Source organism: Brachyistius frenatus, unplaced genomic scaffold (assembly GCF_029030835.1).
Source record: "Brachyistius frenatus isolate BFR_SWC_R1_liver_20210118 unplaced genomic scaffold, ASM2903083v1 Contig_500, whole genome shotgun sequence".
Lineage (NCBI taxonomy): Eukaryota > Metazoa > Chordata > Actinopteri > Embiotocidae > Brachyistius > Brachyistius frenatus.
The window spans coordinates 13,543-83,755 of NW_027211099.1; the positions used below are offsets into that span (position 1 = coordinate 13,543).

The window sequence follows — 70,213 nt, forward strand, 5'->3', positions numbered from 1 at the left end:
TCAACGGTCTGTTTCCTGAACTCTGTGAAGGAGAGTGAACCCTCTCCTGAAGAAACCCCCCCTCAACCCGTCTGAAGTAAACAACTACAGACCGTCTCTCTTCTTAACTTTCTTTCTAAAACTCTGGAGCGAGCTATCTTTAACCAACTCTCCTCCTATCTCCACCATAATAACCTTCTTGACCACCAGTCTGGTTTCAACAGAGACGGTCCTCCTTCTGTCTCTGAGCACTTCACACTGCTAGAGCAGCCTCTCTGTCCTCTGTCCTGATCCTTCTGGACCTTCTGCTGCATTGGACACAGTGAACCACCAGATCCTTCTTTCCTCCTTCAGGACCTCGGTGTCTCAGGCTCTGCTCTCTCCCTGTTCTCATCCTACCTCAACGACCTCACTTACCGGGGAACTTGGAGAGGATCTGTGTCTGAACCTTGTCCTCTCACTACTGGTGTCCCTCAAGGCTCCGTCCCGGGTCCCCTCCTCTTCTCTCTACACCGACTCTCTCGGCTCTGTCCTTCACTCGCATGTCTTTTCCTACCACAGCTATGCTGATGACACCCAACTGATCCTCTCTTTTCCAGATCTGAAACACAGGTAGCAGCATGAATCTCTGCCTGTCTGACTGACATCTCTCAGTGGATGTCCTCACACCACCTGGAAATCAACCTCCACAAGACCGAACTGCTCTTCCTTCCAGAGAAAGACTCTCCCACCCTCGACCTGACTACTACCTTCAACAACTCTGTTATCCCGACCCTGACTGATAAGAACCTCGGAGACACTCCACAGTCATTACATTACATCACATCACATCACATCACATCACATCACATCACATCACATCACATCACATCACATCACATCACATCACATCACATCACATCACATCACATCACATCACATTACATCACATCACATCACATTACATCACATTACTTTACATCACATTACATTACATTACATTTATCTGACTCTTTTATCCAAAGCGACTTACAATCAGTTCATTTCAACCATGAGGGTTCAAAACCAGAACAACAAGAATCAAGAAAATATAATTTCTTCCAGAAAGCCAAACTACAAAGTTCTATCAGTAAGTTCCATGTTAAGATACTAAAGTTCTACTGTTCAAGGTGAAGGAGGAGGAGGTGGAGGAGGAGGAGGAGGAGGAGGTGGAGGTGTGTTTTTAGTTTGTGGTGGAAGATGTTCAGAGTTTCTGCTGTCCTGATGTCGGTGGAGCTCATTCTACCATTTAGGATCAGTGACCGATCAGTGACCAGTGTCGGTGAATCAGTGTGAAGATGTGGAAGTCAAGCTTGATTTTTTTTCTCTAAAGGTTGTGGTAGAGTTTCGGAGCGTACGGTGGTCAATGCTGATTGGCTAAAGCTGCTCCGGTAGTTTAAAAATTAAACGATGCAACGACTGGAAATAATTCTTTATGATTCACATCATGACTTCAGGTCTAATAACACTATTTAAGAAGAGAGTTGGAAATGAAATGAAACATTACACATTGTACATTATACTCCCCTCTCCATCGCCTCCGCTAGCCTCTCCGTTAGCTGCCTGATGTGATTGTGTTGATTATCACAGTTTTCTCTGAATCATCTTTATTTCTGTGAGCTATTACAACACTGTAAATCTATTTGTTTGATAAGATTGTGCTCCATTATACTCGTCTACAACACTGCGTTCCTCACATTACACACACACAGATGCTGCAGATGCTGCAGTGTTGATTGCAGCATCTTCAGCATCAACTTATCAACTATTTAATTGTCGAACATAACTTTTTTGTTGTTTGGAGTGAAATATGATTATCTTTTTATTGCCTCTGGCCAAAACACATTTTGGTCACTGGAGAAGTTTATTTAAGTTGTTGAGGAGATAAATCTGAACACAGTACGAAGCCATAGAAGGCAGCGAAGCCGCTCTGCAGCATCTTCTGTTAAATTCCTGTCCTCTTATCTCACCAGGATTCAGATAAAAGCCCATAAAGTAGGTTGACTGGAGGGAGAAGCAGGTTTCCACCACACAGCCGCTCTGTGAATGTATTCTTAGTGAGATTGGAGTTAAAAGGTGACGTGTTGAAATGAGTGTGAAGTAGCTGTAAGCTCTGAGAGCCATCAGTGGTGTTTGCTTTGGGTCTCCGCTCGGCAGCGAACACAAAATACATGTTCTGGTTCTGGTCCAGTTCCATCCAATCAGGAGACAGAGCGGGGAATTCTTTACTAGGAGCACTTCAGTTCAGGAAAATGCAGATTTCAAGACGTCAAAGACTGGGTGATAAAAACTGACAATAGAAAAGCTAAAAATGAAAAATTTGTGAAACTATACAGATCTATTAAATCTGGGAGAGAAACATGCTGGTTTCTTATTGCTCCCGTTTGAAAAATGTTTGCAGTAAGTTTTTTGCACAAGTCAGTGTGTTGATAAGGTTCCCAGGCCGAGTGGACTGTGATCGTAACTGTGCAGCAGGTGTTCTTGTTTCTTGTCTGCTCACAACAGCAGCATATATATTTCATTCATATATAATTCATGAGTTTCAGATTAAAAGTCAGTGACGTTTGATATTTAAGAGAAGGAACTCTGGGAATCATTGCAGGTTTCTGTTTTAAAGCTACTTGAAATGCTTTGATTTAATATTTTTACATATTAAAAACAACATGAACTTGTGTTTTAACCTGCTTCCTTCTATGGTTTCCTCTTTAAGGCTGTCTCTGATTGGCTGGATGTTTATCAGGTTGATCACTAATGCCCCCCCCCCCTCCCTGTGGAACCCGCCACATCATTACAAATCACATCAGACGGCTGTAGCGTCTCCCTGCTTCAGGTTTTTGCTCACAGGGACTGGAGGACTCTGGAATTGGACCGTTTCGTTTGTGTCTCACCGCCCAGATCTCCATTTCAGAGACGTTTCCTGGCAGATATGCTGTTTCTCAGCAAGCAATGTGTTTGCCAGCGCCTCTTGGCTGCAGATTGGTTCCTTTCAAGCTTTCCCTTCAGCCGGCTGCGGCTCCCTGCTGGCTGTCAGAAGTTGTATCTTAATGGTTTGTCTGGTGTTATACAAAGGTGATGTAGAAATGGAGGTTAAATAAAAGTAAACATTGAGAAAGCCAGCAGGAAATTGAAAAGAGCGGACGACCCGTGTGTGCTCTCCGCGGCTGAAGCCTCTTTGGGGTGAAAGGTCACGGGATTATTTCTGTCCCTCAGCTCCACTTACCAACTAATCCGCTTTCTCTCATGACGGCATTTCTTTATGTTTAAGAACGTGTGTATGTTGGTGTACGATTACAGACACACAAAGAATATTACATTAACACAAAAGCTCTCTGGATAAAAAGCCACCTGCTTACATCATTGTGAACACAAACTGCACTGATTGAATATCGGTTGGCGTTTATTGTGGAAAAAGTATTATTGCTAACGAGCGTTTGGCAGCAGGAAGAATACGTGAGATTCTTTTTTATTTAATATTTTGCCGGTGTTTTTGTATTATTTGTTTATTTTTTCAGGGACGATTCACATTATTCAACATCAGCGCAAATGTGCTCGCTTTAGCCAAATGGCTCGTTTTCAACTGCTGGCCAGATGTTACATGAGACATTAAAGCAACAATAAAACAACAGCATGTACGATGAGGAGAGGAGAGAGCAGGATGAAGGTTAAAGGAGGGAAGGAAGCGTGGAATGACGAACATGTACAACATGGATGTGACAGACACACAGTGGGACGAGTCTCTGCTCAGGTGTTCTGGCGATGCTCTTCTCCAGGTGTTTTTCTCCAGGTGTTTTTCTCAGTCTTTTCCAGCCCAGCATGAATCGTAGCTCCTAACAACTCTACATTTATTGTGAAGTTCTGCAGCTCAGCGGTTTGGAGAGATAAGAGCAGTCGGGATGATGTGATGTGTCCTGACTGTGTTTCACTTCAAACTCTGAGCATCTTGTTTACATGTGCAGTAATATTTGAATAAGCTTCAACGTTCCTCACTCTCTGTTTTGTTGCAGCCTATCTTGTTAAAGATCTCAGATCTAACTCTGTTGGTTTTCCTGACTCCCTCCAGCAGCGTAATCTTCGTCCGTCACATTACTGGAGGTCTAAAGAGCCGAGGGGAGGCATGCCGTGCCTGCTGATGTGTCCACAACAAAGCAGCGTGCCGCATTTAAACCACAGCTGTCCTTCCAGAGGGCAGCATTTCATTTGCTTTCCTCCTGTCTGCCGCAACGCCACAAACAATCAACTCTGTTATTGTCGCAGGTCGTTTGAGGATCTGCGGGGACTCCGAGGGACGTTCTGAGGTTCATGAAGGAGGACAGAGACCGTAGTTTGTGGTTATACTCGGGTTAAACTCAGTGGTGTTCCTAATATTTTGTCAACCCGATTCATCTAAATGGAAGAAGACAAAATATGATGGAGCTCCTCTCAGTACAACCGAGTGCAGTTCAACAGAACCACAAATTACAGCCTCCAAAACGACTGTTTGAATAATTCAACATGTCTCAATCAAACAAGAATACCAACTGTTCAAGGAAGACGATCTCCCCTCGCTCCCTCCACCTGTCAGTGCAGCAGAGGTGGAGCTCCGCCCACAGTGAGACTCACAGAGATCAGAGGACAACAAACACAGCAGAGCTGGAGCTCCGCCCACAGTGAGACACACAGAGATCAGAGGACACAAACACAGCAGAGCTGGAGCTCCGCCCACAGTGAGACTCACAGAGATCAGAGGACAACAAACACAGCAGAGCTGGAGCTCCGCCCACAGTGAGACACACAGAGATCAGAGGACACAAACACAGCAGAGGTGGAGCTCCGCCCACAGTGAGACTCACAGAGATCAGAGGACAACAAACACAGCAGAGCTGGAGCTCCGCCCACAGTGAGACACACAGAGATCAGAGGACACAAACACAGCAGAGGTGGAGCTCCGCCCACAGTGAGACTCACAGAGATCAGAGGACAACAAACACAGCAGAGCTGGAGCTCCGCCCACAGTGAGACACACAGAGATCAGAGGACAACAAACACAGCAGAGCTGGAGCTCCGCCCACAGTGAGACACACAGAGATCAGAGGACACAAACACAGCAGAGCTGGAGCTCCGCCCACAGTGAGACTCACAGAGATCAGAGGACACAAACACAGCAGAGCTGGAGCTCCGCCCACAGTGAGACACACAGAGATCAGAGGACACAAACACAGCAGAGCTGGAGCTCCGCCCACAGTGAGACTCACAGAGATCAGAGGACACAAACACAGCAGAGGTGGAGCTCCGCCCACAGTGAGACTCACAGAGATCAGAGGACACAAACACAGCAGAGGTGGAGCTCCGCCCACAGTGAGACACACAGAGATCAGAGGACACAAACACAGCAGAGGTGGAGCTCCGCCCACAGTGAGACTCACAGAGATCAGAGGACAACAAACACAGCAGAGCTGGAGCTCCGCCCACAGTGAGACACACAGAGATCAGAGGACACAAACACAGCAGAGGTGGAGCTCCGCCCACAGTGAGACTCACAGAGATCAGAGGACAACAAACACAGCAGAGCTGGAGCTCCGCCCACAGTGAGACACACAGAGATCAGAGGACAACAAACACAGCAGAGCTGGAGCTCTGCCCACAGTGAGACACACAGAGATCAGTGGAGCTCCGCCCACAGTGAGACTCACAGAGATCAGAGGACACAAACACAGCAGAGGTGGAGCTCCGCCCACAGTGAGACTCACAGAGATCAGAGGACACAAACACAGCAGAGGTGGAGCTCCGCCCACAGTGAGACACACAGAGATCAGAGGACACAAACACAGCAGAGGTGGAGCTCCGCCCACAGTGAGACACACAGAGATCAGAGGACACAAACACAGCAGAGGTGGAGCTCCGCCCACAGTGAGACTCACAGAGATCAGAGGACACAAACACAGCCACAATTAGTACCAATTAGTTATTGTTGACATAAAAGAAGCTGATTCAGCTGGTTTGGGTGGAGCTCAGCTATGTGAATAAATGTTACTCAACATGAGGAACTCTCAAACACTTTCATTTTGTCAAAGCAGCTTTCAGAGGCAAAAAAAGGCTGGAGATTTATGATCTAAACATGATAATCCTGATGAAGGGACTGTTGTATTTGACTTGGTGCTTCAGCTGTCGGTGGTTTTAATGTTGTGGCTGATCGGTGTGTAACCGAAGTGTCAGAGCGTGTGATGATTGCCAGTGTTCAGACTCAGAGGAGGTTTGTGAACAGTCTAACTGAATCACAGCTTTTGTTTTTTCTTGTGTTGAGATTTTGACAAAATTGATGTTATTAACTCTCCATAAATGTGCGTTTGCTGCGACCCTGAATGCTCTTTGTCAGAGCCTGAGCTGGATGAAGAATGAAAAGGTGTTTTAATGGAGCCAGATTGCTGCACTCTCAGTCGTCAGGGGGATTGTAAACAAGATAATACGAGCGGAGGAGAGAACACATCGATTCTGCCTCAATACGCTCAGAACATCACACATGTAATAATTGCAAAGGCTTGTAAATGAAATGGTTCCTTGGAGACAGTGCAGAGTGTTGGTGTTGTCAGACCTATTATCTGCAGGAGGGTTGTCACAGGGGACCAGTGATGTAATGCTGGACTGCAGTCACCTCGTGTGTTACTGACTGTCCTCCATGTTCTGTCCACAGAGCTTCACCGTGCTGAGACATCACGAGGACACGGTGGAATACTCTCTGCTGTCCGAGCTGATCGACGCTTCACCTGACGGTGTCTTTTATATCCATGAAGTCCCCCACGCTGCCCGGCCTGCCGCCTCAAACTGTCTGCAGCATCCTGCACTTGCTGAGGTGGATGCACTCTGAGTCGTCTCTTCACTTCACACCAGCAGAAGAATATTTTATCCTCTGCTACGTCAGACTCGGCGGACGCATAATGCATCGTGATGAGTCCTGGTTGTTTTTCCTTCTGCAGCTCATTGAAAAATCATTTCTTCTTCTTCTTTATAAAGACCTCGAAGCCGAGGAGTTTTTTTTATCCTTTTACTTTGAAATGTGGAAATGAAAAGTCGCTTTTAATAAGTTTAGCGCAGCACTGAACGTTTCCATTCTCACTTCGCTTTTATTGCTCTTTTTAAATGAACTGTAATTCCTACAAAGAAGGTTTAAACCGGCCGCCTTCAGCCTATCTGCAACATTTCAGTGGGATGCCATGCTGGGGGATTTGTGGATGAACACTGTGGGCAATTTAATGTCTGACTTCTGTTCTGTAATACGACTCCACGTCTCCCTCTGGTCCACACAGCCTCTGAACTTGGAGGCTCTTTGTGAATAGAAAGAGAGCCGGCAGGTCTCTGTTGTTTGTCCACCGAGTTAGAGAATAGAAGCTAAACGTCAGGCAGCGTCTGAAACAATCAGCTGCAATAAATACAGAAAGATAGTTGTTTGCTAAAGCTGCAAAATCGGATTGCAGAGGAGCAAAATCTTGAAAAGTATTTCCCAAATTTGTGCAGGTTTGTGTTTGTGTGCAGGTTTGTGTTTGTTTGTGTGCAGGTTTGTGTTCGTGTTAACCTTTTCTTATATAAGTCTCGGAGCCCGGGGCCCATCCTGTCACTCAGTCCTCTCCTCAGTAAACTCCTCCCTGTGACATGGAGGTCTGCGACCTCTCAGAGGAAACTCGGTTTTATTAACAGCAGTTACAATTCAATTTATCCATCTGTGTGAGTTCAAACTTTGCCAGAGAACAAAGCGAAGTCCTTTGGGGCTGTTTGAGAGACCGTCAGCTGCCCTCATCTCGTGTCGTTAGAGTAATATTTTGGAAAATAGAGTTCGTTTCTGATAAATTGGACATATTTTAAAGCACTTCTGGGAAATTTTAATGAATGCAGAATGTAAAAAAGGAAAGTTTTAACCCCTCAACACTCACGAGCCGAGTTTAAACTCTGCAGTTTAAACTGTGTAAATCTTCTTTAGATATTATAAAACAACAACAACCAAAGTAGCAGCAGCAACAGTTCTTCACTTTGAAAGAAGAGTGTTTCCATAATGACACAGTCTCTTACCTTTCATCATCAACCATCAGTGATGTCATCAACCATCAGTGATGTCATCGTTGGTTTGTGAACGTTATGAATCCTCCAGTTCAGATTCTGTCCGTCACCATCTTGTTAGTTCGGAGCGGTTTGGAGCAGGAAGTGACCATATTTGGACGAGCTGGGGGAGGAGCCAGCGGTGGATCTGACCGATCTGATTGGAAACCTGACGATACTACGTCCCGCCCACCGATAGCTGTAACCTGACTGCACCACAGGCCTGTCAATCAAACAGACACGCCCCCAAAAACAGGTCTTCTTGAATCTTCTTTTCTAATGAATGAGGGATTATTTTCAGATGGACCTCCAGAAAACTAAGAAGAAGGAGTGACTTTAGCTAACAACACCGAGATAACTGATGGACACATTTTATTCACTTTGGATTTGATGAGAGAAGTTGAATGGGAGTCTATGGAGCCGGAGGCTTTTTGGAGCCGACCTCTAGTGGCACTCGCTGGTATTGCAGCTGAAGACACTTCTGGATCAGAACCATTTTACAGACCCAGAATACTTTTATTTCCTCTATAGGAGCACACACTTTTTGAATCATATGAGCTCCACAAATTTTCTTCACAGGGTTGAACAAACAAAAAGCTTCCAAACTTTTTTGGAGTAAAAACAGGTTGGACATTAAAGAGCTAAAATAATGAGTCTCCATTCAGGACACTGATAAAATGTTTTCAGATCAGGCCAACAGCCCTCGCAGCATCTTAACATCGGTGGAACTAATTAGGACCTCACATTACACTTGCCTGAAAGTATTTCCAGTCCCAGGTGGCACCTCCGAACCAAGTCTGCAGGTCAAACACACAAACATGGCGGTCAGACGGTCTGATGAGACGACCGGTCACCGAGCTGCACACACATTCAGGAGGGGGATGGTTCTGTAGTAACATCAGGGTTGTGAGTCAATTGTTATGGAGATGCCGTCCATGTTTCTGTGGCGCAGCTGGTTTGATTTCCGTCTGTGTGACCGTCATGAGTTTCCTCTGATCCTTTTGTTGAACCGTGAGGATGCTGTCCTGCTGCTGGGGTCCAGCTCTGTGTGCAGGGACGTGCACGCTGAAGTACTCCTGGCTCTGAGTATGGATGATGTCACCGCTCCGTCGGGCCCGGCGCTGGAAGGGAGCAGCTCAGGAACGACCCCTCCTCATCCATCTCACGGGCTCGGGTGAGATGTCTCAGCCTTCCCATCCTCGACCAAATTAATGACCGCTTATGGCTTAAAGGTCCTTGTCATACATATGAGGAGGCAATATATCTGCTGGGTCTGTGTGTCTGAGTGTGTGCTGGGCAACACAGAACACCTTTTTATGTTTATTTACAATTATTTAATAATGAACAAACATCAGAATTTCACTTATTAAACTTCAAATTCTTCTCGCTGTTTGTGTTTTGGCAGGTACACATATATCTAAATAAATAGGTCATTTAACATTACATTATAGTTTAGGTTTAATAGTGTTCCTGTTTACAACGTGTAGTATGGAGTTTTCTGCATTTTCTACAGTTTTTTTTTAACCATTTAAACTTTAATCTGTGATAAATAACAAACAGATGGGGAGATATTTTCCTTCTTTTTATAAAGAAGAAAATCTGTGATTATTCTCCTGTTTTTCTAAGTTTCTCTCTACTTTAACTGCACCTGGCTTCATAATGTGCATCATTTATATTTCATGTCTCGCCAAGATCATTCAGTCTCAACGTAACCTATCTGAATGTTGTGTTTCAGGAACATTAATTATCACACAATTTAATAACGAGTAATCTCATTTGAGGCCGTTCATTGTTTTGCAGTGACTTAATTTAACTTACGAACCACAAATCAGATTTGAGATCAAGATGTTTTATGAAATCATTAGCAAGAAATCTACTTTGTGGTTTCCCAAAGGGCATCTTCCCTGATATGGTTAGTGGGGAAATATGGGGACGGTCCGATCATAGCAGGCGAGACACCTCTGAACGAAGCCAGGCCCAAAGTGCAGCCGGGTTTGGATGGAAAACACAGCCCCGAGTTTCCCTCCAGTGACCATTAAACACTGTTATTATAAACTGGAGTGATTACAGTCACTGTTGTGGTGAATGTTCTTTGTCATCTGTGATTTCCTCATTTTAGCTGCTGCTGGTTCTAAATGAGTTGGACTTGTTTTGCTGTCCATAATTTAAATCAGCACAGTGATGCATGTTCGCTGCATCGTCTGTAATTAAACTTAAGACGGGAAATTATCAGACAAATGCAATCAAAAACTGCTCTGTGTGAGTCAGTGGACGTCAGTCTGCAGGAGAGGAAACCAAACTCAGGTACTCTGGATTTAAGAGACATTCAAGAACTCGTACTGTGTACCGCATGTAGGTTTGTGATGCAGCGTGGAGGAAGGAAGGATGTTCGGATCAGCTGCAGGGAGCTGCAGGTAGACATCTTTACCTGACGACCCTGCAGCTGATCCGATGGCACCGGGGGAAGTGACAGAGTCAGCTTTTGTTCATGGGGTCGTAGCGCTGCAATTTACAAGAGGAAAACAGACAAATAAATCCTTCTGTCAACAGTGGCTGTTCATTCAGGGAGAGGTTTGGCACTGAGTTCACTCCTAATGTTGTTCCTCTGATTCTCACCTCATGACCAGAAGCCGTCTGTTTACGCTCTCAAAGTGTAGTTCAGCAGTTTAGCACGTTTTCAATAATAAGTTCTGTGGGAGAATAAAAAGACACGATGGCAGTAGAAATACCAATAAAAGTACAGTGAACCTGCTCGTGTTGTTCTCAATAGATTTATTTTCAAAACTGTCCTTGGTTTCCACATGAAAAGCTTTTAGACTAAGTAAGACTTTAAGAGAGATGATGATTGTCCAGTCACAGCGTAGCAACCGTTACTAAAGGACTGTGCAGTAGTTCAGATGGTGGTTCCTTTTATTGTCCTCTTTAAAAACACAAATACAAAAGAGAAAATCTGTACTTTATGGATTTTGTCAGCTTTAACATGCAAACTTTAGCATGTCTGACTAACCAGCTAACGAGCTTCAGCAGGAACTGAAAGCTACTTTCAGAGGAATATTTTAGTCGACATTATTTTGTGGATTTACTGTCAACTGTCTGAAATTAAAGATGTATTGTTTTAAAAATTACACATAATTTGATTGCCCTTCTGCTCTCAGCAGCGTGAGTCCGGTGCTCGAACAGACAACAGACTTCTGAGGGAGGACTTTAAGAAAATGTCATCTGCTTCTGAGTGGAAAATGAAAGAGTGAAACATCTCTATTTGAAAGGGCAAAAGGAAGCTGAGGTGGACGCAGCGCAGCACAGAGGCAGATGAGAAACTCCTGGTTGAGTAATAAAACTGGTGTCTATTAATAAATTGTTCACTCTTCTCTCATTTGAAATCATTTCATTAAGATCTAAAATAACTGAAGTTTAGCCTCCCAGTTATTAAAAACTAATTGTGTTTCTATTTTTTTGTAAATATTATTCCTAAAGAGAAAATTGAACGACATTCCCTGAAAATATCGGTCTTCTAGCTGCTCTGACATTTCATTTGTTTTCTGCTTGAGGCCGTTCAGTTCTGTGTTTTCTCATTGTCAACCTGAGATAATGAAGGAGAAATGAGTTTCACAGTTTCAGAGTATAAAGACAGAAGTTGACGGTAATGCAGGGTGACTATAATCCTCCGTCCTGCTCTTAATGGGGTGACAGCGCACTGACTAATGAAGCAATAAGAGGATTATATTTTGTTTCAACTAAATGGGATTATTCTCCGCTGATTCTGTCCTCTCTGCTTCTTTTGCAGGATCATGAGCTCAACTTCACTTTAGTAATTGTTGCCTTCTGTCTAACAATAACAGCATCGGTCTCGTATGGCTGCTGAAGTATGAAGCTGGATGAACACTGGCTGCAGAAGAAACTCTCTGTGGGACGGTTATGTAACCATCAGCAGAAATGTAAAAGGCCCTCATTTACTGAGTCTCAAGACAAGTCTGCAGGATTAAAGGAGTGAAAACATTTAATTTAATAGTGATCTGTGACCACCTGGTCTCTTATCTGATGTATTGAAACAGTCTGATGTTTGTTCTTCACCCGCACACAAAGACTGCTGTCAGATTGAATCAAAAAATACAGTTTAAGAAAGACTATCTACGTTTTGTTGCGTGCTAAACAGGAGGCCTAAAGTTCTGCAGTGTGTTTCCTTTGTTGTACTCGTCCCTCATCTCTGCTTTCTGATTGGCTGCGTCAGGTTGACAATCACCATCTTAGACTGGCTCGGTCTCTTTCCTCTTGGTTCCAGACACGCCCCCAAAAACAGGTCTTCTTGAATCTTCTTTTCTAATGAATGAGGGATTATTTTCAGATGGACCTCCAGAAAACTAAGAAGAAGGAGTGACTTTAGCTAACAACACCGAGATAACTGATGGACACATTTTATTCACTTTGGATTTGATGAGAGAAGTTGAATGGGAGTCTATGGAGCCGGAGGCTTTTTGGAGCCGACCTCTAGTGGCACTCGCTGGTATTGCAGCTGAAGACACTTCTGGATCAGGACCATTTTACAGACCTGAAGCTACGAACTCTTTTATATCCAGTCTGTGGTAGATAACCAGATAACTACCGAACCGAGTTAGTTAGTGATCTGAACTGTGTATCCACAAAAAGCTGCCTGTAATTTTATACAATAGTTACCTTTATAATAATATGGCTACATAGCTAACATTAGCATTCTAGTTCTCCACCAGGAGATAAAAACATCAATATTAACTTGTGTTTTGTTTCTGTTTTGCAAAAAGTCTCAGCCATCGTTGTGTTTAATTGTTCCAGTCATCATAATCAGAGGTGATCATATTCTTCTTCTTCCTCCTCTCAGGTTGGACTGATGGCAGACTGGTTGCTTCAGTGCCTCGTTATCACCTGTGAAGACAGGATGGGGAAGTGTATGTGTGTGTGGGGGGGGGGGAGGGTCTGGCTGGTAAGCATGCTCACTTCAAACTAAAAATCTTACATATTGCACCTTTAAAGGTTTGCATGTCAGTGTTGTGTTCATTGTTCCTTCTGCTGCCCCCAAGTGGTCAGAAAAGATTAATTAGTTTAGTAATTTTAATAGCTGTTATTAATTTCACATTTATTTATTTGTGGTCAGAACAAGAAAAGGTTTTAGGATGAAGTTGTTTTGTGTCAAACAGTGAAACATGAATCTCATTCTGAAGAGTCTCTGGTTTTATTCATGTGGCTGTTTGAGGCTGTCAGATCTTCCTACTGACAGGTATGTGTATGTGTGCGTGTGTGCGTGTATGTGTGTGTGTGTGTGTGTGTGTGTGTGTGTGTGTGTGTGTGTGTGTGTGTGTGTGTGTGTGTGTGTGTGTGTGTGTGTGTGTGTGTGTGTGTGTGTGTGTGTGTGTGTGTGTTTATGGGGTGACATCCCCTGTTTGTTTGGTACTTGAGCCGTCAGATTGATTTTATTTTTCACAACCTGTTTTTTAAAACTATATTTCAGCTGATTACCTTCAAAAATATAATGTTCAGAATAAAACCCAGTTCTGTAGGAATACACAAAAGCACATATAGTTCAAATTCAGAATCTATTTTCAGACTTGTGCCACCTGATATATCATCTAAGAGGGTCATCCTGACCGGATCAGAAAACAGAGGCTCTAAACTGAAGGCTGTTAAATTATAACCCAGATATACGGTTGGAGATTTCCCATGAGGCTGAGTGGATTTATAGTCTGTGTCTTCGTATTTATATCTTTGCATTAGAATATCGATTTGTTTGCTTTGAGAATTTATCACACTTCTCCCTTCTTTTTGTTTTTGAGTTGTAATAGAAATGTGAAGAGGCTATAAATTGCTGTTCAGGTGAGCTTCGACCTTTGACCTTTACCCTTAACGCAGTAAGTAAATTAGCACAAACCCAATCAAGTGGAAGCTGTGAGATGCACGAGCACGTTCTCAGACACAAGCTGCTCTGGTGGCAGCTCTCTGAGTGCTTCCTGAAATCACTGTGACTTCGTGGCCGCTGGCAGAATTAATATGACGCGGATTACATTTGAAAGGAGCCGCAGGCTGGACTGATATTGGAATTTGGAGGGGAATGTAATCGTACCTGACCCCCCCCCCCCACACACACACACACACACACACACACACACCACCACCACCACCCACCGCAGATAACACACAGTCGGACGGCCGGCTGCTACCTGTGGAGTGTTTGGAGGTAATAGTCAGGAGCTACGGGTGTTTCAGAGCTGTGATTATCCTTGTTTTGTTTTGTTGGCTGTAAAGTTAGAAGAGCAGCGGACTCAAATCTTCTGTCAGTCTGAGCTCCTTTTCTAAAGCTGTTCAATACAACAAGCTCAAATCTGTCTCATTTTTATTTCAGAACTCAAACCATTTATTTTTTCTCTGCTATGATGAAATATGTGAAAGGAAACACTTTGTGAGTCCTGTACGTTTCCTGGTGGTGCGTTCAGGTGCACGTGTGCGACGGTCACTGTGTTTTTTTAGAAGCATAAATCTGAATCTGCTGCTTGCTCCCATAAAATCCTCCAAACAGTCACATTAAGGCTTTGATATATCATCACGGTGACCACCACTCTCTCATGATGATGTCCTTGGCTGCCTGCTGCCCCCCCCCTCCGTCCAAGACCCTCCACACGATAAACAAAGCGGGTACAGATAATAGATGGATGCAGGAAGATAAAATAAGAGCTGTAAACGAACACTCAGAGGACTTATTGAGCAAATCTCACCTCTGTATGTGCTGGATGCCTCGAGTCATCGTCCAGCTTTTCCATTAGAGCAGAACACACATGTTTAATCAGTGCGGCTGTATTAGAGGCCTGTGTGTTGTCGAACGTGCCATGAGGTGCTCGTTTGCACTCGCTGAAGAAGATGGGTTTGTAGCTCTGCAATTAACTTCTGAGAAACCAAAGCGTTGGACGAATGAAACGTTTCAAGGCTTTAAAAAACATTAAAAAATCAGTGCTCACCAAATTGAAGGCAATTCATACTGAGAGGTTTATAAATGTGTTGTCTGGACCAGAGTGGTGCAAAGAGCAGCTGGCAGACCGGCGGTCACTGACGTCCACAGAGCAAGCAGGCAGCATGCTGACGGCACGGCTCGAAGTTTGACCTGTGTCCTCACAGCTTTGTTTGTTTACCAGTATGAGATGTAAAACTGACTTCATACTGTTCATACAGTTGATTTATCTCAACAATTAAAGCTACAGGAAGAGAAATACAGTTTACTTAGTATAATGTGTGATAAACTCTGCTTTTATAAACGAGGGGAAAACCCAGTTACGTTAATCTGACATCATCACAGCAGCTGGAGATTAAGTGATTCTCAATAACACGTTGAACCACGTCTCAAACTTCTGCACTGTAAAAAAAAAAAGATGAGAAAACATTTTAAAAAATACGGCAGCTTTTTGAGTTTAATCAGCTAATTAATAATGTGTTATGTCAACTTGGGGTGCTGCATTAAGTTTGTCCAACTTAAAGTTACTATTATGAGTACTCGTACTTAAATTAAGAATACTTCAAATTAATAAATGTTATATATTGGAAACTTTGTGTTTTAAATAGACTGGGAAAAATACAGCATTGAATCTTTTTTAATGAGAGAACGTTTTATTTTGACATGAAATGTTTTGTGACTTAAAATTCACCAAGTTCAGTTGAGTAAGCTCAAAAAAGCTTTTCAGCCATTTACTTTAAGTTTTCTCAACTTTTCTTTTTTTACATTGTGTATGTATATTTTTTTTGGTACAATAAAACAATGTGTGTTTGTCCCTCTAACTTTAAACAGACCTTGGGTAAGAGTTATTTTGGATTTGTTTACTTGATATTCAGGACTCTGCCATTTCCTGAGAATGCCCTCCAGAGTGGCCAAACCCACACAAACCTAACTCCTCCAGACGCTCTGCAGGAGGTCTCTTCCTGTTATTGTTTTGGATCCTTGGATGTCTTAGATCCTGACTTTAAGAAAAAGCCCACACATAAACTCAGGAAGCTCCTGTAATGAAGCAGGGCGTTCTCCGAGAAGTGAGGCCCATCTGAAGAACTCATAATATCTAACACATCTGCAACGTACAACCGCTGCAGCTGCGTGTGGGAGTGAGATATGTGTCGACTCCGTGTGATGGATGACTGAGTGTGTCTTGTTTAGACCATCTTTCACGCCTCTGAAACGTGTGGCCGTAATCTCAGAAATCACCACCTTCTCCTCTGTGAAACTCACGGCTTGATATTAGCACTGAATATATCTGAGATAGACTGTATGATCTGGGAGCAGCAGCATCCCGCTGCACCGCAGGGTGCTGCGATCTGCTCTACACGCACCTCATGACACCAGATCCCCAGAAGAAAACAGAGAGCTGAGAACCTCGTGTACCGAGTCATTATATAAGCAGCGGGAGCCGAAGGTATTAGCGTGCAGATCCCGGGTCTTTCACTTCATTAGGGGCTGGCCTGACCCTGGTGTCTAATGAGATCTGTCATCTCAAAGTCGATGTGTGTGGGAACGCTCAGAGAAGTGCTGAGCAGCTGGAATCAGCTGGGATGTAAACACCGCATAGGGTTCAGTGGAAGAAGTGAACACCGAGCCGAGCTGCTGCAACGATGCTGCGTGAGGTCACCAGAGGTCACCAGAGGTCACCACAGGTCACCAGGTCACCAGAGGTCACCAGCTACCTGCAGTGGATGTGTGAGAGCGCAGGACGGCCGCTCCGCTGCTGTTTACTGACGTCCAATGTCCACCAGCATCAGGAAACTGATGTTGTTTGAAGAGCAGCTGACATCAGATGGACAAACAACAAACATCTGTCAACTCTCTGTCACCTTCCAGATAAGAAACACAAATCTGTTGAGGTTGCACCATGTAGAACCATGAGTTCTCCCATCATGTCTTCCGTAGGTTAACATTTGAAGTCAAATAGTACAAATTCATAATAAAAAATATAATATAATAGTAAAAATAATAATAAAAATAAGCTGAGACAGAGGCCACAAAACATATTCTTTTAATTTAATAAAAAAATAAAACAACATTAAAGATGTTCAAGAGGTGACATTAAACATTTTTTTAACTTCATACAATATATGTATGTTATTTCAGTACCTTACACTAATGTTTATACAAAAAAACTGCAGTTTGTTTATTGCTTGTTGTGTCTCTATGCTGGTCTTTTCTGTCTCCTCTCACCCTGACCAGTTGGTCGGGTTCTGTTGTTTCTTCCTGTTAACAGGTTTCTCCTCCCAGCCACTCGTGAAAATTGCTGAATTTCTGGGTTCCTCTCTGATGTTGAAAGCTTTGTATGGATTTTACTGTGTTAAATGCCCTGAGATGACTTATGTAGTGATGCGGTGCTAAATCAATGAAATTTAGTTGAAATTGAATTTGACCTTTTAGGGCTTATCATCTTGGTTACATTTTAAGAAATGTGTAAATTAATTTATATGTGTTTTAATGAGACTATATAGGCAACATTATTTTAGAAGCATTTTTAATATTATGCCATACTATTTGATATCAAAATATAGAATCACAATAATGATAATATGTTGGTGTTATTGTATTATTTTATCGTCACATGATGTTTGTGCATGATTGATTGTACAGTGAATTTAAATTGATTTCGGTATGATGACACTTCTGGTGCTGGTTCTCCAGGGTGATGGTGGTTTGTTGGTGTATTTTCAGAGCATTTTTGCATTTATTGGACAGTAGAGACAGTGGAGACAGTAGAGACAGAGAGGACGTGTGGACGGAGAGGACAGCTTGCAGTAGAGATCCGTGTTGTGATTTTTGGACCACCAGGTCAACAGTTTGCCCCCAAATGGTTGCAGCTCAGTTTTTCCTTGCAGTCATTTTAAATTATGACATCACACGCCTGCAGACTGAATTTACCTTCTTCTTCTTCTTCTTCTTCTTCTTCTTCTTCTTCTTCTTCTTCTTCTTCTTCTTCTTCTTCTTCTTCTTCTTCTTCTTCTTCTTCTTCTTCTTCTTCTTCTTCTTCTTCTTCATCAGACAGAGCTGCAGCTTACGTCATACAAATCCCTGCGAGTATTTTCTAAAGATTTCTCCTTTCAACAGTAATAATATCTGGACATCCCACAGCATCATTTTTTTCCATCTTTAATCTTTCTTACTTTCTTTCCATGATAGTTTGTGCTCACCAGAAAGAAGCTAGACTTCTCTGAGCCTCCTCATTTGAATTTCCTGTCTTCATGACAAGAACAATTTTTCTTCCACACTGCGCTCCACTTTAGCATTCAGCTCTTCGACTGCTGCGGCTTTGCATCCTTTTAATCTGTCAGCAGAAAGTTCACACCAGACCTCATGTTGCTCTGCAGGTCACCTGAAGTCACGATGATCCACATGAAGCATCCATGAGCAGCACGTTTGGATGATCCAGCACGTTCCCGAACAAAAGTAGACTAAAAGAATGAATAAACCGCACCCTGATCCGAAGTCCAGACGCTGCTGCAGAACATGAAGCTGCATCCTTCAGAGGATTTAATCTGCACCTCCTCATCATGGAAACATTTAATATCATACTCACATGGAGCAGAACTTCCGGTGAGTTCAGGTGCTTCTCATCAGCTGCTGAAGATAAATATCGTCCAAGTTTATAACGAGGACGTTTCACTCAAAACACAAACAAAATTTGAAAAGTATACAATAATTTGAATTACTATCCGCAGCAAGAAACATGGCACCGAGATTTCGTGCCTCGGTTTGGTTCTTTTTGGTTTAAAAACAATGTCGTTAGGGTAAACACTGGACCTCTGTTGTCACGGTTACAGTAATAAACACACGCTATCGGGTTGAAACAGGAAGCGAGCAGCCGTCTCCCGGTGATTTGTCGACCCATCCGTCCGACCTGACCTCCTCTTTGCACTATGACCTCGTGGATCAGTTATTACGTCATCACCTCGCTTCCTCTTTTCACTCCCGTCATAATTACTTTGATCATTCGAGGCCGGTGTCACGACGAAGACCTGAGTTCATTCGTCCTGGGAGCAGCGGTGACTGATGACGCGCCGTCTCTGAACACCTGATGAATCTGACACGGTCTTCTGATATTTCTGACCTCAACACAGAACTCTGTGTTGAGCAGCTGAGGATCGGCTGGAGGAGCTGAGGGCTGCAGAGGAAACGCCAGGCAGGCAGGCAGGAAGGAGTCCTTCCAACAGGCCGACCTTCCAAACCCGCTCTGACATATTTAGCCTGGAGATGCTTTGGAGGATTTCAGGCACTGAAACAGGACACAGATTATTCTGCACAACTCCAACCGTAAATGTATTATTACTGTAATATCTGCAGACGTCTTTATGTAGTAGGAGTTTCACCCAGACTTCATAACACATTGTCTAAATCCTCTGTCACATTCAGAGTAACTTAGAAACTCTGAGGCCACTTCAGCCTGACGGTGTCAATAAACTGTGATGAACCTGCTTTTAGTTTTTCCTCCTCCCTCTGACTCTCAGTCATCTCCTCACGTCGTTTAACTCCTCATCTACGACTCCCACCGCACAATGAGCTCTCATCGCTTCCTGCAGAACTCCATCGATGCTCTGACTCCGAACCGTCTCTGTGACACTGGGACGGTTCCACTTGTCAATTCATTGTTATTATTTTTCAGACTGTTTATCACTTGCATGCTGACTCATTTCTTTGTGGCTCACCAGAAATTCATTTCGCGAGGTCATTAGATATCTTCACTCTTTGGGAGTCATGAGATGTCAATGTCTCATTATTCTTTTTTTTTTTTTTTTTGTCCTTGTCTCCTTCATTTCTCGTCTCTGCTAAATCATCGTCGGTCTTGATGTTATACAGCTCTGAGGTTCTGGGGTGGCTGCCATTTTCCAGGCCTGAAGCCACAGAGAAGGGGCGGGGGGGGGGGGGGCATGCAAGGTGTGTGTGTGGGGGGGTCTCTGGCACAGAAAACTTTACCACAAGGTTCCCTTCAACTGTGTTGTTGGAAATTTAAAGAGCAGCACGGTAGCACACAAATCCCACTTTCCAGAACTTCTAATGGTCTTAGCATCGGTGTAGCTGTAGCTGTAAATCATATAAAGGAGCGTTTCCAGTGTTTTTAGACCACAGGGCTGCTAAAAATGATTCAGTATATAAATCTTGTCCCTATTTATTTCTATTTCTGTACCACAGGGCAATAAAACAGGATTAAAATTTGTATTTTAACATGTAGATTAATTTTTCAAATCCTTTACACCCATACTTCCTTAAATTCTGCTTTATTCTAAATTCATGTTTCACGGTTGATTGTTAAAATCCTTCACCTTCAGTGATAATAATCACCTTCGGCAGCTGCATTTCATTTGGCAGCATAATAGGGAAGAAGGAAGAAATATGTGTTCAGAGGAATGTGAGACATTAACGAGGGAATTATACAACATTTAATAGTTTTCTTCCCCTTGTGATGGTAAAAAAAAAAAAATCATTACTGTCTTTTATGATAATGTGATTATCATCAGTACAAGATGGAATTCAAACAGTAGAAGCGTTTTCTTTGTCACTCAAGCAAAATCGACTGCAGAAAGATTTATATCCTTCTCTTCATGTCGAACAGTTTGTTTGAATCCTCAAAAGATCAGTGAGGATTTTCCCCCTGAAGCTGAAAGCATCAGGTCTGAGATGTCTTCTGATACGGACAATGAAAAGCACATGTTGACAGCACACAGGGAGGTTTTCCAGGAACATGTGTGCAGACCTCCCTCCGGTCGCACTGCCCCTCCTGAAAAAAATCAAACAACAACTCAAGGCTGAAATATTTTATGTGCCAGCGAAATCATCCTCGATTTCATCATCAGATCAGTTTGAGAGGGAGGTGCCTTGATGACGTCACACTGTTGAACTCATTAACATTTGAAGCATGACATAAAAAAGTGCACTTTTTTTTAGCTGTCTTTTTTATGAATATAATCTGAATTATTTTTGTTTGTTTGTTTTTTTTAGTCATAATATTAACACTGCAATTAATCACGTTTTCATTTCCAAGCACTACAAATTAATTTCAATAATGCCAATTACCTCTAGTTTAATTATCTTCACTCCCATCGGCCCCTCAGTTTATGCATTTATCGAATTATTGAATAAAAACGTGTTTTCCAAACGGAGCTCTGTGACTCTTCCAAGAACAGAATAAAGACTGCACGATGTGACGATATCTTCATCTTCTTTATCACCATGTTTTCAGCTTCAGTGTGAACAACTTTGTAATTCCACTTCACGTCTCATGTCACAACTGATTGTTGTTGGTTATGAAATGAGATCCGTGATAGAGAGCCGATCTCCGGATTTATGAGGATGAGGATGGTCGGTGCTCCGAGCTGCGGTGTCACTCTTGAGTAGTTGGCCACCTAGCGGTGAGGATGAGAAGGACAACAATGTTCCTGCTGAAGCGGGGACCTTATAATAAGGGCTTACGTGCTGTGGTGCTGTTCATTCCTCTCAGAGGGTGATGGAGCTTCACATCCCTGCGGCTTCTTTCATTTTAAGATTTTAATTTTGATGTTAAAATCAGGTTTATAGTTATATTTTTTTCTCTTCTTTTTTTGCAGATACTATGATTTTGATTTTGGAGAATTAGATTTATCTCACATATTTCATACCAGATTTCTTCTTTCCCGGTTCTACATTGTAGGTTTATTTTTCCTTTGACTCTGACATTTTCTCTAATGTTTTTGATATTTAGATAAGTGGGAACATTTGCTCTCACACATCCTCAGTTTAAAAAAAAAAAAAAAAAAAAAAAAAGCATGTGTGATTGAGATGCAGGAGAAAGTTTATTCCTTCTTTTAATATTTCAGAAATATGTTTTGAGCCTGATCATAACTCACCCTTGGTCTTGTCACCTGTGAGGACGCGGGGAAGACTTTGGCTCCAACCAGGTGGCAGTTTGAGCCGTTCATGACTGCACAACCTGACGCATCTGCAGAGGACCAGACTGCGGCAATGGAGAGTATTTCTAACCAAAGTGACATTTGGCAGTTCCCCGAGTCCGGGAGGAACTCGAGTCTGTTCAACGGGACCGGCGGTGCGAATCAGACGAACCCTCTGAAGCGGAACGAGGAGGTGGCGAAGGTGGAGGTGACGGTGCTCGCCCTGGTGCTGTTCCTGGCGCTGGCGGGGAACCTGTGCGTCCTGCTGGCCATCCACACCACCAAGCACAGCCAGTCGCGCATGTATTACTTCATGAAGCACCTGAGCATCGCGGATCTCGTCGTGGCGATCTTTCAAGTTCTCCCTCAACTTATCTGGGACATCACGTTTCGCTTCTACGGACCGGACTTCTTGTGCAGGTTGGTGAAGTACCTGCAGGTCGTCGGGATGTTTGCCTCCACGTACATGTTGGTTCTGATGTCCGTGGACAGGTGTCTGGCCATCTGTCAGCCTCTCCGGTCTCTGCACCGGAGAAAGGACCGGTTCTACGTCATATTCTCCTGGACCCTGAGTCTGCTCTTCAGCGTCCCGCAGATGTTCATCTTCTCCCTCACAGAGGTGGGCTCGGCCGGGTCGGGAGTGTACGACTGCTGGGGCGACTTCGTGAAGCCTTGGGGAGCCAAAGCTTACATCACCTGGATCAGCTTGACCATCTACATCATCCCGGTGGCGATACTCAGCCTGTGTTACGGGCTGATAAGCTTCAAAATATGGCAAAACTTTAAACTGAAGACCAGACGGGAGCAGTGTATAAACCTGACTCCCAAAACGTCCAAAGTAAACACTCTGGCCCGCGTGAGCAGCGTCCGGCTCATCTCCAAGGCCAAGATCACCACCGTGAAGATGACGTTTGTCATCGTCGTGGCCTACATCGTCTGCTGGACCCCCTTCTTCTCCGTCCAGATGTGGTCCGCGTGGGATCCGGCAGCTCCTCGTGAGGGTGAGTTGAGTTTTAAACTTGAATATTTACAGCCTCGAGCGTGCGTGCTGATGTGCTGCGGTCATTACGCACGCGGAACATCCTGAAACAGCTCTTAATCCTGATGCACATTTCACAGAAGAGTTCAGTGGAAATGAATTGAAATTTGTAACTGCTCATCTTCTTGATTTGCATATCAGAGGAGCGCGAGTTTAGCCGGTTGGACTGACACAGCAAAAACACATTTTTAGATGCGTATATTTACATCTTCTTCTTCTTATTGAGGTGGTTTGGACACTGGAGAGTTCTAGTTGACAAAAGGAGAACCGGACTGTGCTGTTTTACTGTCAGGGTGATGACGTCAGAGCGCGGTGCGACTGTTTCATCCAGCTGGTTAAACAAAAATGTTTGGAATTGCAAACACACACGTGGCCAAATTTTGAGTTTATGTTTTTCGATTTTAAGGACAAATATGGTACAACATCACCTGCGCACGTGTCTGACTGGAGAGGCAGGTCCTGAAAACTATTTGGACAAATGTAAAATCTCTATTCTAATGTTGTGCAGTTGGAAACATGATTGTTTGGAGCTTTTAAGAGCAGAATCTGCAGGAGGGTTCGTCGGGTTCCCTCCGACCCTCCTCCCGCTGCAGAGACTGACGGTTAATCGTTAATTAAATTAGTGTGCGCCTCCGCGCGCTGAGCAGCTTCTCCTGGTGCCTGTGGGGTACGTTGACATTTAACCACAAGAGGCGACTAAAGAGCCATCTACTATATGCGGGCTGGATCGATCTGTGGTGCCACACCCACATCACAGCAGGTTCGTACCACAGTGTGTCTGCACATCTGAAAGCGTTCCTCAATAAATATGAATGCACAAATATTATTCATGTGAAAAGTGAGGATGTGTTTATTCAGGAGAGGCTTTAATTTCTCTGTTTGTTGTTTTACTGGAAAAAGTAAATAATATTTCAGCAATTTATTGAAAGGGATTTGCAGAAAATGTTGTTGCTCTCCAAGTTTCCATCACTTCATTTTTGCTCAGACAACAAATCTAAAAAAGGAACCTTTCTCCAACAGTTAGAAACTAGAGTGAGACGATAATGTCAGGATGTTTCTTGAAGAGCACAGAGTAAACGTGCCACTTTCACCCTCCTGCATTGTTCACACCAACTCTTCCCACTCAGCTGACAGTAAACTGGTGGATTGCAGCAGGAGGCATATTGCTGGATGTCTGGGTGAAACGGAAACCGGCGCTGACACAACATTTCTCTGTAATATTCAGAGCAACAGGAGCCACAAAAAAAAAGAAAGTGCTTCAGCCTGTGAATGAAACAGAAAGTTATCGACTCAGTGAAGGGAGGAGGCTGCTGTCTGCACCGGAGCAGCTCTCTGAGGGGAGCAGTCGGTCGGGACACGTGCCAGTGTTTGTGTACAGAAGGCCGACTGCAGGGTCACCTGTGTGTGTTCACATTAAAGTGTCCATTAGAGTCAGAGACGGGAGTCCGGGAAGAGACCGGCTCGAAAAGACATTCAGCTAAAGATGAAGAGTCTCAGCTTCACATCAGGTTCAGGAGTTATAGGAGCAGTTTTTAATGTCAGGTTAAAGGTCATGGTTTTAATCGTTTAAGTATTGGTGGCGTGGAAACTGGACCTTTAAAACTGTTTGTATTCTAGTGGAAGAGTAGCAATCAGTGAGAATAAAATAGATTATTCAGGTGGAATCAATGTTTACGAGACTTATGGCAAACAGACCGTCTGCAACTGGATGAACAATTTCTCCAAATTTAAAGAAAACAGATCGATTCTTTGTGAAATGTTTGTTTTCTTGCACCGAGTTGGATGAGAAGACTGATACCAGAGTGACATCACAGGCATCAACTTTCTTATAACTCTCGTCAAGAAATCCAACCTTTCCTTCAACCAAAACATTTGAAACTTCAATAAAATATCTGCATCAAGCCGATCAGTCTAATTTTTAATATTCCAACTTCCTCCGAAGCGCTTTGATAAATCCTCTCTACCAGCCTGAGATGACATGAAGCAGCCAGGACCTTTCACAGACAGGACGTTTACCGTCTCTAGCACCCGATTAGCCTCATCATGACGGTTTCTGGGAAATGTCAGAGGACGGTGAAATGCCCCGTTCCTCTACAGTCTCGGAGACGGACATCGGCGGCGCCTGTGACTTCACATTTAACCGCCAGACAGATTTCATTATGTGGAGGACAAAACCAGCGGAAGGTTAAACCCGGCGGACGAAGACACTCACACAACCTCCCAAAAGGCACGGTGGTGCAGTGGTTAGCACTGTCACCTCACAGCAAAAAAGGTTCCGGGTTGGAATCCGGTCCTGGGCCTTTCTATGTGAGTTTGCATGTTCTCCCTGTGCTTGCGTGGGTTCTCTCCGGGTTCTCCGGCTTCCTCCCATCATCCAAAAACATGCACCTCAGGTCAGGTTACCTGGCGCCGCGCTAGTGGCAGCCTGCTGCAGCAGCTCCCCCCTGAGAGCCCCCCCTGAGAGCCTCCCTGCTGTAGTGAAGACATTTCCCCTCGGGGATTAATAAAGTGTATAAAATCAAAAAAAATCAAATCAAATCAAAAGAAAAGTGTGAACACAAACATGTCCCCGCTGAGCCGCTGACTCAGCGACTCTATCGATCTGCATTAAGTGCTCGATGGAGTTCAACCAGCGTTACATTTTTTTAAAGGTCACTTCATGTTTCCCCACAAGAAAAGAAAAAAGCTCTGCAGAGATTTCACCTACAAAGTTTCACTTCCAAATGAGATAAGCGTTAATGCTTATTTACCTTCGGGGATCCACAACCAGCACGAAGTGCTCTTGTTAATGAATCGCCGACGAGTCCTTTGAGCTAGCCAGCATTAGCCGTGATCGACCGACCTATTTACCACCCAGGGGACGATTATTCTGTCTTTTCATTTGCTCTGTGATTCATCACTCGGTTGCGAAAGACGCTGAGAACTAATTCACTGAAGACTTTTCCATGACAGTTCCTCCTATCACTGGAATTAGGTCCCGGCGGTGCTCTGCTCCTCTCTTATAAATGCTCGATTACTTTTAGTTGGTCTTTTGCACTGTTTGTCCATCTTTCTCTGTATTCCAGCAGTCGCACAAAGTAGATTATAAAACTTACAACAGTGTAAAAGAAGTCCATCTGAACTCATGAATGTGACCCCCGTCAGTTCTTATCAATCACGGGTGCGACTTTGATGCTCTTCCAGAGATCATTTCCACCGAACAGTTCTGGTTCCCGCTGGGGAAGCGTCATTAGAGACAACCTTAGAGAAGCAGGAGAAAGATGAACAATCAGTAAGAAGAGGTTAACTACAGGATACGAAGCAATTACAGATTTGCCAAATGGCAGTTGGATGGTGGAGTTGGCGTTGTGTAAATGTCATCCAGCATGCGACTGCAGGTTCCTCAGTGTAATAAATCACCGCTGCGTTTCCACTTCTCCCGATCGAAACTTTCTGAATCAGGTCTCCAACCTGCAGATCAACATGCAGGGTTTTCTACACGTAGACTTACTTGGGCGGTATATTTGCTATATTTTCACTTCTGTCTGCTCTGCACTGTGTCACTGCAGCAGAGCTGGAGCTCCGCCCACAGTGAGACACACAGAGATCAGAGGACACAAACACAGCAGAGCTGGAGCTCCGCCCACAGTGAGACACACAGAGATCAGAGGACACAAACACAGCAGAGCTGGAGCTCCGCCCACAGTGAGACACACAGAGATCAGAGGACACAAACACAGCAGAGACTCTCACTGAGCTGGAAACAAATGGCTGCTCATTGAAAACGTTTTTTTTTTTTTACACTTTTCAAACCAGTTTGTTCTCACAAGAGTTGTGTGCACTGCAGTTGGCAGTCAGGAACATCTGTGTAATTGTAGATACAGAAAATACGCTGTATGTTCACCCTGATCACCATGTTAGCATATAGTAGCATGCAATCACTGGGAAATAGCTCTAAACTCTTATTACAACTGTCTTTGGTTTTGTAAATATCTAGCCAAACTTTTGAAAAGTCTAAAAAAAACCTGGACATTTCTCTGGGTGAAAATCTGGAAACGACTGAAGTTGTTCAAATTCATCCTTTTGATGGGCGTACATTTATTTAAATGTTCAAAACCCCAAACATCAGCCTCATGGTGGTGCTGCATGAAAAGTCAGGTGAAAGTTATTCAGTTATTCTGCTGCCATCACTACACTTTGTTCAAAAAAGCATTTTCGACCTTTCTTTAGTGGAGGCTCTGCGTTTGTTCGTGCTGAGTCATGACTCACTGGCACAATGGAGCCTCATTAATTCCTCCTGGGCTGTCTCCACTGTGAAAAGTCAAAATGTCTGCCACCAAAAAGGTCTTTTGAGATGAAGGTGTGAGTCCAAACAAGTAAAATAAGATGCGAGTGCGTGAACCAAGAATGTTTGTGATACTTTTTCTCAGTAAAAATGACTAAAATGGCACAAACACTATTATTTGTTGAATTATAAAATTAAATCTGGTGTTTAAAGTGTAAATCTGTCCTTCCTCCATCGCCCCATAGTGACTCCTGTCTCTGTCTCCACCCCTGCAGCCATGCCCTTCATCATCTCCATGCTGCTGGCCAGCCTCAACAGCTGCTGCAACCCCTGGATCTACATGTGCTTCGCCGGACATCTTTTCCAGGACCTCAGGCAGAACTTTCTGTGCTGCTCCACCAGCTACCTCAAGTCGTCCCATCAGTGCCGCTGCGAGCGAGACTTTGACTCCAGTCACAAGAGCAACTCGTCCACCTTCGCCATGAAGAGCACCAGCAGTCAGAGGAGCATCACACAGACTTCCACCACATGAGCTGCTGCCCTCTCAGCCTTCAGTCGCCCGTGAAATATCCCGCCGCTCCTCCGGATACCTGCACGGCTCGCTGCTCCAGTCCAGAAGCAGAAAACAGCAAAAGTCTTAATTCTTTTATCTCAGCGTGAAGCAGGAAGAGAGAAATGCTCGACAGATTATTATTAAAGAGGCGACATGTTTATCATTCAGACTGAAGAGATAATCATGGACGAGGCTGGATAATGAGATCAATGTTTTTGTAGCTTTATTTTTACACCTCTCCTGTGTTACATGTGCAGAATATTCTGTATTTACAGTACGTGTTCACGGTGTAGAAGGAGCAGAGAAGGATTTGGAAGCATTCGGCCGAACACCCGGTGGATTCAGCTCCTGCACCATCGGCGCTCGTGGCTCGTATCGGTCCGTGTTATGATAAAAACTGTTCTTCTGTTCTAAATATCGTGTTCCATGTTGTTCACTTTGTTCCATCTGCAGCGGTTTGCATACGTGAAACGTGTTACTTGAGATCATGTTCAATGTGAGACGTCACCACTGTCACTGTAGAGATTTAACGAAAGATTCAAAAACAAATAAAAAAGGAAAGCAACAAAGAAAGTGGACTGATGACCTTTTTATTTACACTAATTATCCTTCCACAAAAAAAACACGAGTTTCCCATGTTTACCACATGCATGATGTATATTTACCACTTGTATGACGCATGTCTACCACATGTATGACGTATGTTTACCACTTGTATGACGCATGTTTACCACATGTATGACGTATGTTTACCACTTGTATGACGCATGTTTACCACTTGTATGACGCATGTTTACCACATGTATGATGTATGTTTACCACATGCACGATGCATGTCTACCACATGTACGATGCATGTTTACCACATGTATGACGTATGTTTACCACATGTATGACGTATGTTTACCACTTGTATGACGCATGTTTACCACATGTATGACGCATGTTTACCACATGCATGATGCATGTTTACCACATGTATGACGCATGTTTACCACATGTATGATGCATGTTTATCACATGTATGACGTATGTTTACCACTTGTATGACGCATGTTTACCACATGTATGACGTATGTTTACCACATGTATGATGCATATTTACCACTTGTATGACGCATGTTTACCACATGTATGACGTATGTTTACCACTTGTATGACGTATGTTTACCACATGTATGATGTATATTTACCACTTGTATGACGCATGTTTACCACATGTATGATGTATGTTTACCACATGTACGACGTATGTTTACCACATGTATGATGTATGTTTGCCACATGTATGACGTATGTTTACCACATGCATGACGTATGTTTACCACTTGTATGACGCATGTTTACCACATGCATGACGTATGTTTACCACATGTATGACACATGTTTACCACATGCACGATGCATGTTTACCACATGTATGACGTATGTTTACCACATGCATGACGTATGTTTACCACTTGTATGACGCATGTTTACCACATGTATGATGCATGTTTACCACATGTATGATGTATGTTTACCACATGCATGATGCATGTTTACCACATGCATGACGCATGTTTACCACGTGTATGATGCATGTTTACCACATGTATGATGTATGTTTACCACATGCATGATGCATGTTTACCACATGCATGACGCATGTTTACCACATGTATGACGTATATTTGCCACTTGTATGACGCATGTTTACCACATGCATGATGTATGTTTGCCACTTGTATGACGTATGTTTACCACATGTATGACGTATGTTTACCACATGCATGATGCATGTTTACCACATGTATGACGTATGTTTACCACTTGTGTGATACATGTTTACCACATGTATGACGCATGTTTACCACATGCATGATTCATGTTTTCCACATGTAGTAACAGATGGCAACGTGGGAACAATATGCCAGTTGGATGTAAATTGGAAACCACATTTTACCTGGGCACACAGGTGTGTGTGTGTGTGTGTGTGTGTGTGTGTGTGTGTGTGTGTGTGTGTGTGTGCGTGCGTGCGTGCGTGCGTGTGTGTGTGTGTGTGTGTTTGGTCACGTGAAGGTTTTGCACATGTAAAATTCATGTTGTTTGTTCTGTAACTGTAGAGCTGCGTGTGCCTCCCGAACAGACCCAACCAACGCTCGGGTGTGGATGACTTTTGGCAGCTGCATCATGCAGACAGCAGCAGTGACCTGCAGTGGATCTGGAGGTTTAACAAGAACGTTCAAACTTTGACGACGCAGCATTGTTTGTTGCAAAGCTAATATGAAGTATGAGGTTGTTGTTTATTCAGTTGCTTTTAAAGAAAGAATATTAGGCTCTGAACCATTTATTATATTAATAAAAGCACATTTATTATCATTGTCAGTAATGAGGAGGGACCTGAAGAAAACTCTCCAACACAATGTCCCTGCAGTAAATTTATGACGTTCAGACTGTTCACTTCAGTTTGTTTCATTCTTCATGTGTTTATGTTTCATTAACATCTCCTGTAGTTTGTTCTTCCTCTCTGTTCCCTCTCCCTTCACCTTCCTGCAGGTTTCTCTGGACCGCCGTATTTCTGATTGGCTGTCAGTCGTCCCTCCGACCTGCCCAGTGTTTATGGTCTGTTGTCTCTCCATGCTGCTCTTTTCTCTCTCTGCTCTCTGATTGTTCTCTTGTAGTTAAGACGCTGAGACTGATGTTGACTCAACTTTCAAACGTTATTTTTTTTAACTCTTTAGTTTCTTTAGTATCTCTATCAGCTTAAATTATTATACCGCAACAAAGTACACAAAACATGGCCTTGAATCTGTAATGAGTGATCATATAAGCACCACACAGGTTAGTTATTGTGCGAATATTTAACTGGGTCATACTGTTAACAGCTATATTTTTTATTTGGTACTTTATTTGGTATTTTTACGAGAATCTATTTAATCATATGAAAAGTATCATATCTGGATGAATACATTAAAATATAAATCTTTAAAAGGCCCAACCTTCTGGGATCACATTAAACATACACTTTGTGGTTAGAACAGGTCATTTAGAAGTAATTTTCCCTTCTTACAAGATGAATATGTATGGCAGTTTATGTGCACACATCTGTTTTATTAATAATTTGCAGGAGGCTAAAAAGAAAACGGTAGAAATTTTGAGATTTTAATTTGTGGAGAATTTGATTCATTTTTGCTTAAGTTAAACATTTTCATATATCATTTCTAGTTTTTTTTCTCAGCTCATTCAATAACACCATAATTAGTTTACTGCTGATGTCTGATTTTTAAACTGCCTCAGCTGATTCAACCTGGAATTTAAGATTCATAAATATCTTTGGAGTTACAGAGTTGAACTGTGTGAATTTACCACATACTGTAGGTCTCATTTATTTCAATATTCATTATATGACGAGAATTTAGCTTCAAATTCAGCTGAATGTGCACAATATGCTCTTATGAATAATGAATCACTGTTGCTCACTAATTTTGCAGTTTACGGTTCATTAATCACAATAATTCTATGACCTAACCTTATAAACTCCTACTGTGTGTTTTCTTGTTGAGGAAAAGAATGAGATACGGGCAGGTTGTAAACAACGAAGGGTGCGGTGACTGAAACCATCAGAGCTCTTGGACACAAAAAGAAAAGGACATAAAAGATATACAACAGCAGCCTCTAGTGGGTCACAGTTCACAGATCGCTGCTTCAGGATGACTGGCGCTTTCACAAAGAACACACTCCAAACGCACTTCTGTTTTAAACTGTCTCATCTCGTAGATCATTTCTACTGCGCAGGAACTCAATAGTAATAAAGATATAGTACGTTTTTATCCAAGTAGCACACACACAGGTCTTCTGGAGAGTTTTTACTTTTCTCATCAGCAGTTTGGTCCACACTTGTTTACACAACCTTGATGGAAATATGCAAGCAAGTATGTTTAATATTCCACTCATCACACGTTGGTAGAAGGACACAGAAGATTATTTGCATGACTGGTTCCAAACTTCTACATGTGCAAGTCTTCCAAAAAGTCTGTTAGTTTCTGTAAAGTCATTAAATAATTAAGAAGGAGGGAAAATATATCAGAATATATTTTAGAGGAGCTAAATCAGACGACGCTGTACAACTGTGATAAATTCAATTCCTTTCATTCTGTACGGGGTTTAAAAATATGATTAAATTAAATTTAAAGATGAGTAAAACAATACCAGACACAGCTTCGATATAACTTTAAAGAAAGGCCAAATGTAATGCATACAGGCAGCATCATCCACAGCTGCAGCAGTGGAGGGAGTTCATTTAGTGTGAGCAGGTAGTCACTGTCTGAGCCTTCTGTGGTTTCATGAATGAGGGCGGAGCCTCCTCGTGGCATGCGGTCCTCTCCTCCGTCAGCGAGGAGCACCGAGCTCTCCGGGAGAACCTGAGCTGTCACAGAACCAACGATGCCTGCTGCAGCTGTCACACAACTTCTGCTTGCAAAAGACACACCGGGCATGTCGGGAACGGGAGGGCGGGGAGCAGAGTGTTACTGAAGGAGGAGGAGGAGGAGGATCAGGGTGTGAGCAGGATGCCAGGACTGATCTTCTGGTGTATAAAAAGATTGCACACTTCATCCAATCATACTGTAAACACGACTGTCTGAGGGGTTTTTTTAGACCTCTTTGCGCAGCGCCACGCGCACGCTGCTGAAGATCTTGCCCAGGGCCTCGAAGAAGGGATCGCAGAAGGTCTGGATGCAGAGGGAGTAGATGCGGCTGACGCACTGCGACTCGATCAGGCAGCTCTTGATGCAGGGCACCACAGCCCAGATGTGGCAGAAGGAGATGCAGGCGAACAGGAAGCCCCAGAGCAGAGCGACGGGGATGCCGAACACCGCGGACAGGACGCGGTAGCACCAGTATTTGGACACGGTGAAGGTGGTGTAGCTGAGCTTCCACACCCCGTCCAGGCTGTGTGTGCCATCCGGCTCCGCAATGACATCCTCAAACTCCACCTGATAAGAGATTGAAGAAGCCTTTCATTAATACAGATCCCTGAGGCCACAGTGCTTTTCTCTGTCTCCCAGCAGCAGACCTCAGTGGGCTCAGAGTAATGTGCACTTTACAATGTTAAATGTAGACTTAATGTTTTTTGAAGCTGCAGTGTTCGGGTCAAATCTATGCTGAGAAACTTGTACAGTTGTAGGCTTTTAAAGCTGCATCTGAATCCTTCTAAGAGCTTTATTCCTGCACATTTTGTCCTGGCCGGAGGAGGTTGATGTTAAATTCACGGCAGTCCAATCTGTTGTTCGTTTTCAGGGCGTGCCACCTGGTCCCAGTTGTTGCATTCTCATCTATAAAATGTCAATTAACTTGTCAGTAATTACAGCAGGCAGACGCCCTGCACACCTAAAAAAAACCTTTTCTTGGCTGCCAGACTGCTGGATCGGTGTGAGAAATAGCAAGTGGGTTTCTGTAGACACAGCAGGGATTGTCCTCTGAGTGAAAAATGAACATGTACTCATGTTTTATAGTTTGTCTGCACTGACTGGGCCTCTTTTAGATTGTTAAAGTCAAATTCTGCAAAATAAATCAGTAATCTTCAGAATAAATAGACTCATGTCCACTGGATTCCTCAAAAGATGAGATTCCCTGACTTTTAGCGATGTGTTTTGAAACATATGAAAAGGCAAAGACATCAAATTGGCATGTCGACAAAAAAAGATTGACGAGACTTTCAGGAGAAAGTTTAACTAACCTTGCAGTTTAAACATGTGTAATTATTTATCGTTATCAGTGCATACTTTTCAGAGTATGTATAAATTATTCCAAAGTGAACCATGCACACACTCAACATACAGTCTGATTTACTCATAACCCATAATTTACCACCTTTGACCAGGTTTACATTGACCCCTTTCAATCCCAAATAATACAACCTATAAATTCAAGATATTTTCTGATGATAACATGGCAACAATCACAGTAACATAAATGAGACACAGACAGAGTATCAGTTTCCAGCTCCTCCACCCTTTCCCAAAATAACCTCAGTGCTCTGCAGCAGCAGCAGGAATAACTCGCAGTCTATTTAGGGATTTTTCCGACATACAACAACCTGTTTTCCTGTCTTTGTTCCCAGAAACCACTTGATGCATTTTCTTCTTGTTTCCACTCATGCAGAGACGAGTGTTACAGTTCTTCAACTTTATAAGTTGTATTCATGCTGCACAAACCTTCACTATGTCCTCATTGATCTGTTTGGGGTCTCTGTTAATGAGATCGATCTCCTTGGTGTGGCTGTCCTTCAAGATCTTCTCCTCGTTGGCGTTGTACTGGTACTGATCCGCCATGGTGGGGCCGACGGTCCTGGACGGGCAGGACACAGTGAGGACAGAACCTTCCTGGATCAGACTGCAGCCGCCTCGGTCCGCCTCTGACCCGAATCACAGCTGTGACGCTCCCACTGACATGCCAGAGGACAGCTGCCGCAGACGTCCTGGTAAAAACGGAGGCCCCCCCCCCAGCCCCCCCCCAGCCCCCAGCCCCCCCCTCACCCCAGCCCCCCCCCCTCACCACCACACACACACACACACACACACACACACACACACACACACACACGCACACACACCCACACACACAGGGGAGAGTGTACACACAATGTGATGCACACACACGGAACAGGAATGCCTTAAAGGAGAACCCAGGGCTGTGTCACATTTCACACCGGGCTGTCGGGCTGACTGGGCCGGGTTTACACGGCGGCACTAACTTCCACCTCAGTGAGGAGGGGAACAAACACACTGCGACTCTGGGTGGCGTCTGAAGACTGAACTTAATTTGAGAAGAATGTTTTTATATGATTACATGTAACGTGTACAACAAGACAGACAATCAAATATACGCGTATGATGTTCATTCACTCTGCTGTTACACAGAAAACGCCTGCGATCGTCGTATCAAGAGGAATCCTGTTTTCAGGTTTTACATCCGTACGTCTCCGTGTTGTGAACGCAATATCTCAAGAACCCAGTCAGGAAATTTCTTCAGAATTGGCAAAACCATTCGTATGAGACAGAGAAAGAACTGTTTGGATTTTGGGGATCAAAGATCAAAGCTCAAGGTCGCTTTGACCCTAATTCAACACAATCAAGTGAACATTATATCTCAGAAACACCTTTGAATTTTTTTTTAAATGTGACAAAATCGTTCACTTGACCTTATTTGTGAACTGATTACGGTTTGGTGGCCAAAGGTCAAAGTTCAAGGTCTCTGTGACCTCACGTCTTATCATCCGTCCATCCCATTGTCATGAACGCGATATCTCAAGAACGTCTCGAGGGTAATTCTTCAGTTTGGCAAAAATATTCACTTGGTACCAACAATTAACTGATAAGATTTTGGAAATCAAAGGTCAAAGGTGAAGGTCACTGAGACCTCACCTACCTCTCATCCATCCCTCCCGCTCCTGTAAACATCATTTCTCAAGAACGCCTTGAGGGAATTTCTTTAAACTTGGCAAAAACATTTACTGGTACGAACCATCTGAATGAGTTTGAACAAATTTGCATGTAAACTACAACTTGAGTGGTGACCGGAGTCGAACAACCGCGAGGCAGTAGTTCTGGTTTTCTGATGGCTGGGTTTTATTTAGCAACATATTTATTGTAAAATTGAGTCTCCTTCATTTCCTCGACTCATTTCGAGAATTTGTTGGTAAAGTTCTGCCAATATTGCAGCTGCCAATGTTTCATTACAAATGCAATACCCCAGAACAGATAGCATATCTGTGGGGACACTGAGGAACCTGCTGCTCTATCATTGGAACTCAGAGAGAAAAAGAAAAACATGTCATTTTGTTTTCATGTTCTGATCATTATGTTGACTTTTATATTGTCAATCATAACAATAAAGTGACTCAGTCATTTAAATGTTTCACACTGTGTTGTAAAACAGAGCGAGCTCTCACAAAGCCACTCTGATTTTAGCTCGAGTGAATACATAAAACTCAATAGTCCCCCAAAATAAAACACGGCTTCAGTCTTCCTCATGCTGTGCAGTTGTTGCTATCAATCACAGCTTTCTTTATCAGCGGGTTATATAAACAAACTCACTCACTGCTGCTGTGGAAAAGCAGAGAGGAAAATGGAGGGGGGGTAGTCCCTATGAAGAGGGGCACACATGCTCATCACACCCTCCGCTCTCTGTTGCTGTTTATCTCAATCAGTTGGTTGTAAGATTAGCACGGGAAGCGTGACTGCGGAGCACCGACTGGAATTCCTCCTCCCGGTTCGTCGGTGGCCGAAACAGAGACGAGCAGCGAGGTGGAACGAGATCAGAGCACATGTGCTCCGGTGCCAAGCCAATTAGAGGAGTATTCTTGGCGTGGTGGTGGGGAGAGCAGAGGCCAGATAGGCATGACGGACAGGAATAGCTGGAGTCGCTGTGGGCATACGTCCGTCTCCAGGGTCTCCTATCTGCTGTCCTCTCAGAGCTATAGTTAGAGTCATAGAGCATAATATGAGGAGAGCAGGTATCAATAACTCAGGCTGCTGCTGCCTTTGTGTGACTGTCACGGGGCTGGTTTTCTGCCCTTCAATCATCTTTTTGTTGTTTTTGTGTTTCATTTTGAAGCTATCAGGTCTTGTTTGAGTTCCTGTCCTCATTCTCCGCCCGTGTCTCTCACTGTCCTCTCCACCCACTCCTCCATCACCTCTTCTTCTCCCTGCCACACCCACCTCACCAGCTCCCACTAAAGCCTCAATGCCTCCTCCTTCCTTCTTACTGCCACTCAAGAGTACACTTCCTGTTCTGCTCCTCTTCTTGTCAGTTTGTTGTTTCTGTTTTGCTGTCAGTTGCTTTTAATTTTCCTGTTTTCTTGGAGTCTCTTTCAGTTTTGTAACCTTGTTGATTTGTGTTGAATCATCTTCGTAAGTAAAGATCACCTTTTGTTCTTCAACCTGCTCTCTGTTGTGTGAGTTTGGGTCCACGAGTCTTCATCATATAGACTAAGCACACAGGAAACTCCACATGGATCCAGAGCTTTGGATGGTGATTTACAGTCTCGATATGCTCCTTATTTAATTTAGCGGCGCCGTGGCATCTGATTATTGTGGCGGTTCCAGCCATGGCTTGATTCATATCTGACACCGTTAATCACTGGAGGAGCTTTCAGTCTTGATTCATCCTATAATTCCCAAACTGAGCCGAGCATGGAGTCCGCTGGACACCGGAGTTGTTTGATGTCTCCGAGTCTCTCCTGAGTCCGCCAACACCTCTCCTGCTCCTGAGTCCTTTCCTGAATCAGCCAGTATGAAGCTAAATGTCAGAGCCTCCCTGTTAATGTAGGCGTCTTTCTGTTATACATTTTTAAGTCCAAGTTGATAAAAGTCTTATAATGTCATCACAGATTGTTGTCTCAGTTTTAAAAAGCCCCCTCTGCACACTCAATTAAAAACAAATGTTGAAAGTGGTTAATAGTTTTATTTAACATATTTGAAATGTTGTTTATTCAATAGCAACATTCATTACAGCACTAATTTAGCCTTTTTCAATAGATCCAGAGAACTTTTCAGTGTCTCCTCGAAAGGCCCAAAAATCTGTCTCTACATTCAGAGCAGGGACATTTTTTCATAAATATTTTTCTTTCTACAGTGTCTTGTTTTATGAACATGTCAGTATGCAAAATATAATAACAGTTGAGCAAAACTACAAAATAATTACAGATCATCATTTTCTTCTCAGAAATTGGTATGAAATCTGTTCCCACTTGATTTTTCTCTGTAGCTTCATTTGTAAACTAACATTTACTCACAGTTATTTACTCACAGTTTTTCTTTCTATCTGTTTTCATCTTTTGCCAGATGGATGGTGATTTGACCGCAGCACTTTCCAACACTGAAAAAGAAGGGGCTGATAAAGATGTCCAGTATGCCGGCCCACACCGTGTGGACCCAGTGCATCTGGATGAGAAGGAGCTGCACAGAGGGGACGATCAGCCTGCAGGGACACGAGGACCAGGACACAATGTTAGGCTTGTTTAGTGAAGTAAAGCTTCTTCTTCACTCCTGAAATGAAGGCAGGTATATCACCACTTCTACCAAATGATCCCTATTTACCAGAAAAATGTTTATTCTTGGCTGTGAGTGTACCACTTTTCCTGTGTAACAGTCCTACCAGATGTGGAGGCAGCTGAGAACAGCAAACAGCAGCCCTGCTGCCAGAGAGAGAGGCAGCGCCAGCAGGAGGGAGATGAAGCGGTAGCACCACAGTCTGGACACCTCGAACAGGGTGGAGCTCCACAGCCACACTCCATCAAAGCTCCGCACCGAGGGAGGCTCCGCAATCACATCCTCAAACTGGACCTGCAGATACACACACACACACACACACACACACACACACACACACACACACACACACACACACACACACACACACACACACACAGAAACACTGTGAGTATGAACGTTGTCAGGGATGATATGAATTACAAACAGTTGACATGCAGCTGGAGAATGATGTATGAGTTGTGTGTGTGTGTGTGTGTGTGTGTGTGTGTGTGTGTGTGTGTGTGTGTGTGTGTGTGTGTGTGTGTGTGTGTGTGTGTGTGTGTGTGTGTGTGTGTGTGTGTGTGTGTGTGTGTGTGTGTGTGATGATGCCCACTTGATGTCAGTATTGTGCAGCAGATTCTTATTTAACATGTGATTCCACATGATGTTGTATGAACTGAAAAACGATCACCAGGAGAGTAAATCAACTTTAATGCCGACTGCTTCACGGATTCTAAACGTGGGGCAGCGAGTTTGTTTGTGTTGGACTTTGTGGGACATATTATTAATGGGGAGATGAACATAGAACATAAAAACTAAACAAATACCTTCTATTTGAATGCAACTCTCTGAACCCTCACACTTAGAAAAGGCAGTAAACATAAACGGTAGCTGCAGTTTCACAGTAAATGAGGTTTTTACCACAACCATCTGCTGAGCTGTGTGACTGAGAATCATCTTTAGGTTTCAGAGAACGTCTCTGTTGCAGCCACAGACTGGATATAAAACACAGACTGGATATAAAAGTGTTCGTAGCTTCAGGTCTGTAAAATGGTTCTGATCCAGAAGTGTCTTCAGCTGCAATACCAGCGAGTGCCACTAGAGGTCGGCTCCAAAAAGCCTCCGGCTCCATAGACTCCCATTCAACTTCTCTCATCAAATCCAAAGTGAATAAAATGTGTCCATCAGTTATCTCGGTGTTGTTAGCTAAAGTCACTCCTTCTTCTTAGTTTTCTGGAGGTCCATCTGAAAATAATCCCTCATTCATTAGAAAAGAAGATTCAAGAAGACCTGTTTTTGGGGGCGTGTCTGTTTGATTGACAGGCCTGTGGTGCAGTCAGGTTACAGCTATCGGTGGGCGGGACGTAGTATCGTCAGGTTTCCGATCAGATCGGTCAGATCCACCGCTGGCTCCTCCCCCAGCTCGTCCAAATATGGTCACTTCCTGCTCCGAACTAACAAGATGGTGACGGACAGAATCTGAACTGGAGGATTCATAACGTTCACAAACCAACGATGACATCACTGATGGTTGATGACATCACTGATGGATGCAGCTGCATGTCCAGATTTTAGACAAACATCTGTCCTGCAGTTCTGACATTTAGAAATTATAGAGCCCATCAAAATGTGGGACATCGTCTCTGTATGTGGGACATGAGATAAAAATGCTGCTGGTCTTCCTATTCACAATCATCAATAATCTAAAACCACACTTCTGTGCTCAGTTTGTATGAACCTGGTTCCACAGAGGCAGACAGGTTTAGTTTGTGCAGCGTCTGCAGCAGGTTTGTGTCTCTGATCTCAGTTCCTCCGGACCGCGGAGACAAACTGTTCCCGGCTCGTCTCCTGTACTGCGTGTTCTCTGTTAGTGTTTCGTGTCCCGACCGTGCACATCAGTTACCTTCAGGCTGCTGTTGACTCTTCTGGGATCCCTGTCGTGAATCGGAGGCCTCGTGTTCCTGCTGGTGGAGTCCAGATCTTCAGAGCGTACATCCACCTTCACCTCCCCCAGCTCCCCTGCTGCCGGTCTCATGTCCTTTAATCTCTCGTCCTCCATTTCCTCGAAGCTGAGTCGCGTGTCTGCTCTGTGAAACATGGAGGAAGAGGAGGCTGTAGCTGGAGGACGGCCGGCTTGTGGCTGACACCCAGGTGGTACATAGTGCACCGCTGACTGCACAGATTTGTTGAGGAATGCCTTTATTGGCTTTTAGGGGCTTTTGGTCCTCAGTGACAGTTTCCATGTCTCATTTATACCTGCGTGAGAAATGTTCATCCCTGATGGCATGAAGCCACTCCTCATTTCCTTCTCTAATATTGTAGGAGTGATGATGATGATGATGATGACAAGTAGGAGCACTTTGGCTCTGTCCTCATTATAAAGTCCTTTCATCACTGGGACGGTGAGTGTTTGGCAGTGTGGCTCCATTAAATTCAGACTGCTCAACCCTAAAGCAGCTTTATATTTAGAGCTGTCGTCCTGACTGTCCGTACGAGACCGAGCTTCCTCAACAATTTTAGATCCACAGTTGCACCACACCTTGAAATATTTGAACATATTTTATCTGGAGACTTTACTGTTATCGTCTTACATTAAAGACGTCTTAAGTAATACCATTGTTGAATGATGATTGATTATTTATTTATTGTTTATTACCTGCTGGCTTGCTTTACATGCACACTTATACTTGCTGTTTTTGGGGCTGATTTTCACTTCATTTGAATGTACAGTGGGTACGGAAAGTATTCAGACCCCTTTAAATTTTTCACTCTTTGTTTCATTGCAGCCATTTGCTAAAATCAAAAAAGTTCATTTTATTTCTCATTAATGTACACTCAGCACCCCATGTTGACAGAAAAAAACAGAAATGTAGAAATTTGTGCAAATTTATTAAAAAAGAAAAACTGAAATATCACATGGTCATAAGTATTCAGACCCTTTGCTGTGACACTCATATTTAACTCACATGCTGTCCATTTCTTCTGATCCTCCTTGAGATGGTTCTACTCCTTCATTGGAGTCCAACTGTGTTTAATTAAACTGATTGGACTTGATTAGGAAAGGCACACACCTGTCTATATAAGACCTTACAGCTCACAGTGCATGTCAGAGCAAATGAGAATCATGAGGTCGAAGGAACTGTCCAAGGAGCTCAGAGACAGAATTGTGGCAAGGCACAGATCTGGCCAAGGTTGCAACATAATTTCTGCAGCACTCAAGGTTCCTAAGAGCACAGTGGCCTCCATAATCCTTAAATGGAAGAAGTTTGGGACGACCAGAACTCTTCCTAGACCTGGCCGTCCAGCCAAACTGAGCAATCGTGGGAGAAGAGCCTTGGTGAGAGAGGTAAAGAAGAACCCAAAGATCACTGTGGCTGAGCTCCAGAGATGCAGTAGGGAGATGGGAGAAAGTTCCACAAAGTCAACTATCACTGCAGCCCTCCACCAGTCGGGGCTTTATGGCAGAGTGGCCCGACGGAAGCCTCTCCTCAGTGCAAGACATATGAAAGCCCGCATAGAGTTTGACAAAAAACACATGAAGGACTCCCAGACTATGAGAAATAAGATTCTCTGGTCTGATGAGACCAAGATTGAACTTTTTGGCGTTAATTCTAAGCGGTATGTGTGGAGAAAACCAGGCACTGCTCATCACCTGCCCAATACAATCCCAACAGTGAAACATGGTGGTGGCAGCATCATGCTATGGGGGTGTTTTTCAGCTGCAGGGACAGGACGACCGGTTGCAATTGAAGGAAAGATGAATGCGGCCAAGTACAGAGATATCCTGGAAGAAAACCTCTTCCAGAGTGCTCTGGACCTCAGACTGGGCCGAAGGTTCACCTTTCAACAAGACAATGACCCGAAGCACACAGCTAAAATAACAAAGGAGTGGCTTCGGAACAACTCTGTGACCATCCTTGACTGGCCCAGCCAGAGCCCTGACCTAAACCCAATTGAGCATCTCTGGAGAGACCTGAAAATGTCTGTCCACCAACGTTCACCATCCAACCTGACGGAACTGGAGAGGATCTGCAAGGAAGAATGGCAGAGGATCCCCAAATCCAGGTGTGAAAAGCTTGTTGCATCATTCCCAAGAAGACTCATGGCTGTACGAGCTCAAAAGGGTGCTTCTACTCAATACTGAGCAAAGGGTCTGAATACTTATGACCATGTGATATTTCAGTTTTTCTTTTTTAATAAATTTGCACAAATTTCTACATTTCTGTTTTTTTCTGTCAAGATGGGGTGCTGAGTGTACATTAATGAGAAATAAAATGAACTTTTTTGATTTTAGCAAATGGCTGCAATGAAACAAAGAGTGACAAATTTAAAGGGGTCTGAATACTTTCCGTACCCACTGTACATCTCTACTTTTACTATAGAGAGACTTGACCTTAAACTTGTATGAATTTACAGCAAAAACTCAAACCCGTGAAATCCCTCAGGAACCAAATGATCCACAGAGTATCAAGCTACTTTATGCATTTATTTCCCCAGTACAAAGTAAATATCTCTTATCAAGCATTACTTTCTTCTTTTTTTTTTTCAAGCTTTTGTCTTGTATATTGTGAATATCTGGTTTGTTTTTAACCTAAAAAAAAATTATGTCATTAAATTTCTGCAGTTGTTCTTTATTACTGGGAGTGTTTCCCTAAAAACACTGCTTGCAAATCCACCACAAATCCATTCAGTCACACACTCACCTGTCATTTACGTCTGATTTCAATCCTTCCTTTCCAAGTCATCTACTGAACCTCTCTTTACACCAACAACCGGCACACGTCTGACCATCAGACATTCCTCAGACAGACTTCAACCCGACTTCATCATCATCACTGACAACACACATCTGACTGTTAGCTGAAAATTCCTGGAAGCCTTCAGAGATGTATATCTAAGAGGAGGAGGTGAATCCACTGGTTCACAGCGCTCTCTGTTGGCCACGATTCGACTGTCATCTTTTTCTCTTTTTCTTTTTCTATCCTCATTACTGGAACCAGCAGCTCAATCAGCTGCATTTTCCCTCTCACATGTGGTTGATTTTCTGTTATACTGGAGATGCAGCGGTTCTGCAGTGGAGGCGCCGGGTCTGATTAGTTGATGATTAATGGTGTGTGTGTGTGTGTGTGTGTGTGTGTGTGTGTGTGTGTGTGTGTGTGTGTGTGTGTGTGTGTGTGTGTGTGTGTGAACTCTGAGTGCATGAATCTATAAGCAGTGGTCCTCCTGCATATTTTTTTCGTTAAGTTTTAAATAGGTAAATAAAACTGTCAATACTGTATAAAGTAAAACCAAAACACAACAACAAAGAGGAGGATTTGTGGCTGGCAGTATTTCAAACATCCATGAAGAAAGTGTTGTTTTTTCCTGAGAGTCTGTAGGTCAGATGAAGTCCAGATGAAGCGGACTTTCATTAAATTATCAACAAGCTGAGCATTCATTTTGTTTGTTAAAGTCTCCTCTGCTCATTTTCATGTTTTGTTCCTGAATCCTCTTGTCTTACTTATTGGATTTTAATTTTCCAGCCAGCTGCAAAAGACATCAACGTGTGCAGAAGTCTGTCTTTCATCAACTTGCCTGATGATGTCGGACACTAACGAGACGCTCCAGAAGAAACTTCTGTCTCGGTAAGCGAACGTCCCTGCTGCTGTCTTCCTCCACACATAAACTGCTGTCAGGTCGGAAACATCTGGAATCACAACCAGTGACATTCAAACAGGTCTGATGATGCACAAAAAACACAATAACACCAAAGACATAATGGTGGGTTTTTTTTGCCACCTACAGATTTGCTGTTTCACTTTGTCTTCCAGATGTTTCTGTAAAAGACAAACTCATCTTTTCGAAGATGTTCGCATTGATAACATAGTCTGAAGTCTTCACTGATTAATTTTACTGTAGATCTAATAGATGTTTTATTGCAGTTTTATCATGGGATGGACATAACACTTTACTTTCTTTAAATCTTTTAAATTTATAAACATTAGATTTGAGTGGCTGTCATGTCTTTAAATCTGTATTAATAATCTAAAAAAAAAAAAAATCCCTTATTATAGCAGAGAAATAATCTCATTATTTGTTGATATCTGTTGAAAACGTTTCACCTGTCCCTCGGTGTGTTTTTGCATCAATATCCAGCTGACGCAGCGTTTACTCAGGTATTAAACACACAACCTGAGTTATGTAAGAGTGATGTATACTCTAGTGAGTGATACAGAAAAATGGTGTTTGCTGTAATTTGCTGAAACCACTCTACTCGCTCTTTTTCCGCTGTTTGTGAACGACTAATACAAACAGCAGCGACCATAAAACAGCACTTTGTCACCGCTCTGAGCTTTATCAAACCACTCTAATGATTTCCTTTGAATATTCTCCTTTTCCACCTCCATTCGTGTCGGATCACCGTGGTCCATATTCGGCGGGAACTTGTGTTACTTCCTCTCAGCCTCTGTCCACATGTTGATGAGGCTCAACTTGTGTAATCTGTCTGCAGACTCCACTCAGGGTCCAACGCCGCAGCGTACATCCAGCCAAAAGGGCCTCGTTGCTATGTGAGTCATCGCCTCACTCAATTTCCATGACGACGGGGGCAGATGACATTCACCATCTATCAGCATATCTGTGGCACGCAGGAACTTTGGGGTTTTATGCCGCTCTGCGTCTCGCCCGAAGGCTGTTTGAAGGGATGATGGATGCTGATACGAGGTGATCGCACCGCGCTGCTGTTTGTCAAATATAACGGAGCATCGCAACATTTATATTCATCAGTTTACAAAAGTTAACACAAAAAACATTTAAATATACAGTGTATTATTATTGACATAAAAATGACAGTGGAACCAACTCATATATAAAATAAAGAATAATTAAATACAGTAAACAACAGTTAACAATATCCATCACATCATGACCTTGTTATTGCAGTTTTTACATATTCATATACACATATAAAAAACATCGTTAAAATTATGCTAATTGTAATATAAATGGAAAATATACCCAAGAAAAAACGTGTCACTGTTTCAATATTACAGTACAATCAGAGCACCTTGACCAAAAATAATTAAACAATAAAATGTATTTGAACGACATCTTTTCAAGTCTATCTTAAAACGATATTAAAATGTCCATATTTACATTCAAAGAATTATTGTAATGTCCAGTGTCGAAAATACTCCAAATCTGGGCCTACTGCTTCACGAAAATAGAAATAAATAGACAAATTAAAATAGAAAAAAATAACAAGACTGGTTAAAGTATGTAGTACACCCTTCAGTCCACTAGAGGGATCCGGGTCACGGGTGTGGTTTTCCTCTCGCTTGACGTGAACACGCGTGTTAGACCAGGATGTTCTCATTTCTAGGGTACAAAGAGTGATGAAGTCCATGAAGAACGGAGGTTGGTGGAGGACTTTCACTTTACTTATGCGACATATTTAACTCATGTGTCTTTGGTTGTGTAAAATTACTTATTTGAACCCAAAGCTTGATGTTTTTCCAATCTTAACCGAGTAGTTTTGGTGCCTAAATTATGACCCTGTCACGTTTAACCCCACCTTAATTTCCTAAACTTAACCGTGTGGTTTTTGATGCCTCGGTGTCCTGCAGTGGACTAGCAGGTGTTTTACATGCTTCGCTGTGATGCCGGTATGCGTGACCTGCATATTCACCCTGTAGTCCACAGCTCATCTCTGTCTAAGCGTGTGCCGCCGGTATCTGTCCCGGGATCTTGGTCCGCTGGTCCGTGGTGTTTCTGGGACTGGAGTTGGCGCCGCTGGAGCGAGTTTCCGCCGTGCTCGTGGTTCTCTGGATGAACTGGAGGAAGTTCTCCTGAAACGAGCCCTCCTGGCTGGAAGCCCCGAACTCCACCGGCTGGGTCAGGCAGCAGCGCCGGAACTTCACCAGCTCCTCACGGATCTGTCTGTTCAGCAGCCCGTAGAAGAACGGGTTCACTGCGAAGGAGGAGTAGGCCAGCCAGGTGACGGCCTCCTCCAGGTCCCCCGGGCTCTGCATGGAGCCGGTCAGAGACATCTGCAGGTGGAAGATGAAGTACGGCAACCAACAAAGCAGGAACTGGCCCACGATGAACACCAGCGTGAGCGCCGCTTTGCCTCCGCTGAAGGCCCTCTCCGGAGACAGCCTCAGGGGCAGGGAGCGGGTGGTGGTGATCATGGTGGTCTGGCTGTTGATGGAGTCCGAGCGGTCCTTGGCAGGGCTCGCGTTCACCCACGTTGGCACGGCAGGGACCTGCTGCAGGGCGGCAGAGCGAGCCACCTTGTACACGCCGCAGTAAACGGCGAATATAACCACTGCGGGAGCCAGAAAACAAACCACGCTGAAGAGCACGGCGAACACTCCTCGGAGGCGACTGTGGCTCGCGTGGAGGGAGCAGTGAGCGGCTGCGATGGAGCTGTGGTGTCCGTAAGCCGGCCACCCGAACAGCGTGACCAAGGCTAGGAGGAGAGACTTGACCCAGATCAGGAACATGACTCCGATCGCAAGGTTGATGGTCATCTTCACCTCGTAACGCATCGGGTGGACGATGTAGAAGTAGCGCTCCACGCTGATGGCGGTGATGGTGAGGATGGACAGGCAGATGAGGAAAACATTGAGAAAGATGTAGACCTGACACTCCAGCACGGTGAACACCACGGTGCCAAAGAAGGGCGAGCTGGAGATGATGCCCAGCGGCATGAGGAGGATGGCACACAGCAGGTCCACCGCGCACAGGTGGCACACGAAGGCGAACCGCTTCAGGTGGGGAGCCCGAGCGATGGCCACCATCACGCCGGTGTTGGCCAGCAGAGCGATGAGGTTGAGGGTCACCATGCAGAACAGCCCGAAGAGGTCTTTGATCTGCGACTGGGAGCTGGTGACCACGCCCACGTCGGCGGGCACCGTGGGGTCGGGCTCCCACAGCGCCGTGGTGAGATTCGGAGCTGAAGCATGAGACGCGGAGGCTCTCATGGGGCCCGTCTTGTCGGCCATTATTCGCTCACACGGTCCTCCGTTTGTGTCTCGAAGGTCTTCGTGTGTGGACGTCCTGTGGTGAGAGGACGGAGAAATAATTATAAATCAGCCATAAACATTTCAACTGCCTTCATCTACCTATGAAACATGATCTAATATTATGTCAATGAACTGATTAATATATTGCTTGTAGCACATTTTTTTAAGCGTGAACAGAATGATTTATGGGCAGATTTCCTGTTCACAGTAAAGTTACAGTCCTGGTGTGAAATCCGTGCCGGCCTCCATTCAGAGCCACTTTACACTGCTGGTAAAGATAAGAGCTGTGAGAGTCCTAACCAATCTTCTCCTTCAGTAGTCGAAGCCCTCGGCTACCAGCGATATTTGATTTTGTATTTTTTTTTATTTTACAAGCAGTCATTTGAAAAATATTTGTTTTACATAACATCTCTGAATGCATTACTGACTCTTCTGCTTCATTTGAGAATCAGATAAAGGAGTGACACAGACTGTCATGAAAATAGACGTATTACATCCAAACAAAAGACAGTTTTTATTAATAAACAAAAGCTAATGTGCATATGAGTTTTTTTCTCAACCTATTTTCAAAATAAACTGACATTATAAATCCACTAATATGGAGGAACTGTAAGTCTTTCCTTTTTATTAGAAGGAAGGAATTCACCTGTTGCACGAATTATGCATTTTCAAGACAAAGATTTTATCATTTTATTTTGAAAAACTAAGATAGATTAAAAAGTTCTGTTGAAAAATGTGCATACTTGCCACTGATTGATCAGGATGCTGTGGAGCACCTTAGAAAGCATCTGCTTTCATATCTGCGTGCCAAAACATATTGATTGACTGCTGATTAAAAGTAAATATTTCATCTGAATTTTCATTAAAAACACATGCAGCATTTAACAAAAAAAGAAGATTATGCATAAAATTGACTCACCCATGATGCACTCTGTTTGTGATGTATAGTTCAAAACAAACAGGTCAACCAGAAGTCTGACATCACACAGCTCCTCCTCAACTGACGCATACTTTTATTCCCACGCAGAAAGTAAATTGTTCACTCCTTCACTTGAAAATCTAAGTTATTAAGAAGAGTTAACTCTACGTCTGAGGTTTGGTTCTTCTGTAAAGATGCTCCAAAGTTATCTTACATGCTTATTCCTTATTAAAAAAGCGCTGCTCACTGGTTCCATGTTGCTTTCAGCTGGTAAATTGTTCTCCTGCTGTGCCCTCATCCCTCCAGCAGCAGCCTCACTCCTGTGTATGGCAGTGACTGTCACTCATTGTATTGTGTGATTGTGTGAGTGATGGAGGCTTCTTTTTCTTTTCTTTTTTTTGTCTTTTCAAATAGACAGTCCACTGTCCCCCTCCACAGCGCGTCTCCCCTGGGTCCTAATGACCTCCAGATTGAAGAAGAAATGCACATCAGCCTCATGCAGGCGGCTCTCTTTAGTTTTTAAACTGGTTTTGGTCTGATTTTAGAATTGGTTTTGGACTTGTTATAAATTGGTCTTAGATGCGTTTTTTTTAAACAGGTTTTAGATTTTGTTTGGACTTTAGTTTTCTAACTGGTTTTGGACTTGGTTCAGAACAGATTTTGGACTTGTTATAAACTGGTTTCAGATGGTGTTTGATTTGGTCTTTAAACTGGTGTCATACTTGGTAAACGGTGTGAATGTGTGACACTAAGTTTGTGTGTCCACCTTGAAACTGTGCTGATTGTTTCAATCTTCTGTGTGTGGAGTTCAACGTGTGCGTGAAGCATCCACCTTTTAGAAAAAGGTTTAATAAGATCGGTATTATTCGAAAACACCTTAAAAGCAACCATAAACATGAAAAGCCTTCAAGAGCAAAAGGAAAGACGCTGCAAACAGTCGGAGGGGCACTTCAGTTTATTACCTTCTCACAGGTTCAACTAGTGGCATAGTGCAAAGAGGCTGAGGCAATTTCATCTGAAACAGAGTTGCTCATTACTGACACCAAGTGGTGGCTGTAGACACAGCTAGAGGACCACTGCAAGGAAAAGCAAGTCAAGACTTTTTGTAAATAGCTCAAGAAAACACGAGATTTGTAACAGTTTTAGCCACAAATTCAACTTTATATCTCTGTAAAGATGTATGTGCATAAGGTGCCATTAATGCGCCTGCTCTACTCTATTGTTATTATCATTAAGGATAACTGTAAAGGCATGCGGCAAATCCTGCTAAATATCCAACATATCTTCTTCCTGAAGGACAGGGCAATCCTTTCATTACCACTTCAATAAAAAAAAAAATGCAATATCTAAAAAGTAAAGTCAAACTAGAACTGAAACAGTAAATACAACACAAAGTGCAGTAAGTAGTTCAAGAAGGAAAAGTGTGCAAACATCAAGTCTTTTGAACATTATAGTCAGCAGCAGCAGGAGCAAGAAATGTGGAAGAAGGGCTGCAAACAAGCTGATCATACATTCATACACTCTGATATCCATTGCTTTAAATAAATGCAGGTGCATAGTTTGACTTAACTATTTTTTATCTTGTACAAATTTTACCTCATGATTATTTTTTCAACATGTTTTAGTTGCTTTTCTGCTCTGGATGACTGAATCTGGGTCATTAAACATTCAAAGTAAAATATGCCAGTCGGAGGATAATAGTGAGAGGTCACCATCTTTTTCATGGTTAAGGAAATAGTCATTATAGTTTGTTAGCATGTGCATTAACAGGAATGCAATCTATTGAAAAACGCAGGTTTAAGGCACAGAAAAGAAGGATTTGTTGGTAGGAACACCGACAGTCAGCGTGATCGTCACAACAAATAAGAAAACAGCATACCGAGTGTTGACGGAAGCCCATGACATAGAAACAATGACGAGCTTTTTGTATGCTTCATTCTTTGATTTGATTTATCAACGCATCTTCAGCTCCAGCAGGTAGCGGATGCGACACTGGTTCTCCTTGTAGATGAGATATTCACTGTTGCTGAAGTGGCTGTTCTTAAACTGGGGCTGGTCGATGGGCGGACCCTGCGGCACGGCGACCTGCTTCCCCTCCAGGGTGATGGAGACGTCCTGGGAGGGATCTGAAAACACAACAGTTGACAAACACTTTGCAAGTGCACGGGTTTCTTAAAAGAACTGCAATTTTTTTATCCTTGACTTGCAATTTTTGCTAATTCCTGCAATTTTCCTGCAAAAAACATATAAAACTCTGCAAATAAAATCACAATTTTTAGGAAAAGCCGCTGTAAAATCATACATTTTTAATCACAGCAAACACAGAAAAACTCTGTGGAGGATCTGATGCATAAAACGGAGGAAGTGTCGTACCTGGTTCCACGTTGCCTCGCGCCACCACACAATCATAACCTGCAGGAGCCTTCCTCAAGGACGGGTTGTCTTTGGTGATCGTATGCTCTTCACCGAGAGCTACCTCAGTCAGAAACATCACGCCAGTAGTTTTAGAGGGGCGCACTAAAAATGAAAGACAGAAACGTGTGATTCAAATACAGAATTATGATTGAAATAAATGTCAGTATTATGTTTTTTCGTCCCTCCAGACTCACCGTAAGCTGCAGACTTGCTGTTTTCAGATGCAAAATAGATACCGCGACCGACGCGGCCTCCCGAGTGAGGCATGATCCTCAGACCACTCTTCAGGATGGCCGCCACCACCGCGATGTTTGTGCCGTGCCACAGCAGGCGGCGGTTCTCCAGGCTGTCGTTCTCCTTGAAGCGCGGCCCCTGAAACATGGAACATACATTATGAGTGAAATCACAGAGCTTTGGTCCTCTGTATTAAAACTGGGCGCACTGCCTACCTCTGACTCTCGATCCACCTCCCAAACATTCAGAATTTTGGGTTTACTGTATTCATCTGAAGTCTCTTTCAGGTATTTTTCTATGATCTGCAAAAGCAAAAAAAACAAACAAGAAATAAACAAACAAACAGAACAACAAATATTGACATACAGAGTCTCAGAACAGTCCTGACGGTACGAGGCCTTCGTATTCACCTTGAATGTGTCCGTGTCCCTGTCTATCAGATTGAGCATGCACTTGAGAGAAGTGTAGTCCTGGTCCAGAGGGTGAGGAACCGTCTCGATCATCTCTTCCTGAGCCTTCTCGGTCTCTGACTTCAGAGTCTGAGCCAGCTCGATGTCAGCCAGCACCTTTATGAAGCATGTGAAAGGGAGGCGACGTCACAGAGAGGCAGCTCATTCCAACATGTTCGCCACTGAGCTGCATCACCTCTTCTTTTAACAACACTCTGTAAACGTTTGGGAACTGAAGAGACCAGTTTCTGGAGTTTAGAAAGTGAAATGTGGTCCCATTCTTGTCTGATATACAGTTTTAGCCTGCATTTGTAGATGTAACTGTTGACAGACAATGGATTTCTGAGGTGTTCCTGAGCCCATGCAGTGATTTCCATTACAGAGTTCTGTCTGTTTTTAATGCAGTTACACAGTTAGTGTTGCACAACTTTTCCCGTCTTTTGTTGCCCATTTTTTGAGACGATCAAATTCAAAATGAGCACGTATTGTTAATAAAACAATATAATTTCTCAGTTTCAACATTTGATATGTTGTCTTTGGTCTATTTAAAATTAAATATGGGTTTATGATGATGAACAAATCACCACATTGTTATTATTTACATTTTACACAGCGTCCCGGCTGTTTTACAAACAGGGTTGTAAAAGAAAACAAAAACACCTCACCATGAGCATTTCTTTCTTCTTCATCACTATCTCCGTGTCGTCGATGGTTGGCGGTCTGGTCCTGCCAAAGTTGTGTGGGATGGTGGTGAAGAACTTAGAGGAGAGTTCTTCCAGGCGTCTTCTTCCACCTCTTTGGGTCATAGCTGCTTCAATCTCCTCCAAAACATCAAAGCCCTTTGCAATCTGCACTTTACTGAGTTTGCCCAAAGGCATCTTTTTGATGTCTGTATAATAGCCACACACACAAAACAACAAACAATCAGACTATTATTGGATGTTTTCTTCGTTTTTGCTGAGAAAAGGCATTTTGAACAGAGTATTTTGTAGATTTTAAGATGCAAACAGTGGTTTTACTAACGCCCATGACACTGATTAGATAGATCCAGAGGTCTGAGATAAGCAAATGCAGACTTCACCCTTTGCTTGCAGCAGCAGCAGTTAATCATTTATAAGTCAAATTTTGTCCTCGTTCATCTCCTCGTCTCAACAGGGACTCGAGCACATTGGGCGTGTTACACAACAGGTGCTTTATGCTCACTGAGCCTTTAGAAACTAGATGAACCTGTTTGTCCGAAGTGGTGGTTGACTTGAGAGACACCCACCTAAGTTCATGCATTCCATCGCCTCCTTGAACATGTCGTTACTGAAAATGAGCGTGATGAGCTTCTGCGTGGCTTCGTCGAGGTGGCAGGGCAGGAGGTTCTTTGTAATCTGGACCGTCCTCCCGTCGACACTGTCCACCTGCAGGGAATCAAACACGCATAATATCAACGCTCTAAAACATCTGGAACACATTCAGCTATTTGTAGTGTGTCGTGGATGAAGGGTTTCATATTCACCTTGACCTCCGCATCCTGCTCTCCGTCCACCTCGATCAACGTGTACTTCCCGGCATGAGACACAAAATCCGTGCGGTCGCTCCAGTTGTTCTTCGTCTTGTCCTTAAACTTTTTCTCAAAGTCCTTCACGGCATTCTCGGGTTTATCAAACGGATTAAGTTTGCTTTGTCCCACTTCGCCCTAAATTTACATCAGAGATGAAGCAATCAGCGGCAATCAAAGAGGATCCTGCTAACATGAGCGGGACGAATGTCTGGAGGTCAAATAAGAATTTGAAGAATTAATTAAGGTTGTTTTTTTTAAGCCCTTTGAATCATGCAAAGGATAAAGATAAGAGCTGCAACTTAGTTGATCAGAAAATTAATCGGCAACTATTTTTTGAGTCTTTTTTGGATGAAAAAAATGCTTCAACTACATTTCCAGCTTTCTAAATATGAATATTTTCTGGTTGTTTTAGTCCTCGGTGATAATAAACTGAATTCTATCTGGTTGTGGACGGTTGTACGGCTGCACGTTGAACTTTTGGAAACACCGCTCAACATCAGAGTTGCAGTCCACTGATACTGTGCGTACAATAAAAGGAGGAAAACATGTCTTAAATAGATGTTGGAGATGCTGATATTTAAGATTTTAAAAAGATAAATGATCAAAACAAAGATTATATAATAGAAATCCACTGTAGGACCAACTTACCACTCGGCCCCATCTGTTCCATGAAAAGTATTTGTTGTTTTCTTTAATAATCTGGATGACATAAAACTTATTGTTGTTGTGTCCGATGTTTGTCTGATTGAGCATGCAGTCGTAGTCCTCGTGCACCTGCAGGAGACAAACACAACATTTATTAAGTCTGTTTGATTCCTTTGTAAATGCCATGTAGTGTAACGTGTGGTGTCCTACCTCTCCGGAGGACAGGGAGCAGTGTTCATCCACCTTCCTCCGGCCCTTCTCCTGGGACCCCGCAGCCAGAAGGGCCTCTTTAGCGGAGGTGAAGGCGTCCTTTGGTTTCGGGGTGTCGGGCTCCTTCTTCTCCTTCTTCGCCTTCTTGCCTCCCGCTTTCCCCGCAGCAGCAGCTCGTTTCTTTGGCGCCATGTTCCTGACGCACAGCCCTGCACACAAACTGCCCACGTTGGTTTGATGCCTGGACAAGCTGAGACAAGCTGAGACAAGCTGAGACATGCTGAGACATGCTGAGACATGCCTGCACCTGTCAGCTGGTGTCAGTGAAACACACACATGAACTGAACTACTGAGTGACAACCCGCTCGGCTTCACTGATCCTCAATAACACCTGAGGAGTTTGGTTGTTTTGGAGGGCAGCTGCAGCCTCCACCCTTCCGCGTTTATCCCGGACACGACCTGGATTTAGGAAACTCACCTTTTTAATGAGCGCTGTTTCTGCAGCAGTCAGACAGACAGGTGGACACTCAGACAGTCAGACAGACAGACGGGGTGTCCTCGGTCCTGCAGCGGAACTCAGATTGTAGCTGTGATATTGAGGAAGTAAAGATCCAGTTAACTGGAGAGGAAGAGGTGGAGCTGAGCTGTACTCCTTCTTTTCCTCTGCAGATGGAGTCGATGGTAAATCCAGTCATATCTGACGGCTATAGCGCCCCCCAGCGGGCTTAATCTGCGACGACGGCTTCTTATTGAGGCTCATTAATGACCCGTAGCTGCATACATACTGTACATGTACTCCAGGTGATTCTGCAAAGGTTAGTTCACATTTTCCTTTTAAAGAACAGAAATCTGATCAATGGTCCACAACATTTACTTAAATATGTAGTTTCACAGTCTGTATTTATGTATTGAAGTATTTTGACCTTTTACTTAAGTAAAAAAATAAAATACAGTAATGTAAAAATACTGCATTACAAATACAGAATTATCAGCAGCAAAATGTAGTTAAATTATTAAAGTAAAAGTGCTCGTATCGGCCCCGGTTTGTTCAGTATTGTTGTTTTGAGGCGATTTTGGTTTGTGGTCGCTGTTAAGTGGAGCTGCAAAATGAACAGTTTGCTGTATCTGCATGACAAAACTATTCTGTTGTCCATTAATCCAATTAGAGCAATAACAGTTTGAAGGGCCAACATTTTTATATTGCAGCCTGTATTTCTGGTTTTGATAAGGCATCTTACAGTTATGTAAAGAATATTAAACCTCCTTAAAAGGTCCCAAAAGTATAGAAAGAGAAAGAAAATATTTCATGACCTTTCGTTTCCTCATCGTCTTTCTACTTTGATCGTACAATCAGTGTAAAAGTCAGCAACACTTTCCTAAAAATAAACTTGAAGAGCAGCTTCTCTTTGCTGAATTCCCAAAAGAATGGTTTCCTGAAGTGTTCCTGAGCCCATGCAGTGATTTCCATGACAGATTTATGTCCGTTTTTATTTTATATTTATATTTATTATACAATTTAATTTCTTTATTGTCTTTGGCCTATTTTTACTTAAATATGGGCTTACATGATTTGCAAATCATCACATTCTGTTTTCATTTACATTTTACACAACATCTCAACTTTTTTGGAAACAGGGTTGTAAAAAAAAAAACAATTTAAGAAAAGCTTTTCTTTGCTGAATTCCCAAAAGCAACTGCGATGTACAGCAGAATAATTGCACAGCTCGGTAAAACAAATGAACTTATCATAACTGTCTTTGTGTCTCCAAATAATTAGTTTGATGTCGAGGGAGTCTTTCTTTAACCCTTCAGACACGAGCTGAATCTTTAGCTCTTCACAGTAAGACACTGTTGCCAATGTGCTTCATATAAAAACAGTACTTTGTGTGTTGTAAAGTAACATCGAGCTACAATCATCTGTCCACTTCCTCCATATGTAAATACATACTTTAGGGGAAGCCCCAGGGTTTCCCCTGTATGTTGCTGAAATCAAGATAAAAGAAGACTGTGGACACTAGATGGCAGTGTTCAATCAACACTACCAGCTTCAGCCTCCCTTTCATTCACTGCCTGCTGTGTGTGTTCCTGAGACAGCTCTGGTGGATTTTATCCCTCATCAGCAGATGATATTTGTGCTGGTAATTTTCATTTTAGAGACTGTTTGGTGTCGGCAGATGGTGTAGATTTAAGCTGTTAAAATTTCACAGATTTCAGACCCCCGATTGAGTGCAGATTTAATTTGCACTAACATCATGCATTTTAAACAGTCAGGGAAGTTGAGTGTTTATTTCAGGGTTGATGGTTTGATCCTCGCCTCCTGACGTCTGTGTCTAAGTGTCCTTGAGCAACAACCTCACATTGCCATTGATGTGTTTTTGCTCCATCAGTGTGAGTGATTGAAAGGTAAAGTAAAGAGGCACGAGTGTAAAATGTTTTGTCCTAGAAGATTTATATACAGTCTATACAATCATATAGAGTTTTAGCTGTTTGCTGCAGGGTGAAAATTATACGTAAATATGTAGTATGACAGGATGTTTGACAGGTTTGTGCAGGCTGCAAAGACAACAAGGTTAACTGCATCTTTCTCTTTCTACAGTGTGAAGAGAAGCAAATCATCATTTCAAAGCATTGTTGCATACATTATCCTCTGGAATATGCATCTCAGGATGATGAGCCAATCAAAAAAAACAACACACTTCATTTGATTTTGGTATTAATAAAAAACACATTTTATTTACATAAATTACAAGAAAGCACAAACTGTTCCACCAGAATCTACATTAAAAACGTCTTGTATATATTACATTTAACAGATTTACTATAATTTACTCAATTGTTGCAAGTAGACTCTTTAAAAATGAGGGCTATATGCGACTTTATTGGCATCTCATTCAAAATTGCTACGAGTCAAAGAACAAAATAAAATAATTGGGACATTGTACTCACAGCACTTTGAGGACAACAAAGTCAGGACGATCGTCTGTGTGACCTCTTTGATATCTGAGACACCTGATTCAGGACTAGTGATTATATAACTCTGTTTACAATGCTTGGCAAAGGAACTCATCTTCACAAGGAGGACGTCGTGGAGTCCACCACCTCTCGTCCGTTACACACCGTTGGAACAACGTTGGAGGCTGATGCTGAAAAACATTTAAAAAAAAAAAAAAAAGGTTATTATGGGTAGTAAAAGAAATATAAACACAGGATGTAACGTGCTGAATGTGTTTCTGTTCCACTGATTTACTGAACGCTGCACAACCCAGAGGAGCTCGTGTTTCCAGATGAATGAGCAGCTTGATAAACAAGTCATGAATAATGTGGAATGAAATCAAATCTGCAGTTATTTGTGTGTATATGTTGGTGTAACTCCTCCAAATAATGATGCTAAAATGGTTGTGTCCTCTCGCTCTCAAATTACGCATTATTTTGACTGATTTATAGAAAGGACAGAAGATTTTTTTTAAATTATTTTACTGGTGGACGTTTTTCATATGAACAAACTTAAGCCTCAAATAGTAATACAATTACAAAAGATTTAGTTTGTTCCAGCAAAAACAATTGCAGGCTGTTAAAAAAAAGCCGAATAATCTTTATTTTTTCATTTAAAGAAATGTCTGTTAAGTAGGGATGATTCAGCATTTTTTAATTCATCAAATTTTTTTAAAGGTTGTGTACGACTATTTGTCTTGAATATAACCTATATAAGGGAAAATGTAAATGTTTTCCTTTATATGTAGGATATATATGGTTACCTGCACATGGTAGTGTTACTACGGCCAGCAGGTGGCAGCACTTTACCTAAAAGCAGTTTTCCAACCGCAATAAAGCAACAAAAGAAGGAGCAGACGATCCCGGTGTCACCGGGCGCATTAACACCTGAGTGGAGCTGAGATCCGATGGACGGAACAAACAGGAGAAACATGTGAGCCTCAAAAAAACTGAGCACTGAAGAAATCATCTGATCAACAATTCGTGTTGAACTGTCACCAGAGGAAGTAAGTTTGATGTTGGACCTGCAGAGCAAACAATCAGCTGTGACTTTGTTCTCAGCTGATTAAAACCTTCACATTTGATTTATTATCATCTGTGGCGACATTCCCGGGAAAAAAAAAAAAAAATTACAATCAGCGCATGGGCGGAGCTACAGCTACAGACTCGCTCTTCAATTGGCTCTTCAACCTCCGACTAACTGACGTCACACACGTGACAGTGTTTGGATTTCTGGGAAGTGAAGTCCAAAATAAGAACTGATGCTGCCAAAGACAAGAAACTGTTGATATTGTGACTTTCCATGTTTTTTGGTAGCTAATGAAGTTATCTTTATGTACCTTGAGAGAAACTGGAGCAGGAGCCGGGGCCGGTGGTGACGCTGAAGCGGGTGGTGGCCACCCGGAGGTTGCTGACATTCTTCTGCGGCTGGAACAGGATGATGTGAGTCTTGGGAGCGAAGAGGCAGCCCAGCACCACCGACCCGCTGAGGCTGACGGAGATGCACATGGTGGTGGTCTGCACCTGCAGGAGGAAGGTAAGCAAGCGGGCTCACGCTCAACAAACCAAAACACCCGTTTCATAGAGAGTTCAAGCTCCTGCATCTCCTGTACATCTTAAAGATACTCAGTGATTCACCAATATGTCGAAGAAATTCACATTTCTGGAGTGACAAACATTGAGAGAAAATGTTTAAGCCCCAGCAGAAGTGCCAATCTTAGTTTCGCACCTCCGGAGGGTCCAAAACTGACAGAAAATAAGGTGGAGGATCATTTCTGAATATTCATTTTACCAAGAAATTAAATGATAAGCGCATCTTTCATAACTCAGGATGAAAGCCAGGTGGAAGGAGGAGCTCTCACCTGTTAACTAGAGGTGTTAAACGATCTGTTTATTTGCTTGTCAACCAACTCGTTAACCTTTCGACTGCTGCAGGTCACCAGGCGTCTCCTTCACCTCCAGCCTTTGTTTTTGTTTGCTGAGATACGAAGATGCCACCCTGCATCGTGTATTGTGTGTGTGTGTGTGTGTGTGTGTGTGTGTGTGTGTGTGTGTGTGTGTGTGTGTGTGTGTGTGTGTGTGTGTGTGTGTGTGTGTGTGTGTGTGTGTGTGTGTGTATGACTGTGAATGGTAATGGAGGTATTAGGATGATGTGCTGCCGTGCACCGACTCTCCTGCAGCAAAGATAACATGATAACAGCGAATAAACAGCAGTTGCTAGTTTGGATGCGATTGTAGCTGACACAAACACAACGGTGTTTCATTGTTTTACGTAATTGTTTATCACTTTCTTTCCTTCTACATATTTACTAATCACTCAGAATATTTTTTAGTTGGTAATAAAAGGAGAGAAAAAAAAAATCCTTATTTTTTCCGACAGTTTCCACTGCTGAAGGCTGAATTTAGCTCTGTGTCTGGAGACGTGCTGCAGGTTACCATGTGCATTGAATGCAACATTAAGATTCACCTCATGCCATCTTTGAAATACAGTACACACTGACACACTCAGCTGTAGGGTACAGATGTAAATCCACTGATTGCCTTCCGTATTTCTATACTGCAGATCTGAGCTGTGTGTTTCAAAACAAGAAGTTAAAAGTAACATAAAAAAACCAAAAGTGCACAAAAGCTAAATGCTTAATTCAGAGGTGGTTTTGAATGAAGCGTGGACAGAACTGCATAAGAATGACCTGTTAAGTGCTTTTAATAATTCACATGATGTTGCTGTGGAAGAGCAGAGGACAAGGAATCTGCTTTTCCCGTCCGATTATTCCAGATGTGGGTGGGTGGGGGTGAGGAGGGGGGAGGGGTGGGGGTGAGGAGGGGCGGGGTGGGTTGGGGAGGGGATATGGAGCACAGCTTCTGCTCACTCCTGTTTTTCCTGCGTTGACCTTTTTGAAGGTATTATTTTATTTAGAAAAGCAGCTTCAGATAGAAACGTCTGCTGTCTTCGGATTGTTTAATTCCTCCAGAGAATCTCACGCTGGAGATGAGAATCCACTTTTTATTGAGCTTTGTGCGTTTCCTTTATTAAAAAGCTTTATTGGACGAGCCAGTCGAACAACGCTGGAAATAGATTCTGTAATCTCAGATAGTGAGTGCGAGTCAGACGACATCATTTTGTTTGTAACTACTTTAATTTAACATGTAAGTTTGGTCAGCGAGCGTTTACTTTATAAATCATTTATGCTGAAGTTCTGTTGTCTTCTCTGATGCTGTCCGTAAAGTGTTCAGGTGATACTATGAGAGCTTTTATTATGTGCAGAAAGTGGAGGACACCTTAGCGCTCTACTTGTATTAATGTCAATCAAACAAGCTTCATTTATTTTAGGAAAGATGTTTCAACACTCATCTTGATGGACATTACAGGAAGTGTAGAAGTTTCCAAGCTTTTCTTCCTCTGAAAGCTACATCGACAAAAGAAAAGTGTCTGAGAGCTCTTCATGTTGAGTATCATTTATTCACAAAGCTGAGCTCCACCCAAACCAGCTGAATCAGCTTCTTTTATGTGAACAATAACAAATTGTGTGGCCAAACTGGTTTCAAAAGTGTCTGATATCAGATTTAACAGGAAAATCCAGTGTTTCCCTTCGATTCTGCCCCTCCAGAGAGAAACACATCAAACTGGAAGGCTTTTAATTTGAAAAGTCGCAGTGTAACTTTGATCTCTCACCCACTCAGTGACAGACCCTCTTTATAGCTCCGCCCCCCCTCTGTTGCGGTCCAGCTGAAAATATTTCTGTTATTGACCTCATTTGTGAGCAGCCGTTTGTTTCCAGCTCAGTGTGAGAGTCTCTGCTGTGTTTGTGTCCTCTGATCTCTGTGTGTCTCACTGTGGGCGGAGCTCCACCTGTGCTGCACTGACAGGTGCAGCAGATGCAGGTGGAGGGAGGAGGGGAGATCGTCCACCCGTTAATCCATCGTGTTGATAGCGTCGTTCTCTCAGACAGGTTAAAAAAATGAATAAATAAAACGTGCTGAAACGGATCAACCAATCTACCCGGGCGGCCTGGTTCTGTGTATTTGGACCACAGTGGAAGTTTAATTAGTTGTTTGTTGCTGATGTAAGATGACCGTCTCTCCCTCCGTCCTCAGAACATCTTCAATATTTCATATTTCAATCAAATGTGTTATTCATGGCCCAGTGGGTTGTTTTTTAGCCAAGTTTAACATTTCATGACAGACTACAATCAAATGTTGTTATTCAGCTGGAGGTTTTGCATCAGGCTGCAACAACAATTTAAGAAGTGGTGTCAAACTGTGAGAACACTGGTAATACGTCGCTGCCTGTGAAAAACTAGAGACATCGCAGCAACTCAGCTGCTTCAGGAATTATTTCTCGGTGGAAGGGGAGTTGAGTGTCTGTCCGATGAGCTCCGCCGTGCTGCCTGGAGGAAACGTTCCTCTGAGGGTTCCTCTGAGCTTCGCTCCGGTCCCAGGACACCGAGCGCAGCTGGGACGCAGCATCCCGGCCTTTCACACTCCGTTCCACACAGATACTCACGGGGACGCGTCGGGACGCTCTGTCCCTCTCAGGCCTCACGTCCCGCCCGCCGTCTCCGTGCTGCTGCAGAGGCAGCTGTGTCTCTGTCCACGTCTCCCTGAGGGACGAACCCCCACGACTCAGACCACCCTTTCTTTATTCATTTGTGTCAAATTTTGTATTCCTCGCATGTTATATCACCACTAGAACCTGTTCGAAGCTTTTACTTGACTTTTGTCATTTTGATTTTTCACATCTTGATATCATTCATTTTAAAATAAGAGAGTCAAAGGTAGCACAAGACAATTTGATGTATGCAGCAATTATTAGGAATTTAAGCAAAAAGTAATAACGAATAAATATTACACCGAGCCGGAGACATGGCTGACATGCTGAATCACTACTAGCTGACATTAGTTTGTGATTTGATGAGTATGAAATCCTGATCCGAGCCCAGAAGAAGAAGTCCGAAAGAAAGAAGAACCTAGAAAGAGTTTTTACCGCAACATTTTTTTTACTTAAAGAGGAATAAAGTGAGAATTCATCGATAATAAAACTCACCCTGTAGTCGCTGGCGGTGACGTAGAAGATGGGCTGGAAGGCGAGCCAGATGATGCAGGTGGTGTACATGGTGAACCCGATGAACTTGGCCTCGTTGAAGTTCTCGGGACACTTGCGGGTCTTGAAGGCGTAGACCGTGCAGAGGATGATGAGGATGCAGTTGTACGTGAGCGACAGGAGCATGCTGGAGTCCTTGCTGTTGCACTTGAGGGTGACCACGTCTCTCCTCTCGGGGCTCACCTCCTTCCTCACGCCGGGCGTCTCCACCAGCAGCCACACCACCACCACCACCAGCTGGCAGGAGATCAGAGCGCCACAGATGGCGACCTGGGAGGCCGGGCTGATGAATCGAGGCCGCTGCGCTCCGTCCTTCACGCCGCTGAAGATCCGGGCGATGCGGTTGGTCTTGGTCAGGAGAGCCGAGTAGCACACGGCGAAGGAGGTGCCTAAACCGAGCCGGCGCAGCGTGCACACCGCCGTGGACGGTTTGGCGATGTAGATGAAAGTCATGTTGTAACACATCAGCACACCCAGCAGAAGGATGTAGGACAGCTCGCGTCCGCTAGCCTTCACCACGGGGGTCTCGTTGTGTTTGAGGAAGAGGCCGATGACGAAGAGCGTGCACATCATCCCCAGACAGGAGATGGTGACGGGTCCGATGGCCCAGGCGTCCTCCCAGCGGATGTACTCCTCGGGCAGGTCGTAGCAGCCCGTCAGGTTGGTGAGAGGCCACTGTCCGAAGCTGCAGTCGGCGCAGGTGAACTCGTCCTGCAGGTACTGGTAGGGCTGACAGGGGATGCAGATCCAGCAGCACACGTCTCCCGGCTGCATGCTCTTCACCTCGTTCTTCCTGCAGGGGTCGCTGCACTGGGAGGTGGGAAGCACGTGGCCGGCCCAGGGGATCAGGCTGGTGTTGAGGGTCAGGCTCTGAGCCCAGTAGCCCACTTTGCGGTAGACGTAGCGTCCGTCCTCTTTGTGGTAGTGGAAAATGTTGTAGCGGCCGAGGCTGTCTCCGAAGGCATCGAAGCGGACTACATTCTCCGTGTCGGGGGGGCGAAAGGGGGCTGGAGGGGATACAGGAAAACAGATCGGGTTGGAAACAGGTGTAAGGAGGGCATGGCGTGGAAAGTAAAGTAGTCAAACTGTTTTTGGGCAACAAAACTTTTCACATATGGTAGATGCTTTGGCTCCATATTAAATTACTCTTTTATAAATTTCATATGTCTCGATATTTGATTTGTCTCAGTAAAGACTGAACAGTGGCTGTGACGCGACGCAGCTGCAAACTGTCCATTTACATGATGGAAGCCACCGTTTGAGTTTGTTTACTTTGATGGAAACTTCCTGGATGGAACAAAAGGTTTTGCACACAGATGGCACATCATAATGTATAAAATACTGTCGGGTTTCCACGTGAAATCAAAGCTGAAATAAACCGCCAATTAAAATTTCTAGAGGACGCTGACCAGAAAGGTGCTAAATGTACTTAAAGCTGAAACTAATTCATAACTCTGCAGATGATTTTCTAATTTGTTTAAACAATTTTTTTTTTCCATACAGCCAGCAGTCGAAAACACAGAGCGAGTTTTTGTACTCTGATAAATGGGAAAAAAGAATTGAGATGCTGAAACCCATTAAATTGTGTTGTTTTTGGTCCCCCTGTTTCTGAGTGTTGTCTCCTCGGGGTGCTGCAGTGCCTCTCGAGGCCGACTAAATTAAGGCTTTTAACTCAGTTTTAAGTCTCTGGATAGTAAAATCCTTTGAGTCTTTTTCATTTTTATTGAAATTGTGGAGAGCAGAAAAGCACAGCTGGATAAGAGCACAGTGCTCCACCTTTATCTCCCATCAAGGAAAATGTCAGCATTTCCATAAATCGAAGGATAAAACAAAGCATTCGCACTGTGTGGATGAGTGGATGCAAATCCAGCCATATTTGTGTGATGGGCGTCTGCAGTGCTCAAACCGAAGAGCTCTTTATTCACACACCAACAGAAGCAGCCGTGAAGCATGAGGATGTGGAAATGGTTTCATCTTTTCTAATTGAATTATTACTGAACTCATCTGCTGCTGCAGTGTATAAACATGTAGAATTATTCTTTCACTAATTCAGTCATTTTTATGAATAGGCAGAATGAATCTAAACAGATATAAATGTGGTAGTCTGTGCAGATTGCACTTGTTTGTGTGGAGTTTTACGGATGCAATGAGAAATGCATTTCTTCTAAGCACCTTATTATTTCATCCTGATTTCACTCACCTTCAAACTTGACCTTGAGAATATAGTCCCTGTAAAACTTCCGTCCGTTGCCCGGTTTCAGAGCCTCGCACACCTTGGTGGAGTTGGGGCACAAGGCCTGCCTCATGTTATGTAAAGCGTTGGCCATTGCATAGACAGCGTTCACCACAAACATGATCTTGGACTCCGGTTGAAAGGGAACCTCTCGGAGCGAGTGCTTCCCGCAGCCCAGGTCGTGCAGGCTGCACTGGAACTGGTTCTCCCAGAACTCCCTGAACCAGGGGTTCCTGGTGTTGTTGTAGGGGTGCAGGGCGGTGAAGTAGTCATTGAACTGGGGGATTGGATAGGAGGCCAGCTCGATGGTGAACGCCCCGTCTGCCACGGCCTCGCTGCCCCTCACCACGCTCTCCTGCGCCCCCCAGCCGTCGCTGGCCACCCAGGTGAAGCTGACGTTCATGCGGTTGGCCGCCACCAGCAGCTCGCGGGCGTCTTCGCTGCGCGTGAACAGGATGACCACCCTGGCGTTGGACTTCTGCTGCAGGGAGCGGATCACGTTCTCGTAGCTCCAGCGGCTCATGGAGCGGCTCACCTTGGCCGACGTGGCGATGCAGATCTGGCGGGCGCGAGCTTCCTGCTGGAAGGCGTCGATGCCGGTCTCGCCGTAGTCGCCTTCAGAAGCCACGGTCGACACGTAGGTCCAGTTGAAGTAGCGCAGGATCTCCGCCATCGCCTTGGCCTGGTAGAAGTCCGGCGGCACGGTGCGGGCGAAGTAGTCGTAGCGGGTCTTGTCGCTCAGCTTGGCGCTGGTGGAAGCGTAGCTGATCTGAGGGATCTGGAAGAGTCGCAGCAGGTTGGCCACCTGGAAATGAAAGAAATACACCAGAACAGAGTCGGCACTAAATCAACCTGTACGCCTTGTCAATAAACTGTCATTAACTGTAAATATGCATGTAGTTAGACACGTGGTGATTACCCTGAGATCACACCTGCCAACGGTGGGACTTTTTATAATTGCCCGTCATTAAATGAATTAATGAAATTGGCTACACTACATGTTTTTCCCCTGCAGATGCAATTAGTCTCACCCCATTCAGTTGCTGTTTTTCCATTGGATCCCTGCTGGGCCCTTCACAGCTTCACTCTCCTGCTGACTGAGTGGTGAGATCCTGCATTTAACCAAACGTGGGGGTTTCCTAATCTTTTCTGATCCGTATTACTGTCAACAAAACGAAACTGAAAAATACGCACTGCACGCAGGACCGAGTGGCTGCAGGTGTCACACACCATGGAGAGCATGCACTGTACTACAGACACATTTTCAGGAAGCTCCTGCTCTGCTTTGGAGGGAAGAGAGAAGTAAACAGGAAGAGACAGAGAAGCAGAATGAGGTTGAGAGGAGTGAGAGGGAGTCGAAGTATCAACGAATCCTGAAACTTAGCGTTTTCTGTGTAATGGGTTTTGTCAGTGTCATGACACGGCAAGCAGTCTGCAGAAGCAGCTACTGACTCGAGCTCTTGCTTCAGGCACTTCTGTGGGAGCCTTAAGGGGAGCCGGTCTGATCAGTCGAGAGAACGCCAACCTGAATCTGGGTGACTTTAATGCCGACTCTCTCAGCAGCACACTCACGGCGCCACGTCTCGAATGCCGATGAGTCACTCCTGAGAAAGTCAGATGGGAAATTCACATTCAACTACATCCAGCGAGTGTTTCATTTGTCATTCCTATCTTGTCGTATCGTGGCTGTAGTGAAAGCGACCGCTTTCAAATAGCCCAGAGCGATCCAACTGCAGTTTTATGAGACAATTTCTCCTTCACGCTTTTCATAGGTTTTATGTACAGGTGTAAAAAAAAAAAAAAAAAAATAAGTACATCCTGTGAAAAGTGTTGTCTTTCATCCCCTTGAACACCTGAAGAGCACCACGATGCAGCGTGTTATCTGGTTTCTGGAGGGTTGAGGTGTTGTGGTAGCGGTGGGTGGTTGTGGGAAGGTATTTGACGAAAAACTATTTCATTTTCATGGTATGTTCTGCAATAGAAATAATAATAAAGTTCAACTATGGTGGCTTTGGTGCTGTAAAAAAATTGAGTGCTGCACCCAAGAGGAGGGGAAAATTAGTTTTTAAACCATTTATTCAACAAAAATCATTTGATGTAATATTTTTCTGTGGAAAAAAAATGAAAGTGCAGCCTTGACCTCAGAGGCTTTTATTGCCGCCTTTAGCAGAAATATTTTTGCATAATTGTCCAGTAGTTCCTGACATCAGCCTGCTAAAATGTTTGACCACTCTTCCAAGTCAAATGTTTTCTTGCATTTACTGTCTGTTTCTAATCCCCAACAACATCACTGTGACGAGTCTCTTCCATAAACCATCGTTTCTTCCTTCTGATCATCACGACTGTTTGCTGTCCCGGCTCCTAAATGGTAGAATGAGCTCCACCGACATCAGGACAGCAGAAACTCTGAACATCTTCCACCACAAACTAAAAACACTCCTCCTCCTCCTTTACCTTGAACAGTAGAACTTTGGTATCTTAACATGGAACTTACTGATAGAACTTTGTAGTTTGGCTTTCTGGAAGAAATTGTATTTTATTGATTCCTGTTGTTCTGGTTTTGAACCCTCATGGTTGAAATTAACTTATTGTAAGTCGCTTTGGATAAAAGAGTCAGATAAATGAAATGTAATGTAATCATTCTGTGGTGGCTTTGATGGTGTGCTTTGGATCATTATCTTGTTTAAAGGTCTACTTCTGGTTCAGCATCAACATTTTTAAATGGACAGCCTCAAATTATCTTCAGCACTCTTTTTTATAATGCAGAATTGATTGTTGTAAATGTAGTTGCAGTGGTGGTAGAGTTTTGGTGCATATAGCGGTCACTGCTGATTGGTTAAAGGCTTTTCCAGCAGTTTTAAAATTAACCTGAGGTTTACGCACAGTACAACGCAACAACTGGAAATGATTCCCTGTTGGAGAGTGGAAAGACCACAGACTGGATAGAAAACCACAGACTGGATAGAAAACTACAGACTGGATAGAAAACTACAGACTGGATAGAAAACTACAGACCGGATAGAAAACCACAGACTGGATAGAAAACTACAGACTGGATATAAAACTACAGGCTGGATAGAAAACCACAGACTGGATATAAAACTACAGACTGGATATAAAACCACAGACTGGATAGAAAACTACAGACTAGATATAAAACTACAAACTGGATAGAAAACCACAGACTGGATAGAAAACCACAGACTGGATATAAAACTACAGACTGGATAGAAAACTACAGACTGGATAGAAAACTACAGACTGGATAGAAAACCACAGGCTGGATAGAAAACCAGGCTGGATATAAAACTACAGACTGGATATAAAACACAGACTGGATATAAAACTACAGACTGGATATAAAACCAGACTGGATATAAAACTACAGACTGGATATAAAACACAGACTGGATATAAAACTACAGACTAGATATAAAACTACAGACTGGATATAAAACTACAGCCTGGATAGAAAACCACAGACTGGATATAAAACTACAGACTGGATAGAAAACCACAGACTGGATATAAAACTACAGACTGGATAGAAAACCACAGACTGGATAGAAAACTACAGACTGGATATAAAACCACAGACAGGATAGAAAACTACAGACTGGATAGAAAACCACAGACTGGATATAAAACTACAGCCTGGATAGAAAACCACAGACTGGATAGAAAACTACAGACTGGATAGAAAACCACAGACTGGATATAAAACTACAGACTAGATATAAAACTACAGACTGGATATTAAACCACAGACTGGATATAAAACCACAGACTGTATACAAAACTACAGGCTGGATATAAAACACAGACTGGATATAAAAGTGTTCGTAGCTTCAGGTCTGTAAAATGGTTCTGATCCAGAAGTGTCTTAAGCTGCAATACCAGCGAGTGCCACTAGAGGTCGGCTCCAAAAAGCCTCCGGCTCCATAGACTCCCATTCAACTTCTCTCATCAAATCCAAAGTGAATAAAATGTGTCCATCAGTTATCTCGGTGTTGTTAGCTAAAGTCACTCCTTCTTATTAGTTTTCTGGAGGTCCATCTGAAAATAATCCCTCATTCATTAGAAAAGAAGATTCAAGAAGACCTGTTTTTGGGGGCGTGTCTGTTTGATTGACAGGTCTGTGGTGCAGTCAGGTTACAGCTATCGGTGGGCGGGACGTAGTATCGTCAGGTTTACAATCAGATCGGTCAGATTCACCGCTGGCTCCTCCCCCAGCTCGTCCAAATATGGTCACTTCCTGCTCCGAACCAGCAAGATGGTGACGGACAGAATCTGAACTGGATGCTTCATAACATAAGTTACCTGCAAACCCTAAGATTACATTTCTTAGACTTCTTTTTGTGTCCCACTGTAGCCACTTGTACTATTTTCCTGACAATGTGATTTATTTTCAAATAATTTGGAGAACTTTTTAAATCCCGAGTGAGACTTATCCACAACTTGAAGGCCGTAGAAAGATCTCTAGATCTCTGCATGATTACAACACGCAGGAGAACAGCAGAGCCTCCATGTCAGAGGTTTAAGTTGGTGAGGATCCACTCGTCAAACCTTAAGGAGACTCTTAATCATTGGCACCAAATCTGAAACCCTGATTCCACAAAGCACATGTCTGGAAAATAGTTCAGCAGTGTCTACAAATGATTTTACATGTCAGTGAATCTAATCGATTGTTATGGACATGATTAAGAACAAATCATCCCAATTTAGATTTTGGGTGGAGACCAAAACACAATCCTTATTTTCTCCAAAGTATCTGAATCAGATTTAAAAGGTACTCTTAAAAAACAGATATTAGATAAACAGAATAAGGCAAGTATTCAATTTAAAGCATTTCTGCAGCCAAAGTGCAAATTGTTGATGTGATGGTCACAATAATGCTAAATTACTTAAATCTATTACATCTATTGTGATGTGATTGAACGGATTTCAATAATGACATCGTTGTTATTCTGCAGGATCACAGAGATGTGAACATTTAATGACCCGGTGGCAACCACACGACGACGTACGGACGTGATGTTTAACTGTTTTACCAGTTTGTGATCAGAGCTATTTCTGATTTGTCAGCGGTGAAACTACTGAAAAACAAACCCAGATAGGTGAAACACACAAAGCTCGGTTTCCCCCGAGAGCTCCAGGTCAGCTGGAGAGACTCTGACTGTGCAGGCGGGCTAATAATCCCACATCTACATGAAATCATGTCTCTGCTTAAAGCGCTTCGACAGCCTCTCGCAACATGTGGTGAAACAGCTGGCGGCAGAGCGCCGGCTCTCCGAGGAAGAAATCAGACTCTCATCCGAAGTGGCGAGTGACACATAAACACTAGATAATTGTTTGCACATCACTTTATTCTGTATTTAAAACTGCATAATTCCCATAATGATAAATGAATGAGATTCTTCTCCATAATTCCCTCATAATTGCACATTAATACTTTTTATAGTAATGGACGCTTAACTTGTTTGATATTGAGGACAGTTGACTACTCAGATTTAATTGTGTGAACTGAACTAGTCTTTGCTTTCATACTTAACAAATATACCTTTTTTTTCTGCTGTAATTACAGTCTGTAAAAGGATTTCAGCATGTTGCTGATCTTCATGTGTGAAAAAGTCATTGAAACTAATAGAAAAATGGAAGACACTTTTTTGAAAGAACATTTTCCTGAATATATCACAAATATCACATTTTCCCTGATGCTTCCTAAAAAGTGAATTGACTGACTTCAGGGATCAGCCATTAATATCATCATTACATCTTCATAAAACTCCAGATCCATCTTTTCCTTGTTGATCTCTCAGCCTGCCTTTGGGTGAGTGTTTTGTGATGCAGAAACTAAAGGAAATTAATATAAAGTGAAATTCTGCTTGGAAACCAGCAATCTCTCCTAAAAAGATGTTAATAAACAGACTACCACATTGTAATATATCTTACAGATCATTTAAAGGCTCTAATATTGGCTTCAGGAGGAACATGTCTGAGGATCTGATCCCTTTAAAGAGTGAGGTCACGTTTCTACTTCTAGTTTTAAGAGGAAAACTCAGAAAGATTCTTGTATGAAAACGCAGGAGGTTCTCGTGGGACTTGAATCCAGGTCAGGAAGACGACGTGTGATTGTTGAGCTCCGGGACGAGGAAGACACGTGACACATGTCGGCGCATTAACATGTGAGCACACGCACGTATGTAGCTGAGCGTAGCGTGGAGACTGAATTCAGGTGGACACATTAAGAAAGGATCTTTGCAACTACAGGACCAAATAACAAAGATGCAGTTTGGTGAAGACGGAAAATGGTTTCTTTAAAAGAAAACTGAGATTGTGCTCAACTTCTCTCATCAAACCCAAAGTGAATAAAATGTGTCCATCAGTTCTCTCGGTGTTGTTAGCTAAAGTCACTCCTTCTTCTTAGTTTTCTGGAGGTCCATCTGAAAATAATCCCTCATTCATTAGAAAAGAAGATTCAAGAAGACCTGTTTTTGGGGGCGTGTCTGTTTGATTGACAGGCCTGTGGTGCAGTCAGGTTACAGCTATCGGTGGGCGGGACGTAGTATCGTCAGGTTTCCGATCAGATCGGTCAGATCCACCGCTGGCTCCTCCCCCAGCTCGTCCAAATAT

At 43.3% G+C, this 70,213-nt stretch overlaps 6 protein-coding genes across 10 annotated transcripts in view; 1 reads left to right on the forward strand and 5 right to left on the reverse strand.

Moving 5' to 3' along the window:
• Positions 1 to 21,618: 21,618 nt before the first annotated feature.
• On the forward strand, positions 21,619 to 28,368 carry oxtra (oxytocin receptor a). The gene is made up of 2 exons (XM_069687900.1): positions 21,619 to 22,958; positions 27,536 to 28,368. The coding sequence occupies exons 1-2, from the start codon at positions 21,986 to 21,988 to the stop codon at positions 27,790 to 27,792; spliced, it is 1,230 nt and encodes a 409-aa protein (XP_069544001.1). The 5' UTR covers positions 21,619 to 21,985; the 3' UTR covers positions 27,793 to 28,368.
• A 3,278-nt stretch (positions 28,369 to 31,646) lies between these two features.
• Positions 31,647 to 34,251, reverse strand: cav3 (caveolin 3). Of its 2 annotated transcripts, XM_069687896.1 has the most exons (3): positions 34,011 to 34,251; positions 32,454 to 32,789; positions 31,647 to 32,324 (listed from the first exon to the last, which is right to left on the reverse strand). In XM_069687896.1, exons 1-3 carry the CDS (start codon positions 34,125 to 34,127, stop codon positions 32,322 to 32,324), a joined length of 456 nt encoding a protein of 151 aa, XP_069543997.1. In that variant the 5' UTR covers positions 34,128 to 34,251; the 3' UTR covers positions 31,647 to 32,321. The 2 variants fall into 2 exon arrangements, with proteins under 2 accessions (XP_069543997.1, XP_069543996.1); XM_069687895.1 differs by having other exon boundaries at positions 31,647 to 32,789; positions 34,011 to 34,250.
• A 3,365-nt stretch (positions 34,252 to 37,616) lies between these two features.
• On the reverse strand, positions 37,617 to 39,888 carry LOC138614436 (caveolin-2-like). The gene is made up of 3 exons (XM_069687904.1): positions 39,733 to 39,888; positions 37,954 to 38,141; positions 37,617 to 37,776 (listed from the first exon to the last, which is right to left on the reverse strand). Exons 1-3 carry the CDS (start codon positions 39,886 to 39,888, stop codon positions 37,617 to 37,619), a joined length of 504 nt encoding a protein of 167 aa, XP_069544005.1.
• A 3,840-nt stretch (positions 39,889 to 43,728) lies between these two features.
• Positions 43,729 to 48,072, reverse strand: gpr61l (G protein-coupled receptor 61-like). Of its 3 annotated transcripts, none has more exons than XM_069687897.1 (3): positions 47,754 to 48,072; positions 47,582 to 47,634; positions 43,729 to 46,868 (listed from the first exon to the last, which is right to left on the reverse strand). In XM_069687897.1, the coding sequence occupies exons 2-3, from the start codon at positions 47,620 to 47,622 to the stop codon at positions 45,521 to 45,523; spliced, it is 1,389 nt and encodes a 462-aa protein (XP_069543998.1). In that variant the 5' UTR covers positions 47,623 to 47,634; positions 47,754 to 48,072; the 3' UTR covers positions 43,729 to 45,520. The 3 variants fall into 3 exon arrangements, with proteins under 3 accessions (XP_069543998.1, XP_069544000.1, XP_069543999.1); XM_069687899.1 differs by having other exon boundaries at positions 47,578 to 47,634; XM_069687898.1 differs by lacking the exon at positions 47,582 to 47,634.
• A 621-nt stretch (positions 48,073 to 48,693) lies between these two features.
• parp3 (poly (ADP-ribose) polymerase family, member 3) lies at positions 48,694 to 53,883 on the reverse strand. Its single transcript, XM_069687894.1, has 11 exons — positions 53,734 to 53,883; positions 53,256 to 53,464; positions 53,049 to 53,174; positions 52,356 to 52,535; positions 52,119 to 52,257; positions 51,517 to 51,740; positions 50,813 to 50,968; positions 50,618 to 50,704; positions 50,363 to 50,540; positions 50,127 to 50,270; positions 48,694 to 49,879 (listed from the first exon to the last, which is right to left on the reverse strand). Exons 2-11 carry the CDS (start codon positions 53,445 to 53,447, stop codon positions 49,707 to 49,709), a joined length of 1,599 nt encoding a protein of 532 aa, XP_069543995.1. The 5' UTR covers positions 53,448 to 53,464; positions 53,734 to 53,883; the 3' UTR covers positions 48,694 to 49,706.
• A 2,072-nt stretch (positions 53,884 to 55,955) lies between these two features.
• Positions 55,956 to 70,213, reverse strand: part of grm2a (glutamate receptor, metabotropic 2a) — a 33,067-nt gene continuing 18,809 nt past the window's right edge. For both annotated transcript variants that reach the window (XM_069687901.1, XM_069687902.1), the window contains 4 exons: positions 63,548 to 64,385; positions 61,291 to 62,354; positions 57,587 to 57,770; positions 55,956 to 56,398 (listed from right to left, as the gene is read on the reverse strand). In XM_069687901.1, the coding sequence (XP_069544002.1) occupies positions 56,325 to 56,398; positions 57,587 to 57,770; positions 61,291 to 62,354; positions 63,548 to 64,385 (2,160 nt within the window). In that variant the 3' untranslated portion in view covers positions 55,956 to 56,324. The remainder of the gene's footprint in view (positions 56,399 to 57,586; positions 57,771 to 61,290; positions 62,355 to 63,547; positions 64,386 to 70,213) is intronic.

What these genes read in the sequence shown, in the direction of transcription:
- oxtra (XM_069687900.1), top strand. Translation starts at nt 21,986, where the DNA reads ATGACTGCACAACCTGACGCATCTGCAGAGGACCAGACTGCGGCAATG. An exon ending in TCCGGCAGCTCCTCGTGAGG is followed by an intron (nt 22,959 to 27,535) that starts GTGAGTTGAGTT and finishes CCACCCCTGCAG; the next exon opens with CCATGCCCTTCATCATCTCC.
- cav3 (XM_069687895.1), bottom strand. Translation starts at nt 34,127, where the DNA reads ATGGCGGATCAGTACCAGTACAACGCCAACGAGGAGAAGATCTTGAAG. An exon ending in TCAATGAGGACATAGTGAAG is followed by an intron (nt 32,790 to 34,010) that starts GTTTGTGCAGCA and finishes ATCTCTTATCAG; the next exon opens with GTGGAGTTTGAGGATGTCAT.
- parp3 (XM_069687894.1), bottom strand. Translation starts at nt 53,447, where the DNA reads ATGGCGCCAAAGAAACGAGCTGCTGCTGCGGGGAAAGCGGGAGGCAAG. An exon ending in GATGGAATGCATGAACTTAG is followed by an intron (nt 51,741 to 52,118) that starts GTGGGTGTCTCT and finishes GCTATTATACAG; the next exon opens with ACATCAAAAAGATGCCTTTG. An exon ending in GGGACACGGACACATTCAAG is followed by an intron (nt 50,705 to 50,812) that starts GTGAATACGAAG and finishes TTGCTTTTGCAG; the next exon opens with ATCATAGAAAAATACCTGAA.
- gpr61l (XM_069687897.1), bottom strand. Translation starts at nt 47,622, where the DNA reads ATGCTTTCTAAGGTGCTCCACAGCATCCTGATCAATCAGTG. An exon ending in AGCATCCTGATCAATCAGTG is followed by an intron (nt 46,869 to 47,581) that starts GCAAGTATGCAC and finishes CTCTCACCACAG; the next exon opens with GACGTCCACACACGAAGACC.
- LOC138614436 (XM_069687904.1), bottom strand. Translation starts at nt 39,888, where the DNA reads ATGGAGGACGAGAGATTAAAGGACATGAGACCGGCAGCAGGGGAGCTG. An exon ending in GAGTCAACAGCAGCCTGAAG is followed by an intron (nt 38,142 to 39,732) that starts GTAACTGATGTG and finishes GTGTATCTGCAG; the next exon opens with GTCCAGTTTGAGGATGTGAT. An exon ending in CTCAGCTGCCTCCACATCTG is followed by an intron (nt 37,777 to 37,953) that starts GTAGGACTGTTA and finishes GTGTCCCTGCAG; the next exon opens with GCTGATCGTCCCCTCTGTGC.